The sequence below is a fragment of the Chiloscyllium plagiosum genome, unplaced genomic scaffold (assembly GCF_037043375.1).
Source record: "Chiloscyllium plagiosum isolate Xiang-an unplaced genomic scaffold, Cpla_swu_hap1 HiC_scaffold_28, whole genome shotgun sequence".
Lineage (NCBI taxonomy): Eukaryota > Metazoa > Chordata > Chondrichthyes > Orectolobiformes > Hemiscylliidae > Chiloscyllium > Chiloscyllium plagiosum.
In genome coordinates, this window is record NW_028270166.1 from 18,379,089 (window position 1) to 18,451,177 (window position 72,089).

A 72,089-nucleotide genomic window follows, 5' to 3' on the forward strand; every position below is an offset into this window, starting at 1 on the left:
CTTTGGCACATTCCCAATACAAACGACTCCAGGCTTTACAACTTGAATATATTGTGGAGAAACAAAACTAAATGGAATCTTTGCGAGCTCTTCTATTCTCTAATTTTTCTGATTGTTTGTTAAATTCCTTCAGATTTAAAAAGGGTCCTAAAGGTCAACTTTTTCACGCAGAGGGTGGTACGTTTATGGAATGAGCTGTCAGAGGAAGTGGTGGAGGCTGGTACAATTACAAACATTTAAAAGGTATCTGGATGGGTACATGATTCAGAAGGGTTGAGAGGGATGTAAGCCAAATGCTGGCAAATGGAACTGGGTTAATTTAGGATATCTGGTCAGCATTGTGCTGGGACCTCTACTTTTTGTCATTTACATAATTGATTTGGATGTGAGCATAAGAGTTACAGTTCGTAAGTTTGTAGATGACACCAAAATTGGAGGTGTAGTGGACAGCAAAGAGGGTTACCTCAGATTACAACAGGATCTTGACCAGATGGGCTAATGGGCTGAGAAGTGGCAGATGGAGTTTAATTCAGATAAATGTGAGGTGCTGCATTTTGGGAAAGCAAATCTTAGCAGGACTTATACACTTAATGGTAAGGTCCTAGGGAGTGTTACTGAACAAAGAGACCTTGGAGTGCAGGTTCATAGCTCCTTGAAAGTGAAGTCGCAGGTAGATAGGATAGTGAAGAAGACGTTTGGTATGCTTTCCTTTATTGGTCAGAGTATTGAGTACAGGAGTTGGGACGTCATGTTGTGGCTGTACAAGACATTGGTTAGGCCACTGTTGGAATATTGCGTGAAATTCTGGTCTCCTTCCTATCGGAAAGATGTTGTGAAACTTGAAAGGGTTCAGAAAAGATTTACAAGGATGTTGCCAGAGTTGGAGGATTTGAGCTACAGGGAGAGGCTGAACAGGCGGGGGCTGTTTTCCCTGGAGCGTCGGAGGTTGGGAGGTGACCTTATAGAGGTTTACAAAATGATGAGGGGCATGGTTAGGGTAAATAGGTTAAGTCGTTTCCCTGGGGTGGGGGAGTCCAGAGTTAGAGGGCATAGGTTTAGAGTGAGAGGGGAAAGATATAAAAGAGACCTACGGGGCAACGTTTTCACACAGAGGGTGGTAGTGTATGGAATGAGCTGCCAGAGGAAGTGGTGGAGACTGGTACAATTGCAACATTTAAGAGGCATTTGGATGTGTATATGAATAGGAAGGGTTAGGAGGGATATGGGTCGAATGCTGGCAGGTGGGACTAGATTGGTTGAGATATCTGTTTGGCATGGACGGGTTGGACCGAAGGGTCTGTTTTCATGCTGTACATCTCTATGACTCTATGACTCTAAGGCTGTTTTCGTGCTGTACAACTCTATGAAATTACTTTCATAACAAAGAGATCAAATCAATAAATTTTGATCTGCATGCCCTTTAGTTGAGCAATGAAAATCTTATTTCTTTCAAATCTTGGAAGACAGTTTCTTTATCTTCCTTGCAAGAGAAACCAAAAGCTATCACCGCATAATCTTTGCTTATTTTCAATATATTTATATCCATGACCTCACTGTCTTCTCTTATTGCAATCAAACATTCCCCCATATTCAGTAAAACTAAAGTTTCTTGTGTAAAGCTAACCTTCCCCTTTCACATGCAAGATGTCTTCCCTTTGAGGGTAGGTGACTGCAGTTGGCTGGATGGCTGGTGTGAAATGCCAACTGTGCAGGTTCACTTCCACACTGGCCGAGGTTACTGTAAAGGACTCTCTTGTTCTCTCAAGCTCTTCCCTTTCCTGAGGCGTGGTAACACCTGAGATTAAACCACCTCCAGTTGTCTCTCTCACTCTCTCTAAGGAGAGAGTAGGGCTATAGTGACTTTACCTTGTTTCTCAATGATTCTTGTCTTTAAAAATACGCAAATCCAATGCTGCACCATATGCAGAGTATGCATTGCTAACACTTACAGCAGTGTATCTTTGTTCTATCTCTGCCCAGTCTTTCTGTTCTCCCTAGGAACTTTTATATTTTCAGTTTTCTCAATATTATTATAATTGCACCTCAGAATCATTCACTTTATATTAATTGTGTGCAGTTGCATGTAAATGGATTTCACCTGGCCCCATATAAAGGGACAGACTAAAGTTATGGGTTAAGAGGTAAGTGCTTGTGACATGTGTAGACCCTTTAATTTATTTAAGGATTTAAAGATAGACTGTGGGTTGATTCTCCACTAACTCATTTTCTGGAAAAGAACAAGAACGTTTCTCTATAGTTCCACTAAAGCTACTAATTGCTGTTTCATGCATTCAATACTGAGTCTGACGATTTATTTTCAGTTGAGGAAAAATCATATCATCTTTTGGTTTTCTCTTTCTTCTAAAACAGTGAGCTTTTAAAATCTACATACAGCATTGTTTAACCATTGAATTGTCACAGTGCAGACAGAGGTCATTTGGCCCATCACATCTGTACTGACCCTTTGAAGAGCATCCCACCATATTCAGGTAACCCCACATTTGCCACATTTAACTCACCTTGCCTGCACATTAGAGTAGTTTAGCATAATCAATCTATCTAAGCTGTACATCTTTGGATTTGGGAGGAAATCCACACAGATACAGGAAGAATGTGCAAACACCACACAGACAGTCGCCTGAGGCTGGAAGTGAATCTGGACCCCTGGCGCTGTGGCAACACTGTGCGCCACTGTGCCACCATGCCACCCTAACTTAGAGTTTACAGCTTGAAAGATACAGGGTCTTTCTTCAAGGCAACTTTCAAGAAATTAAAAATCACACGACACCAGGTTATAGTCCAACAAGTTTAGTTGGAAGTACAAGCTTTCAGAGTGTTGCTCTTTCATCAGGTTGCTACTGAGGCAGGATCATAGGACGCAGAATTTATCGTAAAAAATCAAGATGCAATGTTTTGAACAAACGTAGATTGCTGTTAAGCATTTAATCACTTAGAATGGGGATACAGCTTTCGGGTGATTAAGATGCAAACCTCAGTAGTTCCCTCAAGCCACAGTCCAAAATGACTTAAGATTTTATTAAAAAAAAGTGGCATCTCAGCTCAGACAATGCATTAAAGATGTAAGGTTAGAGAGAGTCTGTATCCCAACCATGAGTCAGGCTGGTTCAATTTCCAAAGTAGGAATTTATAAAAGTCACAGGCACTGGCTGCCGACAGACTGTGCGCTTTTGGAACAAAATAGAATGCTTCTGCAAATACAAATTGCAGAGGGAGAGCGCGCGCGGAGGAGGGGGGAGTGAGAGTTCACATGCAGGAGGGGGGAGAAAGAGGAAGACAGTGAGAGCACGTGCATGGGAGTGGAGAGAAGGGGAGCGAGGGAGAGCTCGCACGCGGGAGGGAGGAGCGAGGGGGAGTGAGGGAGAGCTCGCGAGCAGGAGGGGGGAGTGGCACAGAGGGAGAGCTCGCGAGCAGGAGGGGGAGGGAGAGAGGGAGAACGTGCACACGGGAATTGGGAGAGAGGGAGGGAGAGAGAGTGCACACACGGGAGTGAGGAGAGAGGGAGAGTGTGCATGTGTAGAAGGGGAAAGAGGGAGGGTGCAGAGAGGGAGAGAGGGTGCACGCTGGTGGGGAGAAAGAGAGGGAGAGTGTGCGCTAGCGCACACTGGAGGAGAGAGAGGGAGTGTGCATGCGTGTGCATGAACGGGAGAGAGAGCGTGCACTCACACGGGGAGAGAGAGAGGGAGAGTGTGCGCGCATGGAAGGCGAGAAAGGGAGAGTGCGCAGGCGAGAGGGGCAAAAGAGGTAGAGAGCACGCACAAGGGGAGAGAGAGGGAGATGCGCATGCGGGAGGTGAGAAGGCGAGTGTGCACGCACAGGAGGGGAGAGAGGGAACAAGGGTGCACGGGAGGGGTGAAAGAGGGAGAAAGCACATGTGAGTGGAGAGAGAGGGAGAATGTGAGCATGCACACATGTGGGAGGAGAGAGAGGAGAGATGGAGAGTGTGCGCATGCAGGAGGGTAGAGAGAGGGAGAGTGTGCGTGCGCGCAGGGGATAGTGTGCACGACCACACGCAGGAGAAGAGAGAGAGAGAGCGCATGCTGGAGGAGAGAGAGGGAGAGAGCATGCGTGGGAAGGGGGAGAGAGGGAGAGGGTGCGCCCGCAGGAGGGGAGAGGGGGGGAGGATGTGCATGTACCTGGGGGAGAGTGGGTGCGAGCACGCGTGGGAAGAGATAGAGATAGAGGGAGAGCACATGCACGGGAGGGGGGGAGAGAGGAAGGGGGCAGAGAGGGAGAGAGTGTGCGCGGGAGGGGAGAGAGAGAGGGAGAGTGTGTGCACACACGAGGGAGTGGAGAGAGAGAGAGGGAGAGTGCATGCACGTGTGGGAGGAGAGAGAGAGACAGCGCGGAGGAGGGAGGAGATAGGGAGAGAGCACGCGTGCATGGGAAGGGAGAGAGAGGGATAGTGTGCGTGCGGGGGAAAGGGAAGAGAGAGGGAGTATGCATGCTATATACCATGCCGGAGGCATACTTGCCTACTGCATATAGGATAGACAATGTTGGCCAAGTCACATGAGTACCTGCCGCACAGATATATTCTATTTTCTTCAAAAAGCTCGCAATCTGTCAGCAGTCAGTCCACGTGACATTTTATAATTTTCTACTTTGGAAATAGGACCAGTCTGACTCAAGGTTGGGATACAGACAGACACTAACCTCACACTTTTAATACATTGTCTGAGCTGAAATGTAACTTTTTTTAAAAAAGCCTTAAATTATTCTTGGACTGTGACTTGAAAGATGTTCTGGGATTTACATATTAATCACTTGAAACCTGCAACCCCTTTCTAAGTGATTAAAGACTTAACAGCAATCTGGGTTTGGTCAATACTTTGCATCAGTCGTATGACACTTTGATCATTTACTATAAACCCTGTGTTTTATGATCCTGCCCCACTAGCTACCCGATGAAGAAGCTGCGCTCTGAAAGCTAGTGCTTCCAAGTAAACCTGTTGGACTATTACTGGTGTTGTGCGATTTTTAACCTTGTACACCTCAGTCCAACACCGGCACCTCCACATGAGAACTTTCAAAAAGGAATTGGATATATATACCACAAAAGGAAGTATTTGTAAAATGACAGCATAAAAGCAAAATAGAGGAGAGAAACTGATTTTCTTGTTCCTTCAAAGAGACAGCAAATCACTAATTCTGTTTTGGGCAATTCCATGATTCTATGATCTACATTCTTTCTTTCTAGTGGCACGGTGACTCAGTGGTTAGCACTGCTGCCTCACAGTGCCAGGAACGTGGGTATGATTTCACTCTCGGACGACTGCTTGTGTGGAGTTTCTCTCCTTGTCTGCCTGGGTTTCCTCCAGGTGCTCCTGTTTCATCCCACAGTCCAAAGATGTGCAAGTTAGGCGGATTGGCCATGCTAAATTGTCCAATGTGTCCAGAGATGTGCAGGGATGTGCAGGCTATCTGAATTAGCCATTAGAAATACAGGGATAAGGTATGGGGTGGGATGCTGTTCAGAGGGTCAGTGTGGCCTCAATGGGCTGATTGGCCTGCTTCCGCACTGTGGAGATTCTATGATTGTGTGTGCATTGCTCTTTCACAGCGATGTACATATAAGAAAAAAAATCCATATTATATCAGAGTTAGCCTTTCTCTTTCTTGCTCAGTAAAGGCTCCCCAAAGCACTGAGGACTCATATCAGAAACAAAAGATTTTTTAAAATCCAGGAACAAGGAAACAGTAGTATTTGATTTTGAGTGATATGTAAATGTTTTTAATCAACCTGTTCAAATATGTTTTGACACACCTCAGGAGCAGGTGGCTCTTGTGCCGTTACCTTTTAACTTAGAGGTAGGATCACTACTATTACATCACAAGAGCCCTAAAATAATGTACATGCTTAATATTTTGTCATTAATGAGTTGCCATTAAGACCAACTCTGTAATCTCTGCCATTGCAAAATACAAGAGTTGCAATTTTATGAAAACACCATTAACTCCAGGTTCCCTGCTAATTCACACTGCCCTGGTTCCATTATGATCAATAGGTGGCTATTCTGTAATCTCCCCTGAACATAATCATAATGGCACCATCACCATGAGGTCTACAACACTTCAAAAAAAAGGCCTGATTTTCCAGAGAATAAACAAATCCCATTATCTTTCGAGTCTAAGAACAAGGACTGACTGGGAATAGTCAATATGGCTTTGTGCATGGGAAATCATATCTCACAAACTTGACTGAGTTTTTTAAGGAAGTAACAGAGAGGATTGATGAGGGCAGAGTGGTAGATGTGATCAATATGGACTTCATTAAGGCGTTCAAGAAAGTTCCCCAAAGGAGACTGATTAGCAAGGTTGGATCTCACGAAATACAGGGAGAACTAACCATTTGGGTACAGAACTGGCTCAAAGGTAGGAGACAGAGGGTGGTGGTGGAGGGTTGTTTTTCAGACTGGAGGCCTGTGACCAGTGGAGTGCCACAAGGATCGGTGCTGGGTCCTCTACCTTTTGACATTTACATAAATGATTTGGATGCGAGCATAAGAGGTACAGTTCGTAAGTTTGTAGATGACACCAAAATTGGAGATGTAGTGGACAGCAAAGAGGGTTACCTCAGATTACAACAGGATCTTGACCAGATGGGCCAATAGGCTGAGAAGTGGCAGATGGAGTTTAATTCAGATAAATGTGAGGTGCTGCATTTTGGGAAAGCAAATCTTAGCAGGACTTATACACTTAATGGTAAAGTCCTAGGGAGTGTTGCTAAACAAAGAGACCTTGGAGTGTAGGTTCATAGCTCTTTGAAAGTGGAGTCGCAGGTAGATAGGATAGTGAAGAAGGCATTTGGTATGCTTTCCTTTATTGGTCAGAATACTGAGTACAAGAGTTGTGAGGTCATGTTGCGACTGTACAGGACATTGGTTAGGCCACTGTTGGGATATTGCGTGCAATTCTGGTCTCCTTCCTATCGGAAAGATGTTATGAAACTTGAAAGAGTTCAGAAAAGATTTACAAGGATGTTGCCAGAGTTGGAGGATTTGAGCTACAGGGAGAGGTGAACAGGCTGGGGCTATTTTCCCTGGAGTGTCGGAGGTTGAGGGGTGACCTTATAGAGGTTTACAAAATTATGAGGGGCATGGGGTCCGGGAGTCCAGAGTTAGAGGGCATAGGTTTAGGGTGAGAGGGGAAAGATATAAAAGAGGTCTAAGGGGCAACGTTTCCACACAGAGAGTGGTTCATGTATGGAATGAGCTGCAGAGGAAGTGGTAGAGACTGGTACAATTGCAACATTTAAGAGGTATTTGGATGGGTATATGATTAGGAAGGGTTTGGAGGGATATGGGACGGGTGCTGGCAGGTGGGACTAGATTGGGTTGGGATATCTGGTCGGCATGGACGGGCTGGACTGAAGGGTCTGTTTCTATGCTGTACATCTCTATGACTCTATAACTCCATGTTATTTAAAAATATGTTAAAACGTCACAAGTAACGCTGCAGATCAGAAATGGTCTTATCGAAACGATAATGCCACCTTGTCAAGTGAACTATTCACAATTAGCAATATCCTATATTGAGCAAATGACATGGAAAGCATGGCTGAAATCATGAGAATGATCAAGTTATTAACATATTATAGAGCAACTTCTCACAATCTCAAGACATTCTAATGTGCTTCACAAACAATGAATTACTTCAGAAGTGCACTTATGATGATTATGTGCACTGACATAAAGAGGAACACCTAACAGTAAAAATAAAAGGATTTATTTGTAGATGGTGGTACTCTAATATATGTAATTTGAAATTATTCCTCGGTGGATCTATATCATTACCACATGGCTTATTCTTCCCATCTGCTGCAACTAAATCCAACTTATAAGTCTAACTATAAGTCAATCATTATTTTATTGCTCTTAAGTTAGTTGCTCCCCTCACTTGTGGGGAGAAAAATTCCATCTCACAGACCACTGCAAAGCTTCTTGCTTCATAAGGGGTCTGTTACTGTTTTAAAGGTTTACTCATAAGCATTAATCTTTGAGTTGTGCTTTTATGATCTTTTTTTTCAGTTAGAGGAGGTTTTGTAAATGATTAGATTCCTATTTGCACCAAATCTGTCTTGAAATGCAATTCAGCATGATTTCCCACTAAGGCGGCTGGTGATTTAAAGAAAGAATCTGGAACATCCAGAAAGAAAAATTAGTAAAACTGATGACAGACATACTAATCTGATTTGTATGCTTCAGAACAGAAGCCCAGTGTAGCCAATATATTCATTTCCAAGTCTAACTATTTTTGTAATGTTTTTTCCTTCTGACTATAAACGTACTCTTCATAATGGGGACCATAAAACTATCATCAATTGTCATGAAAACCCATCTGGTTCATTAATGTCCTTTATGGAAGGAAAATGACCATCTTTATTGAGTCTGGCTGATATGAAACTCCAGACTCAAAGTGGTTACCCTTTAATGGCCTTCAGAGATAGCCAAATAAGCCAAAAGTTCACAGACAATTATGAATGAGGAAAGAAGCACTTGCATTGCCAATGGCACCCACATTCTCTGAAAGTATACATTTCAAAAAAGAAACAAATTCAGTTAAAAAAAAGCACAGTTTTGATTTCATCAAACTGCCCTGGGTCTTTCTGATGTCAGGTTATGGTGGCACTCTTAATTTGATCAGTTATTTTCTCAATGTCATTCTGGTCAGTGTTTGGCTGAAATTTCCATTATTTGTCCTCTGAAGTTGTTCCACTTTTCACTCAATATTTGCTCTGAGCTCAAAACTAGAACATTGACCTTCTGCTCTAATGCTACTCGATCACTACTGCCCCAGTTGTCTGATCTTTTCTTTCAGTAAAAGCACAGGGCCTCCCCTTCTGCTGTGGACCTGCAGGTAAAAAGTGAGTAGGCTAAATCAATACAATACTGTTTCTGGGAAAGGGGAACTTGTCCTTTACCTTTGCTGCACTTGGGTTTGTTCAGTTTGAAGCCTAACTTTCTCAAATGAGAAAAATACCTTGTTCAACAATAATTTGGATTTTTCTGACATTACCAGTATTAGATGGGTGCTTAATGTTTATAATGGCATGTAATGACATTTTGAATAACCAATCGTTGGAATTTTGGAAGAAAAACTTTTCTTTCTGTCCACAAAATAACATTGCTTCATAATATTCGCATCTAGTTTCCAACTGCTCTGGAGGCTACATAGATAATACATTGTTAATAAAAATTCCACAAATCACTGCTATGGTATTCACAGGAAACTGTGCCATGTGTATCTGAGAACAATCCAGCCCAGAAGATCAAAGAATTTGTCTTTCAAAAGAAGCCAAATTGTCCAGATTTGCTTATCCCAACTAAAAGGAGGATTGTGTGAAGGCCAAATGTAATCAGATTGTACATTCTCTCCATTGAGATACCCTGATTCACTTAGAATGCTCGTTATGTTCACTCTCTCTAACTTACATTGGAGCAGTAATGAAAATAAAAGCTTAGAAATTGCAATTGGTGATATTATAAGTAGTTAGCACATTTTTCTTTGTTAGGTTAACAGACATTAAACTATTTATTCTCATCAAGTAAATCTCCTGTGACACTGCTTACAATAAAATTGATGGCATCTTGTTTTAGAAAAATAAGTATTACCAACTAAATGAAGTGGGATACATGTCATATTTACACAAATATGCCATAAATGAATGTATATAGAAGGGCTAACACATTAAGCATCCTACTACTAATATTAGCAATGATAATATTTCAGATACATGTTCTGAGATGCCTCTAAAGTCCATGTGATAGCATTTCACCTGAACTGCCATTTGTAAGATTCAGAATTCAACATAATAGCTTTAGTACAGAGACAGCTCAACATGCAGAATATGTACTGCGTGAAACCCCATTGTTCATGACCAGCAGACTTGCTGAACATTGTTGTTACATGAGCAGCAGCTCTTCTATTCCTGGTCAAAAAGTGGAAAGGATCCGCATTTGTGTATCACCTTTCATGATCTCTGGAGTTTCCAAAGTCAGTAAGTACACTTGAAGTACAATCACTGGTGAAATGTAGGGAAGTGCAGCACCAATTTCCACAGTCTCACAAACAGTAATGAGACACGTGGCCAGAAAAAGCACTTTTGGTTTTGTGAAGTAAGTTGACAGATGCTAGGAGAACATAACGAAAACAGACAACAGGTCTGGCAGTGTTGGTGGAGACAGAAACAAGGCTAAGCTTTCAAACCTGTATGACTGTTTTTCAGAAGTGGACTTCCTGTTTCAGTTTTCTTGTTTTGGATCTCTAGCATCTTCACTACATTGTTTTTACACCAGGAGACGTTGCCTGCTTTCCCTGAAAGGCACTGTGAAAGATGCTTCACATCGGCCTTATCATAGAATCCCGACAGTGCAGAAAGAGACCATTCAGCCTGTCGAGTCTACTTCGACCTTCCAAAGAGCATCCCAGGCTCATGCCCCCACCCTGACCGCATGGTTTTCTTTTAACCTTATGGAGCAGATAAACGCTCAGGTTGACCACTCATTGAGATGTGGCACTGTCAGATTAGAAGGCACTTGCTCAGAGTCAGTCGGATTTAGGTCTTCAAATTTTCAATCAAAAATTGCAGTTGTTAGGACCAGAACATGAGACCAGTGGGTGTGACTAGTCATTCCATTTTAACTGCCCATCAACCAGTTTCTATCAGTTGGAGGGAGTTTAAATTACCTCCATTATTGTGAAGAAAAGGAAAATCAACAGACTCTGTCCACTGGATGCACTTTCTATCAAATACTAGATCTGTCATTGAGACCGCAGATAGAGAATTTTACAAGTCAAAGTGTGGCACAACTCTGAAAGGCCAGAACACATAAAAAAAAGTAAGGATTTAAAATAATAGCACAATGACAACAGCAATATCTATTTAAATAATGTAATTCATGCATGCTGACTTGATAGAACTTATTAGGGCAACAATGGCCTAATAGTATTCTGGATGTAGGTTTGCTCACTGAGCTGGAAGGTTCGCTTTTCAGACGTTTCGTCACCATACTAGGTAACATCTACAGTGAGCCTCCAGACGAAGCATTGGTCACGGAGCCCACTTTCTATTTATATGTTTGGGTTTCTTTGGGTCGATTATGTCATTTCCTGTGGTGATATCATTTCCTATAGTGATGTCATATCCTGTTCTTTTTCTCAGAGGTGGTTAATGGGATCCAAATCAATGTGTTTATTGGTAGAGTTCCGGTTGGAATGCCATGCTTCTAGGAATTTGTGTGCATGTCTCTATTTGGCTTGTCCTAGGGTGGTTGTGTTGTCCCAGTCGAAATCCTCATCACTTCCTCAAGAGGAAGGATACTACTTCGACTGGGACAACATATCCATCCTAGGACAAGCCAAACAGAGATGCACATGAGAATTCCTAGAAGCATGGTATTCTAACATGAACTCTATCAACAAACACATTGACTTGGATCCCATTTACCACCCCCTGAGAAAAGGAACAGGAAATGGCATCACCACAGGAAATAACACCACCAATCCATGACAACCCAAACACATAAATAGAAAGTGGGCAACATCACCAGTGCTTCATCTGGAGGCTCATTGAAGATGTTACCTAGTATGGTGATGAAACATCTGAAAATGAAACTTTCAGCTCAGAGAGCAAGCCTACAATCAAAACCTTAACCTGAGCTACAAATCTTCTCAAAACTCGCTAGCCTAATGGTATTATTGCTGGATTGTTAATGTAGAGACCCAGAAAACATTCTGGAGACCCAGGTTCGAATCCGGCCACAGCTGATACTGGAATTTGAATTCAATAAGAAAGGAAATCTAGAATTAAGCATCTCATAATGACCATGAATCCACTGTCTATTGTCTGAAAAACCCATCTGGTTCACTGATGTCCTTTAGGGAAGGAAACTGCCATCCTTACCTGGTCTGCCTACATGTGACTCCAGGCCCACAGCAATGTGATTGACTCTTAACTGCTCTCTGTGCAATTAGGGATGAGCAAAAATGCTGCCTAACTAGCAACGCCCTCATCCTGTGAATGAATAATAAAAAAAGTTGTGTAACTGGCAGCTCTAAAATCCACAAATGACAATCACATTAACCCTTCATCACATCCACAAAAATTGTGGTTGCAATTTACTTCAGTCGAGTATTCTGGAATGTAAGCAAACACACAAGCTAAACCTGCAATTGCTTAAACCTGCCACAATGTAGCAGGAGATCCATAGCATTTAGCTCTATAACATAGACTTAGCAGAATATCATCAGTGGAGACTCAGTGCAAAATTGATAACATCTTGCATCAGAGAGTTTCATATCTCTCTGTGCCCTAAAGTTAAGCTTGTTAACAATTAAACTTTTTAAAATGCTCACTATGAGAAATTAAGGAACTAATGTTGGAATAGAATATTACTTGACAGAAAAGAGGAATAAAACAAAACAATCAATAACTTCAAGACCATCAGAAAAATTAAAAATCACACCACACCAGGTTATAGTCCAACAGTATAATCGGAAGCACTAGCTTTCGGAGTGCTGCTCTTTCATCAGGTGGTTGTCGAGAATATAATTGTAAGACACAGAATTTATAGCAAATTTGCTATATATATTATTTGCTATAAATTCTGTGTCTTACAATTGTGTCCTCCACAACCACCTGATGAAAGAGCAGCGCTCCAAAAGCTAGTGCTTCCGATTATACCGTTGGACTATATATAACCTGGTGTTGTGTGATTTTTAACTTTGTACACCCCAATCCAACACCGGCATCTCCAAATCATCAGAAAAGTTGTTCACTTAACCAGAGAAGTACTATCTGCAATTATAAAAACCTAAGTATGGATGTGCCTAACAATTGACCTGACCTCATAAATGCAACAATCTTGACAATTTAACAAAGAAGATGTTATGTTGTTGCATATAAATCAAAAAGAACCAGGAATGTGTGTGCAGATGGGTTTGTGTGTGTTTTATGTATCCTGGTGTGTTACATCTGGTGAAGCTCTAACATTTTTAGTCCAAAATGTGATTAGTTCTAACTTGTAAGAACCATAACAAATACCGGGAAGTGTGATTTATAAGTCTGTTATTTCCAGGGTGACACACAAGAAAATTATGATCACCAGTTTATTTCTAAGTTTATCGTATGATCTTATTTACCTGCATGATATCTATTTTGTATCTGTTTGAACAAGTCTGAAAGAGTTAATATTGATGAATGCACCACCCACTGCGATGATGTTATTTGGACAGATGGGCAGAACAGCTTAGGATCTCCAGTGCGGCCTAACATCTGATCCTCCTCAAAATTTCTGTAATGATGCTTATCACATTCATGTAACCTGTAACTATTTGAAAATTTTCAATGGACTGCATCTTGTTAACTACAGGATATTTTCCGAGTTAGACTTGGACGTGGTTTTTCTCAAACATATGAGACAAAATACCCTATAATTAAAAAGATGGTGGCGGTAACCTTCATCATAAACAGCAGCTTATACATTGTGGTGAGCTGGCATATCCTCATAACACTTTCTTGAACATTCATGATTATCGAAAGCTCCCATGGCCTCCTGCAATCTCTCAAGCCCACATGTGCTTCAAGTTATTTGCAATCAGTTTGATCTTCACCTTCAGAACATTTTTCTCAGGTGAGAAGGTTAAAAGGTTTCACTGTCACTTATTCAGACGTGAAAAACTGATTTCTGCCCTATTTCACCTTGTTGTTTTTCTGATTCTAAATGTGTTGATTAATGATTCTAAATGTAAGATGTACAGAAAAGACATGCAGTGCAATTAATCTCAAGATTCACAAAGCAGATGTGGACAAGAGAGACATGAGGCTTAACCTACCTCAAACATCCAGATGGAATCTACAATTCCCTCCCCTGCCCAACAGCCAATTGTTTATTAAAAGATGCTATAGATTTTTTCCTTCACTGGTAGTAATCATATCGGTTCCACATGCCCTAACAAATTAGGAGTTGGAATATGTTGCTCAGCCCCTTGAGCTCTGTCTGCCATTCAATAATCATGGTTACTGATTATTCCACATTTTTGCCTACCCTGATAAAATTTCACCTTATCTGAAGAATCTATCTACCTCTGGCTTAAAAAGATTGAAAGACTCTGGATCTCTTGCATTTTGAGGTAAAGAGTTCCAAAGATCCTTGAAAGTAGTGTCGCAGGTAGACAGGACAGTGAGGAGGTGTTTGGTATGCTTTCCTTTATTGGTCAGAGTATTGAGTACAATGAGTTTAGGAGGTCATGTTGTGGCTGTACAGGACATTGGTTAGGCCACTATTGGAATATTGTGTGCAATTCTGGTCCCCTTCCTATCGGAAAGATATTGTGAAACTCGAAAGGGTTCAGAAAAGATTTACAAGGATGCTGCCAGGGTTGGAGGATTTGAGCTACAGGGAAAAGCTGAATAGGCTGGGGCTGTTTTCCCTGGAGCGTCAGAGGCTGAGGGGTGACCTTATAGAGGTTTATAAAATCATGAGGGGCATGAATAGGGTAAATAGGCAAGGTCTTTTCCCTGGGGTGGGGGAGTCCAAAACTAGAGGGTATAGGTTTAGGGTGAGAGGGGAAAGGTATAAAAGAGACGTTTTTAAGGGGCAACATTTTCACACAGAGGGTGGTACGTGTATGGAATGGGCTGCCAGAAGAAGTGGTGGAGGCTGGTACAATTACAACATTTTAAAGGCATTTCGATGGGTATATGAATAGGAAGGGTTTGGAGGAGTATGGGCCGGGTGCTGGCAGGCAGGGCTAAATTGGGTTGGGATACGTGGTCGGCATGGATGGGTTGGATGATGGGTCTGTTTCTGTGCTGTACATCTCCATGACCCTGTGAATCACAACTCTCTGCCAGAAAAAAATATTTTTTATCTCTACCTCTGCGTGACCCTTCACTTTTTAAGTTACACCGAGTCCTAGATTTTCTCATATGAGGATACATACTTTGCACATCCACCCTGTCAAGATCTCTAGGGATCTTGTAAATTTTCATCACTGGTGGATTTGAGTCTATCCTGCCTAATTTTTCCAGGTAAAGCAGCTCAGTCATTACAGGTTTTAGCCTAGAAAACCTCTGAACTATTTCCAATCTATTCACATCTCTTCTTAAATAGGGAGATTATGACTATGCATGATACTCTAGATCTTGTCTCACAATACCCAGTAGAAGTAAAGGATACCTTCCTTTCACTTGTTTGTAATTTACCTTGCAATACACAAGAACATTTGTCTTAACTTTCCTAATTACTTGCTGTACTTACGTTTTGTGATTTATACACTAGGACACCCAGATTCATCCACAACTCACCACCACCTTCTCAAGGGCACTGAGACAGGGAAGAAATGCTGGCCAGCCATCAATGCCAATGCCCTGTGAGAGCATTTAAAAAAAATCTCTGAGCCGCACAATGTCTTAAAATGCTCTTTTTTTGTATTCTCCCTGCCAAATTGCACAGATTTATACTCCATTTGTCAGATCTTTCCCATTCACTTAACCTATCACTATCTCTTTGGCCACTTGATGTCTTCTTCACAACTTACTTTCCTATCCATTATTGACAATTGCTTTGTGGATTACTTTGCAAAGATTACGTAATACGCATGAAAAAGTGATGGTCAGGTCACCTTCGTACAGTATTACATCATGACATCATTGCAGCCATTCTACTAAATTTTTGAAATAACTCTTCTGATAATTTGTAGGGATGGTGCTGCACATGACAATTCTTGTGCCAAATTATAAGTTTGTACTTCTAACAAACTACAAAGTTAAAAATTACAGAGTCCTGGTTTGATTGTTTCCATGTTCTATTATTTTTACAATTATTTTGTTCCTTTTACTGTTTCCCTTCCGTCCTGAAATAACTCACTTTTATTTCATTACTGTCACACTGCTGCTGGTCTATCCAATGGACCAACCTTAAAGTGTAAAGCTTAACAGTAAGTGTCAGTATACTTTCAAACAAAAGGGAATTCCAATCAAAGTATATCTCTATTATCACTCAATGCTTGTAGCTTGGTATTTGCTGGCAGGAGGTATTTTTAGTGACCAGAAACAAGAACCCTGACTGATACTGTAGTTCCCCTCCCTAGAAACTGTTGAGTTCTTCTTGCTTTAAGGAGAAAGTGAGGTCTGCAGATGCTGGAGATCAGAGCTGAAAATGTGTTGCTGGAGAAGCGCAGCAGGTCAGGCAGCATCCAGGGAACAGGAGAATCGACGTTTCGGGCATAAGCCCTTCTTCAGGAATGAGGAAAGTTTGTCCAGCAGGCTAAGATAAAAGGTAGGGAGGAGGGACTTGGGGGAGGGGCGTCGGAAATGTGATAGGTGGAAAGAGGTCAAGGTGAGGGTGATAGGTCAGACTGGGGTGGGGGCAGAGAGGTCAGGAAGAAGATTGCAGGTTAGGAAGGCGGTGCTGAATTCGATGGATTTGACTGAGACAAGGTGGGGGGAGGGGAAATGAGGAAACTGGTGAAATCTGAGTTCATCCCTTGTGGTTGGAGGGTTCCTAGGTGGAAGATGAGGCACTCTTCCTCCAACCCGTCGTGTTGTTGTGGTCTGGCGATGGAGGAGTCCAAAAACCTGCATATCCTTGGTGGAGTGGGAGGGGGAGTTGAAGTGTTGAGCCACAGGGTGGTTGGGTTGGTTGGTCCGGGTGTCCCAGAGGTGTTCTCTGAAACGCTCCGCAAGTAGGCGGCCTGTCTCCCCAATATAGAGGAGGCCACATCGGGTGCAGAGGATGCAAGAGATGATGTGTGTGGAGGTGCAGGGGAATCTGTGGCGGATTTGGAAGTTTCCTTTGGGGCCTTGGAGGGAGGTGAGGGGAGAGGTGTGGGCGCAAGTCTTGCACCTCCTGCGGTTGCAGGGGAAGGTGCCGGGAGTGGAGGTTTGGTTGGTGGGGGGTGTGGATCTGACAAGGGTGTCACGGAGGGAGTGGTCTTTACGGAATGCTGATAGGGGAGGGGAGGGAAATATATCGTTGGTGGTGTGGTCCGTTTGGAGGTGGCGGAAATGACGGCGGATGATGCGCTGTACATGAAGATTGGTGGGGTGGTAGGTGAGGACCAGTGGGGTTCTGTCCTGGTGGCAGTTGGAGGGGCGGGGCTCAAGGGCGGAGGAACGGGAAGTGGAAGAGATGCGGTGTTGGGCATCATCGACCACGTCGGGGGGGAAATTGCGGTCCTTGAAGAAGGAGGCCATCTGGGTTGTACGTTTTTGGAACTGGTCCTCCTGGGAGCAGATGCGGCGGAGACGAAGAAATTGGGAGAATGGGATGGCGTTTTTACAGGGGGCAGGGTGGGAGGAGGTGTAGTCCAGGTAGCTGTGGGAGTCGGTCGGTTTGTAGTAGATGTCCGTGTTGATTCGGTCGCCTGAGATAGAAATAGAAAGGTCGAGGAAGGGGAGGGTGGAATCTGAGACTGTCCAGGTGAATTTGAGGTCGGGGTGGAAGGTGTTGGTGAAGTGGATGAACTGTTCAACCTCCTCGTGGGAGCACGAGGCGGCGCCGATACAGTCATCGATGTAGCGGAGGAAAAGGTGGGGGGTGGGGCCAGTGTAGTTGCGGAAGATGGACTGTTCCACATATCCTACAAAGAGGCAGGCATAGCTGGGGCCCATGCGGGTGCCCATGGCTACTCCTTTCGTTTGGAGGAAGTGGGAGGATTGGAAAGAGAAGTTGTTCAGGGTGAGGACCAGTTCAGTCAGTCGAAGGAGGGTGTCAGTGGAAGGGTACTGGTCGGTATGGTGGGAGAGGAAGAAGCGGAGGGCTTTAAGTCCTTTGTGATGGGGGATGGAGGTGTACAGGGACTGGATGTCCATGGTGAAAATAAGGCGTTGGGGACCGGGTCCATGGTGAAAATAAGGCGTTGGGGACCGGCGACCTCTTTCCACCTATCACATTTCCGACGCCCCTCCCCCAAGCCCCGCCTCCCTACCTTTTATCTTAGCCTGCTGGTCAAGCTTTCCTCATTCCTGAAGAAGGGCTTATGCCCGAAACGTCGATTCTCCTGTTCCCTGGATGCTGCCTGACCTGCTGCGCTTCTCCAGCAACACATTTTCAGCTCTTCTTGCTTTAGTCAACTGAAATGTGCTAACTTAACACTGTTTAGGGATTGACTCCAGAATCACTCTGGTTTCTGTGGGTCTTTTTCACACTATGCAGGTCTGCTATTAATAGAACCATACAAAATTGTATAAAAGACTACAGCACACAAAAAGGCCCTTCGTCCCATTGGGTCTGCGCCAGTCAAAAATAACCATTTAACTACTTTAACCCCATTTTCCAACATTTATATAACTTGGCATCACAAGAGCACACCTAAACATTTCTTAAATGTTATGACGGAGCCTGCCTCGAATCATTCTGACAGGCAGTGAATTCTAAATTACCCTCACCCTCTGAATGAAAAAGGCTTTCCTCACAACCCCTCTAAACATCATGCGCCGGCCTTTAAATCTATGCCCCTGATAATCCCTCTGCCACGGGGAAATGTTCCTTTCTATCTACCTTCTCTATGTCCCTCACAATTTTGTCCATATCAATCATTTCTCCCTTCAGTCTCCTCTTCCCCAAGAGAAGTCTATCCAAGCTCCCTTCAGAACTAAAACTCTCCAGCCCAGGCAACATCCTGGTAAATCTCCCTCGGCACCTTCTCCACTGCACACACATCCATCCTATCATGCAGCTATCAGAATTACATAAAATTAAGCCTTTGACATTGTGCAACAATCTGCTACTCTAATGTTTCAAATTGTGCAAATACATTTTCACCTATCCAATGTTAGCTCATTGCATTACATGGAATAAAAGAACCATATCTACAGTAGGAACATTCAGACTGAAATTCATATTTACACCGTATGGCAGATATTTTATTCAGGGGAGGTAACGCCTTGTGGTATTATCTTTGGGCTGTTAATGTAGAGACCCATGTAATGCTCAGGGAATGGGATTTGAATCCTGCCGCAGCAGACAGCGGAATTGGATTTAAATAACAATTTGGAATTAAGAGTCTGATGATGACCATGAATCCATTGGTCATCAAAAACTCATCTGGTTCACTAATGCTCTTCAGGGAAGGAAACTGCCATCTTTACCTGGTCTGGCCAATATGTGACTCCAGATCCACAGCAATGTGATTGACTCTTAACTGTCCCTGGGCAATTAGGGATGAACAATAAATACTGGCCTTGCCAGTGATGCCCTCATCCTGTGAATGAATTTTTAAAAATGCATGCAACTAAAAGCAAAATACTGCGTCTGCTGGAAACCTGCTTGAGAAACTCAGCAGATCTGACAGCATCTATGGAGAAAGAGTGCTTGTTTTTCCAGTACTTCTCCTTCTGTTTGCTATTAGTTCATGCAATGTGGGCATTTCTGGCTAGGTTAGAATTTATTGCCCATTAATTCCTTGCTGCAGACCGTGTGCTATCCAGGAAAAAAATTGCAGCATTTTGACACAATGACAGTGAAGGAACTGAGGTATAGTTCCAATTCAAGACAGTGTGTGGATTAGAGGGGAAGTTGCAGGTGATGGTGTTCATACCCATCTGTTCGTGTCCACTTCAATAGTAGAGCGCAAGAATTTGGAAGGTACAATCAATGAAATGTTGATGGGTTGCTGTGTGGCATCTTGTGGATGGTACAGACTGCTGCCAATCTGTGTTGGAGGTGAAAGGATTGACTATTGAAGGTGATGGATGGGGTGCCAATCAAGTGGACTGTTTTTTTTCCTGAATGGTGTGATGCAGACCCGGTTGGTAACTCTTGAACCAGGATGGCAGGGTCTGGTGCTGTGATGTCCTCTCCAGTTTTGTGGTAAGAAGACATATCTCCGCACCACCATATCCTCCAGGTGCCCACCTGCAAAGCAGGATGCCAGTTTCCCCTTCCCTGTCATACCCAGGGCAAATATCACAAACTGTGCAGGGCAGCAGTGGGCTTTTAAAGATGGCACCAGCAGCGGGGATTCTGGGATATGCTAAATTGAATGACATATCAAAGAATATTGCTTCTGTTTTACTTCGGTCTTTAGTTGTAGGATAGCTCCTTGAGTACTGTTCCCCCTCATCGAAGTTGCCATTATACAAGTTTAAACCTGGGCATTTGACAGAATATTTGGGCAAAAAAGAAACCAAACACCAACTGGGAGAAAGTGAGGCCTGCAGATGCTGGAGATCAGAGTCGAGAGTGTGGTGCTGGGAAAGCACAGCCAGTCAGGAAGCATCTGAGGAGCAGGAGAATCGATGCCCTCATTCTGTGAATGAATTTTTCCTGATGAAGAGCTTATGCCCGAAACATTGATTCTCCTGCTCCTTGGATGCTGCCTGACCTGCTGTGCTTTCCCAGCAACACACTCTTAACAATTACCAACTGGGGTCGAGGATGTTGCTTCTGAGTTTGAGCCCAAGAAGTTAGCTGCTCTCTAAGCAAGGGGAACTGAGGCACAGATTTGGAATGGAACCCATAATCTTTCTGCTAAAGTGCTGGTTGAAAACAATGCACTTGTATTCCTACCTTTTAAAGTGGTAAGATTTCCTTAGGCAATTACAGAATTATAATCAGACAATTGACTAAGAGTTTACCAAGGTTTTAAGGAATATTGTATTGGAGGAGAGATATAGAAAGACTTTCAAATCTTTGGGTCTGGACATTGGAAGGCATGAGCAGCAATGCAAAGTAAAACAACTGTTCAGAAAGCAGTAGAATTTAAAAATATAAAAGACTAAAGGAAAGGTGACATTCATTGATACAGATTGAAAGTTATGCTTCTCTGGAGTAGGAAAATTGACGTTTTGGGCAGGAGCCCTTCATCAGGAATGAAGGGCCCAAAACATCGATTTTCCTGCTCCTCAGATGCTGCCTGACCGGCTGTGCTTTTCCAGCACCACTCTAATCTAGACTCTAATCTCCAGCATCTGCAGTCCTCACTTTCACCTAGCTATGCAACTCTACCTTTCTTCCAGTATACAGGCTAGTGTAAGCTACATTATATTGTAATTTGAACACCAAGAGTATTGAAACACCACCAGTACCAAAGGATTGATTTAATATCCAGTTAAGCTTTCAAACTGCCAAATTTGTTTTGATTTTAAATAGCTTTTACCAGGGGTTAGTCTTTCTCCACTATTATTAATTGGAACAGTAAATTACTCTTAAACCATTTGCTTTTAAATTGAGGCCCCATAAAACACAGAACTATAATTTTTTTTGTTATGAAACCAAATCCAACTGTTAAGTAGCTGACAGTTAGACACTACATAAAACATCTCAGCCTTAACAGTATGTACAATTGAATTAAGTTAGCAAATCAGTTTCTTCCCACCTTTTACAAATGGGCCATTAATACATCCTAACACTTTTAATATTTGGATGTATAGGTCATTAATGGGTGTTAATAGAATAGGCTGTAGAACTAAAGAGTGTGAGGTCATCACACTCCTCATTTTTATTTGCAATGTTAACACATGCCTTCTAGTTGTAATTGGAGGTCATTATAAACCATGAATATAACTTGGTTTATATAATGCACAAATCTGGCTCCATAGTAGTATCCTTACCCCTTTCATTAGCGATTTATTAGTTTGTTCCCTGCTGCAGACCAACAAATGCATCATATATCTAGTTGAAAATCACACAACACCAGGTTATAGTCCAACAGGTTTAATTGGAAGCACACTAGCTTTCAGAGCGTCGTTCCTTCATCAGGTGATAGTGGAGGGCTCAATCCTAAAAATTTACAGTGTGATGTAACTGAAATTATACATTAAAAAATTGATTGTCTGTTTTATCAATTTTTCAATGTATAATTTCAGTTAGATCACACTGTAAATTTTTACTATAAATTATGTGTTAGGATTGAGCCCTTCACTATCACCTGATGAAGGAGTGACGCTCCGAAAGCTAGTGTGCTTCCAATTAAACCTGTTGGACTATAACCTGCTGTTGTGTGATTTTTAACTTTGTACACCCCAGTCCAACACCGGCATCACCAAATCATATATCTAGACTAAGATGAAATTGTCGTATTTAAGGAGTTCCATACTTTGGATGAGATGTTAAACTGAGGTCCTCTTAGCATTTCTAATTTTAATTAGGAATATGACAAAAAGATTACTTGAATAATCAAACTCATTAAAATCAAAAACATATTGTTAAGCTCCCCAGTGACTCTGCAGAATTTCCAAGTGAGGAGTCCCATCATTTTTATTAGGCAAAGAGAATGTCAAAATGGCCAAAGATAATGAGCATTAATATCCTTCACCTAAGGAGCAGTGCTCCGAAAGATTGCGATTTCAAATAAACCTGTTGCACTATAACCTGGTGTCATGTGACTTCTGACTTTGCTCATCAATATAGGTTTTTATTGAGTTATGTGGTGCTTACATTTTGAGCTAATTAACATTTTGAACCTGAAAGTACGCTGAATTACCTGTTCCTCAAAACTTCTGCTTATTTATTGCCCATTGACACATTCCCAAAGCTTTGCTGAAATTTGCAGTAAAGAGAAACATCTTGCCAAAGCTTTTAGCTTTGCACTCATCAGGACACATGCATGAATGCCAAATTTCAAATAATCCCAACAATTTTTACTATCAGGGATGGGGTTGGTAAGTCAACTCTGATTGAGGCATCAAATAGAGAAAGCCTGGGAACCAATGGACTCTCAAGTACTTCAAACATACTCCTTTTATTGGCAGAGAACAGGTCGCTCCATGTGAATGCATGTTGCTCCCAGCAGACATAAAGGAACCACATCATGATCATAACTAACTGCTCATCTCATGTTTGTTGTTAGTGTAGTTATCAGCACTCTCAAGTTTGTACAGCAAGTGCTGTCTAAGTTCAGGATCACATTTACCAGTTGAAGTTTTGTTCTGGAATTGGCAACTGTGGACTGTTTGCGTGTGGTCTGTACATTGCCTGTAATGAACAACCAAAGGATTATGTCACAGAGTCATAGAGGTGTACAGCCCGGAAATAGACCCTACAGTCCAACTCATCCATGCCGACCAGATGCCCTAAATTAACCCTAGTCCTATTTGCCAGCAATTGACCCATATCCCTCTAAACCCATTCTATTTAAATGTTGTAATTGTACCAGCCTCCATCACATCCTCTGGCAGCTCATCCCATACAAGTTCCCCATTAGGTCCCTTTTATATCTTTCCCCTCTCACCTTAAACCTATGCCCTCTAGTTCTGGACTCCCCCAGCCCAGGGAAAAGACCTTGTCTATTTACTCTATCCATACCCCTCATGATTTTATAAACCTCTATAAGGTTATCCCTCAGCCTCCAATGCTCCAGGGAAAACAGCCCCAGCCTATTCAGCCTCTCCCTAGAGCTCAAATCTTCCAACCCTGGCAATATCCTTGTAAATCTTTTCTGAAAACTTGCAAGTTTCATAACATCCTTCCTTTCGGAGGAAGACCAGAATTGCATGCAATATTCCAAAATATTGGCCTAACAAATCTCCTGAACAGCCACAACATAACCTCCCAACTCCTATACTCAATGCTCTGTTGTTTCATTCCATCTGCCGATAGTCTGGTAAACAAAAAGTTTTTTCTGGACTGACGGAAACAGTTAATGGAAAATACCATTCAAATAGTCAATGAATAGCAGGATCAAGCTTGCATAGCCTGTTGTTTAAATCTTTGAGATACTTTACCTTTCCAGAGAAATCTGGGGTAAACTAGATTTCATTCAGGTCTGAAAGTGATGGCTTTTGGCCTATTTGCAAATTTGCACAGTACACAGCAGTCAATAATCTAATCAGAATAGTCACTGACCCACAGAATAGCTTTGCTGCACTTGATTCTGCGTCAAGCATGCAAACTTAGCAAATGGCTCAAGCCCTATTTTTAGCCGGGGGTGATATGAATCCCACGGTGCATATTGACTGGTGAAATTAAACATAGCTGTAGACAGTAGTTGAGAATCCATTTGCAGATTTCTGACCAAACACTTTGAGGAAGGGTAGCCAATAGACTGGTGCAGCTCAAGATGTTATTTTAGTGTATGATGGAGCTTATTAAGATGTGTAACTCAGCCACTAATTACTGCAAATGCATGATCCATGTAACAGAAACATGCTGCAGCTTTACATGTTGGTGTTTTGCATTCTTCCTATTCTCTTTAATGCATTTTCTTCCCTACACAATGAATGAATGACATATTGCAGCAGCACACAGTAAAGCTGACTTTTCTCTTTGTGTATGATGTTAGTTCCTGTCATATCCTGCTCAACTATGTGCTCCAGCACTTCAGTGAATAAAAGGAGAGCTAATGTCATAGTGGTAATGTCACTGGACAAGTAATCCAGAAACCAGAGCTCAAAATCAGGGACATGGGCTTAAATACTCCCAGCAGCTGGCAGAGTTTAAACTCAATCAGTTAAAGCCGGTCTTAGTAATTAAACTGCCATTGGTTGTCATAAAAAAGCCATCTGGTTCATTAATGGATCTTTTTAAGACTGGCAAGAGGTAATGCATGGGGTTCTGCAGGGGTTTGGGCTGGACCTTCAATTTTTAGTGGTGACTTGGATGAGGCAAACTAAGATATGGTAATTAAATTTGCAAATTATCTGAAGATAGGTCGGAAACCATGCCACGAAGTGGGCTCGATGGGCCGAATGGCCTGCTTCCACACTCTGGGGATTCTATCATTCTAAGGAGAAGATATAACAAGGATGTAAACTGATAAAGATAGCAGGACATCATTCATCATATTTTGCCAATCCAAAAGAAAACCATTATTGAACAAAATGGCTTTTTTTTTAATGACAACTGACCTTTGAGGTCAAAGATAAGATGAATTATTGTTCACTCTGAGGATTGTGCAAACTTGGAACTCTCTCCTTCAGAAGACGGTGGAGACGGGGTATTGAATATCATTAAAGGAGACAGAGATTTTTGTCAGGCAATAGAATCAAAGGTTATCAGGGTTAGATGGGAACATTGGACTGGAACACAAACGGATCAGCCATGATCCAACTGAATGGCAGAGCTGGATTGAAGGAGGAATGGTAAACCTCTCTGAATTTGTATATTCACATGCAATGCCCTTTCATGAAGGAAATCCACCATGGCTTACCAGCAGTGTTGACTTTAAAATGTCTTCAGAATTGGCCGTACAAGCCACTTAGTTCAAGGGAAATCAGGGATGGACAGCAAATGCTGCCATTTCCACATCCCACAGCCATTGAATAATGGGAGTAAAACAGGGGCGAGGGACTGCCCGTTCACGTGCCAAACTGCTGGGTCTGTTAAAAAAAAAGTCTTCCTTTTTCCATCTACATTCAATCCTAATTGGTCTACATTTTGCTGCAGTTATTTTACTCTCATTATTTCCAGAAATGACTGCTGTCAGCGCGTAACACCAAGTGACAGCATCTAACCACTTCAGGAGATAACATTTTGGGGTACAGAGTCAGTAATTTTTGACATGACATGGTAAATGAGGGTGCTTGGAAGATAGCATTTGACTATTGTTCTCCACTTACTGGGCCTTTGTCACTTCAGGCAGGGTGTTGGACTCATGGTATTATCGCTGAACTGTTAATCCAGAGACCCAGGTAATGTTCTGGGGACCCAGGTTTGAATTGGTGACATTTGAATTCAATAAAATTCCAAAATTTAGAGTCGAATAGTAACCATAAATCCATTGTCGTTTATCAGGAAAACCCATCTCGTTCACTAATGTCCTTTAGGGAAGGAAACTGCCATCTTTACTAGACTCCAGACCCACAGCAATGTGGTTGACTCTTAACTACCCTCTGGAATGGGCAATAAATGCTGGCCCAGACAGCGATGCCCTGTGAATGAATAAAGAAAAAAAACATATTTGGATAAATTAATAGAAATTAATGGATATGATTAATGAACAATTTTATTATCATCTGTTTGAGGTCCTTGAGTTCTTCCAAATGATTGTCCATGCCCTTCGTATGACAAAACTGAAATAAGCCATAATGGTGGGCCTCTTCTCAAATTGATGGCTAATTTTGGATGGCTGGTTTCCCTGACAGTACATTGCTAGAATGAAGCCCTGTTTCCCATATGATGGGCAAGAATTCCAAACAATCAAGCTACTTAGATCGGTGAGTTCGACATCTATTTACTGCTAACTGTTCTCATGTTGGACTGGCTTTAGGAGATGATTGCTTGACCCTAAAGTAAATCAGAAATAGGTTTGCACTATTCAATTGCAATCAGGAATGTAAACAGCAAATACTTAGCAGACAATGAGTTAATTTAAATCCAGCTACTTAGTTTACCATTTACATCAAACTACCTCTTCCAGAGTCTGCCTGTTTAGATTATTGGATCTCACCATTTACACAGTCAAAAGGGCCACTCGAAAACTGCAAACTGTAGCACAGCCAAATTGCGTCAACATTGACATTTTCTGTTCCCCACCAACTTTTATTTTCGTTAAGTAACGTGGCAAAATGATAGGTAGAATAATCAAAACTGAGGCCACTTTTTAAAATCTGTTTACATAAGCGGGAGTTCAGGTTAATTATTCTCTTCTCTGTGGAGTTAGTACAATTCAAAACCAAACCAAAAATATACAGAACACATACAGTGCTGTTTATTATCACAACATGGGTTTGATAAGGTCAAAGTGCCAGAAATATGCGGACAGTTGGATCTTGTTTAATGTACAAACTGTGTTCTGTTTAAAGCTTCTTTGTATGAGTCACCCCCATAAAGCTCAATCTCTTCACCCAGGTTTTGTTGTGATTTCAGGGTTGTTGCCAATGTTCTTGCAAGGTATCAATGCAACCTTAAAATTCTTCCCACATGTTAAAAATGGTTTCTGGAAAATCCTCCACATTGAAGCCACAGAGTCAGAAATGTACATACCCCACATTTCTGGTGAAAGTCAACTGTCTGAAAAGTGAAGAGGTTTTCACCATAGCTTTAATTTTTTTTAACAGCATACAAACTTCCATCCTTCCTCAACTTTCTTACTGCAAGGGTCTGTCTGATTTCTGTTCTTTTGAAGGAACCAATCATTCCTTAGCTTACAGTTCCACAACTTCCACAGTACACTGGTATATGACCTGCACTTTTACAGTGGATTTTTCTGGCGATTTCACTGTGGCCTGTTCTGTTGTTTTCTAGCCGATGCTCAAGCATGTGCAATTTTCAATTCGATATCAATGGGGCCCTGGATGAGTTTCCCCCAAGTGGCCAATGAAAGTAGCTCTTGTTACAATTCTGAGCCAACATCACCTAACTCAGCACAGATGGGAATGATGTATGGGACCTCCTGCCGTTATGACCTCCCTAGAGATTGCCTTTGTCTATTAGGATATCAGGGGAGCTGCTACACAGACGTTTCACAGTGAACATGCAGACCTGAATGAGACCTGATCTAGCATGCGAAGTCTGTTGGTACCTCACTACTGCTGGGTATTGAAGTGATAAAGGTTATTGTGACATGGGAGCCTCTACAGTCAAGTCTAGTTCTGGTTCTCCTGACATCTTTGTTTATGCTATCTCATGTAGTCATTGAAGATGGACCAGAATCCTATCTGGCTTTATAGGTCAAATGTAGTATTCTCTCACTCTGGCTGCATTTCACCTATGTGCATGGCTTACACAATCAATATCATGCAATGCTATTGAATAAAGGCTACAAAAGTATTTATACCTTAGTCTGCAAAACATTACAAGTGTGATAAACTGCATTCTCTACCTCCTGTGAGCTAGACATTATGCCTTGTGACAGCAGCTGGAATTCATTCATGATGCTGTCAGTCGTGAGTTATCTAGTGACATGAAGATTAAGATCGTCCTCAGCCAACAAGCTGTTGAAGAAGCTGGATCAGTCCTGAACCTCACAGTGCAATGTGTAGTCTCTTGTTAGTGGTTTTGAAATAGTGTTTTTAAAACAGTTTTAACTTTTATAATGATGCATGTTATGTAAAGAGACAATGTAGGTTAAAAAAAAGATGATTTTGGAGTTATGGATTCATGAGGCTGTTCACATTCCATCACTGTAATTTCAGTACTGTGGAAACTATGCTTATTGGTCCTGATTTCTGGAAAACGCAGGAGTTGTTCTAAGGAAAATCACTGCAATGTTGCTATTAACCCAAAATTTGCACATTGTAGTCCAGAAATGATTTAATCATAAATTAGATCCTAAATAATGATTAATCGATGAGCATAGCATAAAAAGAGAGTATGAACAGCATAAATTGAGAGAGAGAGAGGTTAACTGATTCTATAATCATGGGGTGGCATGGTGGCTCAGTGGTTAGCACTGATGCCTCACAGCACCGAGTTCAATTCCTGCCTTGGGCAACTGTCTGTGTGGAGTTTGCATGTTCTCCCCATGTCTGCGTGGGTTTCCTCTGGGTGCTCCAGTTTCCTCCCACAGTCTAAAGATGTGCAGGTTAGGTGAATTGGTCATGCTAAATTGCCTGTAGTGTTAGGTACATGAGTCAGGTGTAAATATAGGGGAATGGGTCTGGGTGGGTTGCTCTTTGGAAGGTCAATGTGGACTTGTTGGGCTGAAGGGTCTGTTTACACACAGTAGGGAATTAAATTTATTAGATACCCATGTGAAGGGCCATGGTCCAGAGTGTTTAACATCATTGAGTAGAAAAACGAGTAGGAGAGGTGAACACGAATCAGTATTTGAGTACATGATGCTGAGGTTTGCTTTGAAGACATGAAGCTTGTCAAAGGAAGGAAAGTCTAAGACAGGGGTGTGGATCAGCCCTGAGATGTTCAGCCTTAAACATGTCAAAAAATAAAGATAACTTTTTCTTACACCAGATACCGATTATTTGGGCTTTCTGAATCATAGTTGCTAGTTGATTGTTGAAGTTCATTATGTTACAGGCAGTGAGGCACCATGTATGCATTTCAGTGGTTCTTCCTGTTGAAAGGGCCTCTGTCCTGGTTCCACTTTATTGTACACAGTTCCATTAAATAAAGGCAACTGAAGATATTTATGTCTAAGTCTGCAAAACATTGCAAGCATGATAAATTGTATCCTCTCTCGCCCTGTGAGCTGTGATGTTAAGCTGCTGTGTGACACCAGCTGGAGTTCATTCATGATATTGTCAGTCATGAGTTATCTAGTGAGTTTTAAATCGAAATTAAAATCATATTTCATATTGATCTGTTGAATATTTCTTATTCACTCTACATGCTTAATAAGAATAAAAATGAATGGAAGCTCCTATAATCCAAAATAAACAAAGCCAGTGCAGCAGGAGTTAAAGAAAAACTGAATACTTCATATGATGCTTAAAGCACATAAGTAGTTGACAATATTAATAATAAACAGCACTTGATATATTTATTTGACACCCCTTTGACTAATTCAAATGAACAGGTTGATATCTGTATTCAAAAAGGCAAGGGAATTCCAGACAATGTATAAAGTGCTCCTTCAACATTGTCCTTCCGAAGCTTCATGTATTAGTAATTATTATTCCGCAGCTGTTTGCTTGTATATTTCTCTTCTTTTCATGTCTCGTTTTATTCACTGGTCCTTTAACACCCTGAACACAGCATGAGCCATCAGAGTCAGTACACACTAATGTTCTGCCAAATGCTTCCCAGTAAGGTCAGCTTTGCCAGTTCCATTGCCTGTAATCTCCATGACACGTCACAACGGTTCAAAAGGATAACAGTACTCAATACACATTTGCATTCTATATTTTATCTGCAAACATTTACTTTCCCAGGTTTACAACTGCCACCCCTCCAGTAAGGCTTTGCTCTCTGCAGGAAGTGGGTGCACTGTAGGACATTGTCAAGAGGCCTGCAGCCACAGAGCTCAGACCAAAATGAACTGAGGCATCAGGCCAGCAGGGCAAACATTACGTTATTGCACAAGGATTTCCCTGTGTTTGGGTTTGAATGGCAAACGTTTCAGCAGAGTCAGTTCAATTACAAGTCTTCAGAATTTAGAAAATTCAACTGCACTTATTTCCAATTTATACAAAATACCATTTATTATGTATCCTGGAACATTGACTGTGAGGAATGATGAATCACTTAGCCTATATCATTATAAATCATCCCTCTGGATCACACCTCAGCTGTGAATCTGCAACACAAAGGAAGACCTTTGGGACCAACTGATCTCCATCCAAAAGAAAGTGAAGCAGGGCGAGGCCACTGAATCTGCACCATCATTCGATAAGGTCAGGGATTGATCTGACTGTGGCTTCCACTCTGTTTTCCTTGGATCCTTTGTAGATCCACCAGCTTCTGTCTACATCTCGAATATATTCAATGATCCAGCACCAGCGGCTCTCTGTGGCAGAGAGTTCCCAAGATTCACAACGCTCTGAGGGAAGAAGTTTCTCTCCACCTCAGTCTTGAATGGATGAGACCTTTTTCTGAATCAGTACCCTCTGTTTCTAGATTTCCTCAAGAGGAGAAACATCCTCTCAGCATCCACACTGTCACACCCCTGAGAATTTTATGTTTCAATAAGATCACCTTTCTTTAACTAAATTCCAATGGCTATAAACTCAAGCCACTCAACTGTTCCTGGTAAGACAACCTTTTTTTCAGAGGAAACAACAGAGTCAACCTTATTTAAACTGCCTTCAGTGTAAGCATATCCCTAGTTATATACACTGAACTAAATATATGCAGTATTCCCATACAGTTGGAGCAACGCTTCCCACCTTTTATATTTCATTTCCCTTGCCCTGAAGGCCTGTGCTTAAGCTTCAGGCAAGTTTCGTCACAGATCCCTTCCTTTTTCTCACCTTTTCTCTCATGATACTCTGTTCTCTGTAACTTCATATATGAATCAAGCCTACCCATCAATACAGTGATACAGCCTGCTTCAAGTGCCAAGGACAAGTACTGACACCGAGTTTCTATGTAAAAAAAAGTCTGAATCTGATCTGTTAATGGATATCATGCATTTGTGTCACTTGTTCTGGGCTCACTCACAAATGAAATCAAAGAGCTTCATGAAGCCTCTTCTGTTCTCTGAAGAAGGGTTCCCCAACATGTTTAACCTTTCCTGATAGTTGCAGCCTCTCAATTCTGATAACACCCATTTGAATCTTTTCTGTCCAGTGCATCAATGACCTTTTGCTATCATGCAAATCAAAATTGCACACACAACAAGGTTTTTGTAATATTGCCTTCCTGGTTTTGTAATTTGGTCCTCAAAATATGAACACCATTAAGTTGTTTACACTCTTTATGGTCTCAGCAGTTCATATTGTTACTTCTTGTATTTTATGTCTTGGGTTTGAGATCCTGGTCCTGAAATAGAATTGCATGCAGTTGGCCAAATTCTGAGCTGGCAGACTGCAGGCAACGATGGATTTTGTGATCTCCCTCAATTTCACAAGGAGGTTCCTAAGGTATGGCATAGATTCTATAGGAAGGACAGAAAGGGAGGCAAGAGAGGAGGGCGAGTTATCATTTTGGTTAGGGAGAACATTATGGTCATACTTAGAGAGGATATTCCTGGGAGTGCATCCAGTGAAGTTATACGGGTGGAACATAACAATAAGAAAGGGATGATCACCAAGTTATAGGCCCCCCAACAGTCAGCAGGAAAATGACAAGCAAATATGAAAGGAGACTAAGGAATCTGTAAGAAAAATAGGATTATAATAGTAGGGGATTTCAACTTTCCAAACATTGTCTGGGACTGTCAATGGACAGAGAGGAATTTAAGTGTATACAAGAATATTTTCTTCAATATGTAGACAGACTTTCCAGAGAAGGAGCAATGCTTGACCCTTTCTTGGGAAATAAGGCAGAGCAAGTGACTGAGGTGTCAGTAGGGGAGCACTGTGGGCCAAGTGATTGTAATTCTATTCATTTTAAAATAGTTATGGGAAAGGATAAACCTGATCAAAAAGTTGATGTTCTAAATTGGAGTAAGGCATTCAAAAGTTGAGTGGGGGAGGTAATTCGTAGCTAAAGGGATGGTTAGGAATTGGGAAGTCTTTAAGAATGAGATAACAAGAATTCAGAGACAGTATGTTTCTGTTAGTGTGAAAGACAAGGCTGGTAGGTGTTGGGAACGCTGGATAACTAGAGAAATTGAGGTTCTGTTCAAGAAAAGGAAGGAGGCTCATTATCAGGTATAGACAGCTGGGATTGACTGAATCCCTAGAAAAGTATACTCCTACTGCCCTTATGCTAAAGAGGGATATCAGGAGGCAAAAAGGGGACATGAACTAGCTTTGCAAATAGAGTTAAGGAGAATCCAAGGAGATTTTGCATTAGTATTTACTGTGGAGGAGGACATGGAAACTAGGGAACTTGGAGAAATAAATAGTGATGTCTTGTAAAGAGTTCATATTACAGGTGAGGAGGTGCTGGAGGTCTTAAGATGCATAAAGGTAGATAAATCCCTGGGACCTGATCAGGTGTTTCCAAGAACTTTGTGGGAAGCCTGGGGAAGAGATTGCTGAGCCACTTGCTTAGATATTTGTATCTTCAATCGTTACAGGTGAGGTGCTGGAAAACTGGAGGTTGGCTATTGTGATGCCATTATTTAAGAAAGGCTGTAAGGAAAAACCAGGGAACTATAGACCGATGAACCTTATGTCAGTATAGGGTACATTGTTGGAGAGGATTCTGAGGGACAGGATTTACATGCACTTGGAAAAGTAAGGACTGATTAGGGATAGTCAGCATAGCTTTGTGGATGAGAAATTGTGTCTCAGTAACTTGCTTGAGTTTTTTGCAGAGGTGACAAAGAAGATTGATGAAGGCAGAATGGTAGACATTATCTATATGGCCTTCAGCAAGGCATTAGACAAGGTTCCGCATGGTAGACTGGTTAATAAGGTCAGATCTCATGGGATCCAGGGAGAGCTAGCCAACTGGATACAAAATTGGCTTGAAGTTTGGAGACAGAGGGTGGTGCTGGAGGATTGTTTCTCAGGCTGGAGGCCTCTGACCAGTGGTGTGCTACAAGGATCAGTGCTAGGTCCACTGCTTTTTGTCATTAATATAAATGGCTTGGATGTGAATAGAGGAGGTATGGTTAGTATGGTTGCAGATAACATCAAAATAGGTGGTGTAGTTGATAGTGAAGAATTATTTCAGAGTACTAGTGAGTTTTGAGAAAATTTGTAGCTCAGGTTGAGGCTCTGGATGAAGTTTCCTCACTGAGCTGGGAAGGTAATTTTCAGACGTTTCACCATCATACTAGGTAATGTCTTCAGTGAGCCTCTGGATGAAGCACTGGTGGTGTAGCCTGCTTTCTATTTATGTGTTTAGGTTTCCTTGGATTGGTGATATTATTTCCTATGGTGATGTCATTTGTGTTGATGCTCTCATTTCCAGTTCTTTTTCTCAGAGTGTGGTAGATGGGATCCAAATTGATGTGTTTTGTTGATAGACATTGCTGGAATGCCATGTTTCTAGGAATTCTCATGCATGCCTCTGTTTGGTTTGTCCAAGGATAGATGTGATGTCCCAGTTGAATTGGTGCCCTTCCTCATCTATATGTAAGTGTACCAATGAGAGTGGGTCATGCCTTTTTGTGGCTATTTGATGTTCATGTATCCTGATGGCTAGTTTTCTGCCAGTTTATCCAATGTAGTGTTTGATACAGTTCTTGCAATATATTTTGTAAATGGCATTTGTTATGCTTGTTGTCTGTATAGGGTCTTTTACGTTCATAATGAACTTAAAAGATCCTATACAGACAACAAGCAAAACAAATGTCATTTACAAAAGCACGGGTCACCTCTGCATCGCAGGTAAAAGAGTCTCTGACTTTGAGTGCTGGTAGACAAGCAGGAGGCTGGAAGAACACAGCATGCTAGGCAACATCAGGAGATGGAGAAGTCAATGTTTCAGGTGTAATCCTCCAGGACGGGTCTAATCTGCTCCACTCACCTCCAGTTGGAGAACTCGCAGCTGTGCAGAAGCTAATTGGTAAACCAGTTCTGAAGTAACCATAACAAACTAATTTTAGCTAACCTCCAAAACAAAGAATCTCAAAATCAAATATGCAACTATGTACTCATTACAAACAACTCAGAAACTGGTCCACATATAGAGCCATAGAGTCATAGAGATGTACAACACGGAAACAGACCCCTCAGTCCAACTCGTCCATGCCAAACAGACCCTTCGGTTCAACTTGTCCATGCCGACCAGATATCCCAACCCAATCTAGTCCCAACTGTCAGCATCCGGCCCATATCCCTCCAAACCCTTCCTATTCATATACCCATCCAAATACCTTTTAAATGTTGTAATTGTACCAGTCTCCACCACTTCCTCTGGCAGCCAATTCCATACATGTACCACCCTCTGCGTGAAAACTTTGCCCCTTAGGTCTCTTTTCTATGTTTTCCCTCTCACCCTAAACCTATGCCCTCTACTTCTGGACTTCCCCATCCCAGGGAATCTTTTAACTTTTAAATTTTTTTTGGACTCATTTCTCATTTGTAATATATGTCTGTTGCATTATTTGTTCTTCTTATGTTTAACAACTAATAAAGTTATTCTTTTGTTAACTCAAGAAAATCTGGTTAAACTAGCTCTGTATGAAACATTAATTCATTTAGTCTGGGAGAAAGGAAGGGACTCCTTCTTAATTAACCTTGTTGTGACCAACCCAGGAAAGAAATATATAAAGAAGAGGAGCCACATTACCCCTCCTTGATTGGGAGCTTCAGAACGCATTGGGTCCCATCATTAAAAAATTGGAATACTTCACCCAAGGATCTGTTGCAAAATTTGGAAAATAGTCCACATTTTGCAGGACCTTGCTGCTGATCTTAATCAATGGAAGATGGTGATAAGCTGGAAGAGTTGATTCGAAAAGGATCTTAGTCTTTTGCATCATGATTTACATGGTAGCAATAATCCCCAAGCTTCTCTCAGACACATGACAGCCTACAGCTGACATCTGAAAGCAACGGAGAAATACCGTGAGCAATGTCTTCCCATGATCCTCCAAATCTATAAGCAATGAAGGCCAGCTCACTTTGACCCTCAATTTTTTAAAACATTTTTGCCTTCCAACGAAAAGTGTCCTCCATTGAACATGGAGACAATTCACATGTCAACACAGTGTAATATTGCAAGAATGTGTTCATCTTGCATCAACTTGATTTCCAGTAGTTTCAGAACTAGGAATAGACTATGGTCAATGTTGCAAGAAGCCAATTTGCAGTAAATAAATTCTTGCTGTAAGTGTTGCAAATATAGATTTATAGCTGTGTGGTAAACATTGCTGGAAATAGATAATTGTGTACAATGGAGCTTTAAATAAATAATTATAAGATGAAGTGGAGTAGTGACAGTGTCACTAGATGAGTAATCCAGAGGCCCAAGCTAATGTTTTGTGGATCAGTGGTGCTGGAAGAGCACAGCAGTTCAGGCAGCATCCAATGAGCAGCAAAATCGACGTTTCTGGCAAAAGCCCTTCATTGGGAATAAAGGCAGTGAGCCTGAAGCGTGGAGAACTTTCCCCTGCCACCGCAGGAACTGTAAAACCTGTGCCCACACCTCCTCCCTCACCTCTATCCAAGGCCCTAAAGGAGCCTTCCACATCCATCAAAGTTTTACCTGCACATCCACTAATATCATTAATTGCATCCGTTGCTCCCGATGCAGTCTCCTCTACATTGGGGAGACTGGGTGCCTCCTAGCAGAGCGCTTTAGGGAACATCTCCGGGACACCCGCACCAATCAACCACACCGCCCCGTGGCCCAACATTTCAACTCCCCCTCCCACTCTGCCGAGGACATGGAGGTCCTGGGCCTCCTTCACTGCCGCTCCCTCACCACCAGACGCCTGGAGGAAGAACGCCTCATCTTCCGCCTCGGAACACTTCAACCCCAGGGCATCAATGTGGACTTCAACAGCTCCCTCATTTCCCCTTCCCCCACCTCATCCTAGTTTCAAACTTCCAGCTCAGCACTGTCCCCATGACTTGTCTGGACTTGTCCGGACTTGTCCGACCTGCCTAGCTCCTTTTCCACCTATCCACTCCACCCTCTCCTCCCTGACCTATCACCTTCATCTCCTCCCCCACTCACCGATTGTACTCTATGCTACTCTCTCCCCTCCCCCACCCTTCCCTAGCTTATCTCTCCACGCTTCAGGCTCACTGCCTTTATTCCTGATGAAGGGCTTTTGCCCAAAACGTCGATTTCGCTGCTCGTTGGATGCTGCCTGAACTGCTGTGCTCTTCCAGCACCACTGATCCAGAATCTGGTTTCCAGCATCTGCAGTCATTGTTTTTACCTCCTTAATGTTTTGTGGACAGTAGTTTGAATTCCACCATGGTAAATCATGACATTTGAACTCAATTGATAAAATCTGGAATTGAAAGCTGGATTAATAGTGGCCATGAAAACATTGTTGATTATTGGGAAAAGCCACCTGATTCACAAATGTCGTTTAGGGAGGGAAGTCTGTCATCTTTACTTGGTCTAACTTTCATTTGACTCCAGACTCAAAACAATGTCATTGCTTTTTAAATGCCCTCTTAAATGGCCCAGAAAGCCACTTCGTTGCATCAAATTGCTACAAAGGCTAAGAAAAGGAATGAAACTGCACATACCACTCATTAGCAATTGAGGCTTTGCAAACAACAATGGTGAACGCAGAGCTGTTGATCTTGCAAAATCCTTTTTATTAAAAATTGGGTCCCACTGACTAGTCAAGTAACAGCAAGGCACAGTCATTTGCATGGAGTCATAACTTACAGAGCATGGTCCTGACACCGCCATCTTCATCCCTGTTCTCGCAGTCAGAGACCAGAGGTGGTAGCACAGTGGATTATCTCAGGAGTGAGTTGCCCTGGGAGTCCTCAAAATTGACTGCAGTCCACATGAGGTCTCATGACATCAGGTTAAACATGAGCAAGGAAACCTCCTGCTGATTATCACATACTGACCCTTTCTTGGCTGATGAATCAATATTCCTCAATAATCAAACATCATTTGGAAGAAGCATTGAGGCTTCCAAGGGTGTAGAATGTACTTTGGGTAGGGGGCTTCAATGCCTATCACCAAAGAGTCACTCAGTAGCACTCCTAATGACTGAGCTATTTGAGTTTTGAAGGACATTACAACTAGACTGGGTCTGCAGCAGGACATGAAGGAATCAACCTGATGGAAAACATGCTTTACCTCATTGTTTCCAATGCACCTGCCACAGATGCACTTGTCCATGACAGTATTGGGAAGGCAGATCACTACACAGACCCAATGGAGATAAAGTCCCATCTTCCTGCTGACGATATTCTCTATCGTGTTGTGTAACTCTACTAACTTACAAAAAGGGATAGATTTTGAACAGATCTAGCAACTCAAGACTATGCCTCCATGAGGTGCTGATGGCCATCAGCAGCAGCAATAAGAATCTGCGCTGATGGTGCATGTGCAACCACAGTCGATCATTGTAAAAAGCTATCTGCTTCATGAACGTCCTTTAGGGAAGGAAAGTTGATTTCCTCACCTGGTCTGAACTACATGTGACTCCAGGACTACGACAATGTGAGTGTCTTTTAACTGTCTTCCTCTGGGTAATGAGGGATGGGCAATAAATGTAGGCCGAGCCAGCCATACCCACATCCCATGAATTCATTATAACAAATTCTATTTATTCTGAAAAGCCCCTCAAATGTCTACTACTGCATCTCCATTGAACTAGCCCTTTACCTTATTTGTAAATTCACTTCAGCTAGCTTCCTCTGCTCTCATAACTGCCTCAAATTGAGGTCCAACTCAAATCTTAAACACACTTCTCTCTCAAAACAAATGTGAAGTTCAATATTATCTTCACTACTACAATGGAGCACCTTCACTATATGGTTATTAATTAATCTTATTGCATCACACAGTACCAGGTCTAATGTAGTTCTGGTATGCTACAAAACATGCTGTTCTAGGAATCCGGCCAGAAGACATTCAATGAACTAATCGTTTAGACTACTTACGCCCATTGGATTTTTCCGGTCTATTTGTAACTTAAAATCCCTAATGATTATCCTTGTATTTTTCTGACAAATCCCATTATTTCTTCATTTATACTCCATCCTACCATGTGGTTACTGTTAGGGGACATGTGTACACCGCTCACACACAGCATGGTGGCTCAATGGCTAGCACTGCTGCCTCACAGCACCAGGGACCCACATTTAATTCCAGCCTTTGGTGACTGTCTGTGTGGATTTTGCACGTTATCCCCGTATCTGTCCTCCCACCATCCAAAGATGTGCAGGTTAGGTGAATTGGCCGTGCTAAATTGCCCATAGTTCAGGGATGTGTAGGTTAGGTGCATTAGTCAATGGTAAATATAAGGTAGAGGAATGGATCTGGGTGGGTTACTCTTTGGAGGGTTGTGTGGACTTGTTGGGCTGAAGGGCCTGTTTTCACACTGTAGGGATTCTATGATATGTGCTTTTATTGTTGTTCATCTCTACCTAAGTTTCTGTATGGGCTTCCTGAATGTAACAAATCTGCCTGTAATGACTATCAGATGATGTCTATTTATTTCTATTTGTGCTCCCATTTCCTCTATTTTGTTTTGAACTTTTGTTTTGTTCAGTCATTGGACGTGGCTGTTGCTGACTGGCCAATCCCTAGTTGCCCTTGAGAATATGGTGGTGAGCTGCCTTCTTGAACCACTGCAATCCCGTGCTGTAGGTAGACCCACAAAAACATCAGGGAAGGAATTCCAGGATTTTGACCCAGTGACAGTGAAGGAACAGTGATATATTTCCATGTCAAGACAGTGAGTGGCTTGGAAGAGAATTTGTTAGGCGGTAAAATGGATCTGCCGCCTTTATCCTTCTACATGGAAGCGGTTGTGGTTTGGAAGGTGCTATCTCAGGATCTTTGGTGAATTTCTGCAGTATGTCATGTAGATAGTACACACTGCTGCTATTGAGTGTTGGTGGTAGAGGGAGTGGATGTTTGTGGATGCGGTACCAATCAACTGGGCCACTCTGTCCTGAATGGTTTTTGCACCCATCCAGGAAAATGGGGAGTATTCCATCACAAATCTGACTTGTGCCTTGTAGATGGTGGACAGGCTTTGGGGAGTCAGGAGTTGACTTAATTGCCCCTAATTCTGTAAACTTTGATCTGTTTTTGTAGCCGCTGTATTTATATGGAGAGTCCAGTTGAGTTTCTGGTCAATGGTAACCCCTGGGATGTTGATCGTGGGGGATTTAGTAATGATAACACGACTGAATGTCAAGGGTTAGTGGTTAGATCATCCCATTATTAGTGATGTCATTGTCTGGCATTTATGTGGTGCAAATGTTACTTGCCACTTGTCAGCCCATTCAGATACAGAGCCTTTAGATTTGCTCTTTATTAGTTTTATAGTCCCTAGACTTATCTGTTGATTTATTCTTTTATTTGTACTCTCTATCCTAAAATACCTCAAAAAGGAGCAGCCTGTTACAGCCAAAAAATGTTCCCAGTTAAAAATCACACAACACCAGGTTATAGTCCAACAGGTTTAATTGGAAGCATACTAGCTTTCGGAGTGACGCTCCTTCATCAGGTGATTGTCAGACAATCACCTGATGAAGGAGCGTCGCTCTGAAAGCTAGTGTGCTTCCAATTAAACCTGTTGGACTATAACCTGGTGTTGTGTGATTTTTGACTTTGTACACCCCAGTCCAACACCAGCATCTCCAAATCAAAAAAATGATCCCATCCTTCATCTTGGATTATCCAGAATCCTTATACACTTATATACTGAATGGTAAGATCCCATGGAGTGTTGCTAAACAAAGAGACCTTGGAGTGCAGGTTCATAGCTCCTTGAAAGTAGAGTTGCAAGTAGACAGGATAGTGAGGATGGTGTTTGGTATGCTTTCCTTTATTGGTCAGAGTATTGAGTACAGGAGTTGGGAGGTCATGTTGCGGCTGTACAGAACATTGGTCAGGCCACTGTTGGAACATTGTGTGCAATTCTGGTCTCCTTTCTATTGGAAAGATGTTGTGAAACTTGAAAGGGTTCAGAAAAGATTTACAAGGATGTTGCCAGGGTTGGAGGATTTGAGCTATAAGGAGAAGTTGAATAAGCTGGGGCTGTTTTCCCTGGAGCGTCGGAGGCTTTTAGAGGTTTATAAAATCATGAGGGGCATGGATAGGGTAAATAGATAAGGTCTTTTCCCTGGGGTGGGGGAGTCCAGAACTGGAGGGCATAGGTTTAGGGTGAGAGAGGAAAGATATAAAAGAGACCTAAGGGGCAACGTTTTTGCGCAGAGGCTGGTACGTGTGTGGAATTGGCTGCTAGAGGAAGTGGTGGAGGCTGGTACAATTGCAACATTTAAAAGGCATTTGGATGGGTATATGAATAGGGAGGGTTTGGAGGGATATGGGCCGGGTCCTGGCAGATGGGACTAGATTGGGTGGGATAACTGGTTGGCCTTGGATGAGTTGGACCGAAGGGTCTGTTTCCGTGCTGTACATCTCTATGACTCTATGACTTTGTCCCTTCCTGTCATATTTTCCTTTCCTTTCCTTCGTGCCTTGCTCTTTAGATCCCAAACGAGACCCTTTCCTTTACAATTTTGTTTAAAATCCTTTTTATTTCCCTTTATTTAGTTCACTGGAACAATGGTCCCAGTGTAGCGCAGGTGTAAGTCATGACGATGATATGGCCTCCATTCCACACTTAGTATTTATGGCAGTGTCTCACCAACATCTCGTGCATTCACCAAAACAAGTGTTTGAGCTATGCTTTTATTTATCTCAACCTATTTGTCTGCTACCAATTTGCACAGGGTTCATAAACCTTTGAGTTTCTGCTTCTTAATTTTGTTTATAGCGCATCAATCTAACTATACAAACTCTCTTCCCTTGTCTTGTCCATGTTATTAGTGTCCACACGACCACGATTACTAGATCCTTCCACTCCCATTGGAAGTTTCTCTCCAGCCTTGAGCAGTTATCCCAAACTCTGGCTTCAGGCAGGCAATGTTTCCTTCTAAGCTCTCCCTGTTTGTTCCAGTGATCAGTTTCAATCCCCCTCACTATACTGTCCCCTATATCCACTGTATTCCGTTTTTGTTCCTGTCACTTCAATGGCATCTTGCACCATCTGAACCATGGTCAGCTAGCTCATCCATCCTGGGCCCTCATTCTCATCCAAACAAGCTCAGAATTGTTGGACTGTTGCAAAGGCTCAGAGTCCTAGGCTCCTGCACTTTCATTTCAAGTGATCTGCCTGACTTGCAGTCACACTCTTCTTCCCCTGACCAGTGACAAAATCAGAATATTTTTTTCTAGGGGGTATGATCGACTCCTTTTTAATAAAGTGTTGATGTTTCCAGTTCATAAACCCTGAATCAAAGTTGCTTGAGGGGGAATCATTCACTCCAGATGTGTATGCCCTGGAGCACATTGGCTTCAATCATAATGTATCAGCTGTCCATCTGTCTGCCATATAGTTGCTGTGTTTGAATGTACAACAGTTCACTTCTATGGTAGTTGACTGGAAAGGAAGAACTTTAGGGTATACCAACATTGAATGCCAACATGTAGCTTATTATTCTTACTGTACAGACCCTCTTTCCTTGTCTTGCCCATGTCATTAGTTCCAGATACAGACCCAAACCAAGCAAACCTAAAGGAAAAAACAATATCACTTTATTAAACCACAGGGTTAATGAATGGTTTTCTATCATCTATAATAAAGACACAATCAAAGAACTACATAGTCCAGAAGATTGGGCTTTTCTGGTGCAGTCATGGTGCCCCTACATCAGGCCCAAGAGAACCAGATTCACATCCCATTTCCCTGGAGATGTGTTATAACATGTGCAAAAGAGTTGATTTAAAAAAGAAAGGAGCTCTTGTGTTATCGTGGTGGTGTTCATACATCTGCGTTCAAGTTCCATCTGCACTGGAAATGAGTCACTATGTGCAGGAGCAGGAAATAATATTCATCTTAAAAATATCTCAATGAACAAATAAAAGGAATGGCATGTCATTCAACCAGACTGGAAGGATCCCAGTGTGAACTACTACTCTGCCTGTCTGCTGATGTTAGCAAGTGTGGCAATACACAGGGTAGAATTAGATTAGATTAGATTAGATTACTTACAGTGTGGAAACAGGCCCTTCAGCCCAACAAGTCCACACCGACCCGCCGAAGCGTATACCACCCAGACCCATACTCCTACATTTACCCCTTCACCTAATACTACGGACAATTTAGCATGGTCAATTCACCTAACCTGCACATTTTTGGATTGTGGGAGGAAACCAGAGCACCTGGAGGAAACCCACGCAGACACAGGGAGAATGTGCAAACTCCACACAGTCAGTCGCCTGAGGCGGGAATTGAACCCGGGTCTCTGGCGCAGTGAGGCAGCAGTACTAACCACTGTGCCACCGTGCCGCCGTGGGCCAATTAGTGTCCATTGGCCCAGGACTAATAAGACAGAGAAACCATGTAGCTGTAAGTATGAGGGTACCGGGTGAAGATGCAGCACAGTTGGTGCTTGATGGCTGTCAATATCGAAAAGGATAATTCACTGTCAGGTTTCTGCTTGAGAATGGCCAATTATACTCAGAATTGGAAAAATATTCCACCATGAGTCATTACCTCAAGGGCAGGTGTAAGTAAAGAAACAGAAAGGGTAAAATTCAAACAAAAATGCCTTTAAGATTTCTTTTTATAAAGGAAATAACATTTTAAGCTACTTACTTTAATGCATGGAAAACCAAATGCTGTGACTCACACCACAACAAAGGTTGAACTGACAGTGGAATAATGTCAGTTGTGAAAATCTCATTCTGATAGAATGATGACTGAATTATTTTAAGTACAAATCCCATTCTATTGCCTGGCAACTGTGCAGATTTAGCAATGAATGAATAAATGAATGAATGAATATGTTGTTTATAGTAGGAAGATTATTCAGCAAATGACAACGTTCCATGCCATGAATTCAAGGGTAAAACATAGAAATCAATCATTTGTCAATTACATTCATGCAATATCAACATCTTGCGGGTTACCACTGAGAGAAAACTGGATTGGATTAGCAATATAGACAGTGACTACAAGAACAGGTCAGAGGCTAGGAGTGCTTCAGCGGGTAATTCACATCCTCACTCCCCAAAGAATGTCCACCAACTACAAGGCACAAACCAGGAGTGTGATGGAATGTTCCCCACTTGCCTGGGTGGGTGCAGCTGCAACAACACTCAAGAAGCTTGAAATATCCTGGACAAAGTAGCCCACTTGATTGGCACCACATCCACAAACATCCACCTCCCTCCACTACTGATGTGTACTATCTACAAGATGCATTGTGGAAATTCATCAAAGTCCCTTAAACAGCACCTTCCAAACACATGACCACCACCATCTAGAAGGACAAGAGCAACAGATATATGGGAACACCGTCGCCTGCAAGTTCTCCTCCAAGTCATTCCCTATTCCCAATTGGAAATATGTCTATTCCTTTAGTGTTGTTTCATCAAAATCCCGTATCGCCTCCCTAATGGCATTGTGTGTCTACTTTTGGCACATGAACTACAGCAGTTCAAGAAGGCAGCTCACTATCACCTTCTCAGGACAACTAGGTACACATAATAAAATTAAGCCAGCAATGCCCACATCCCATGAATCATTAAAAAAGGTTCATTTTACAGATACTAAACAAATTGATCAAACAGTTACTCTTGAATATTTGTTCATTTCTGTCTGTTTAAGATCATTGTGAGAGTTTTGATAGATGTTCACTATATAAATGAATAAATAGTAAACAAATAAACAAGGAATAAGGTAGAGGATTTGTGGATGGAGGGCATTGGTTAATTGGTAGAGTACATATTAAGAAGAAACTTACCAAGGGAATCAACTGCACCTTTTTCCACTTGCTCCCCTTAAATAAAATTTTGATTTAATTTTCCTATGTTTCCTTCCACAACTTGACTTTTGTCACGGTGTCCCTTTAAGGGGCTGTTATCTGATTAAACTGAGTCCTTTGTTTTAATCCATTCAAAAGATATAAAGTGATGGTCATCTCTTTAAAGAGTTGTTAATTAATTCATTTGTTTATTATTTTTTAATTCAAAATAATATAATAACACAATTTTAGGACAGCATCATGATCAATGAGTAGGTCGACTCTTAGAATATTTCACTCCAAGTAAACACAGTACTTGGTAAAACATTGGATTCAGGTTTTCTTCAATCACCAGTTGCTTGCCAGATGAAATAACAGATTACAGTTGTGTTGGAAGTTAAAATTTAAGGAAATCAGAAATTGGGCTGTGGACTACACATAGGTAAAAACAATGACTGCAGATGCTGGAAACCAGATTTTGGATTAGTGGTGCTGGAAGAGCACAGCAGTTCAGGCAGCATCCGAGGAGCAGCTGCTGTGCTCTTCCAGCACCACTAATCCAAAATGTGGACTACACGTAGTCCGTTTACCTAGTTTTAACAAAGGTGAGTTATAGGCTGGGTGACAAATGAGTTCCCAGTTTACAACATAGAAGTTGCATTAGAGTAGCATCCTTTTTTACCAATCGGCACCCCATGTGAACCTTCCATTTCAAATGATGGACAATTTGAGGTCATCAATTTCACTTTCACTAATAATTGATTCATAGCATCTGAGTTGGTTGGGGATTGGATGCATCACCTGACATTTTGTCCTTAAAATTCAGTGGAACAAAAAGGGCATAAGTGTCCAAAACCATAGAATGACATAATACGTGCCTGAAACATGCAGCGCACCTCTCCCCACCCCACCTTACACAGGCGATCCTTAGCCTTCTCTTTCTGCCTTCATCTGTAATGGACGTTTGCTCTTTGTGTCGATGAAAATAGGGAACATACTGCTTGTCTGAAGCTCACTTTTGGAAAACTTTTGCTGCCTTGCATGTAGCCTGCATCAGATTGATGGTATTCAGAGGAAATGGCCTACAAGTAATACTTAAAAGCCAGCAACAGAACAATATTCCTTCTTTTAAATATTATGTGGAGCCAGAGGAGTAGGGCTGCTCCTGCTGGTATCATTGTGGTGTCAAAAATCATTGTTATCCTCAAATATTCACAGGAACACAAAATGGTTAAAGCACAGAATGAGGCCTGTCTGTTTAAGATCATTGTGAGTGTTTTGATAGATGCTCACTGTATAAATTAATAAATAGTAAACAGCCTGTCATGTCCATGTTAGAACATTAGTTTGCAGGTAGAGCAAGGAAAATGGAACATGGTCATTTAGATTACTTACAGTGTGGAAACAGGCCCTTCGGCCCAACAAGTCCACACCAACCCTCCGAAGAGCAACCCCACCAGACCCATTCCCCCATATTACCCTTTCACCTAACACTACGGGCAATTTAGCATGGCCAATTCACCTAACCTGCATATTTTTGGACTGTGGGATGAAACCAGAGCACACCCATGCAGACACGGGGAGAATGTACAAACCCCACACAACAGTTGCCTGAGGCGGGAATTGAACCCAGGTGTCTGGCACTGTGAGGCGGCAATGCTACCCACTGTGCCACCCAAGGGGTATGGAATATAAAAGGACAGGAGTTCTCCAAGTTGTCAATGTCTGACTTACAAACACTCATATTTACTAGCGCGGTCTCATACAGGGGTGTAAATTTACAGATTTGACATACAAACATCACCTGTACTTACTAATGGCTTCTTTATATTGCCCTGCATAGTGTCCCACCCTGTCTACAAATCAACTTGTGAATGGACTCAAGAAGGCAAGCAGTTTGTAACTTGGGGACTGCTTGTAGTGAAACTTTACTGCAGTTGCATAAGGTATTGGTGTGACCAGTTTTGGTCTGCATTTAAAAATCTGTAGAATGGCCTTCGAAGCAGTTCAGAGAAGGTTCACTTGGCTCAGTTCTGGGGTGAAAACAAGGAGGTTGAACAGAGTAGGCCCAAACCACTTGGGGTTTAGAGGAAAGACAGCTGGTCTTATTGAAAAATAATAGACCTTGAGATGTCCTGGGATGGTGGATACCTGGACTTAATAAATTCATACAAGGCTGAATTAAGTAGTTTTTTTTGATGGAGAAGTCTATCAAGGGGTTTACAGTGTAAATAGAAAAGTGGAGCTGAGACTATAACCAGATCAGCCATGACCTAAAGTATGGTTACAGCCAGCTCAAAGACAGTAAATGGCCTACTCTTGTTCCTAAGTCCTATGTTCCTATAATTCACATCAAATCCTTACAGTAGCAACTTCCTCAGTTCACACCCATCACCTTTTAACCATAACCCTTCAAATGTTTGTCCCTTCCTTGACAACCACATCCGCCACCTAACAGCTCCCTTCCTGTGTGGTCATTTCCCTCCTCTCTCAAATGTCCTACTCTCCTGATCACAGAAGACCCAGGCAAACCAATTTCCAGTCCTATAACTCTAATTCCTAAATGAAAATACATAGATACAATTAACATCCTCCTGGTCTTGGAACAGTTTTGAGAAAGGAGGAGTTTGCACAGAGCATTTGTTATATAGAAACAGCATCAGTCCTGGGATATGAATGATATGTGGCAATGAATGTTTCAGAACAGATGCACAAAATATTTATGTATTACAGAGATGGACTTCCCTTTGCTTTTTATATTACAGGCCTGTTTTCAGATTAACGACATATAACCTTATGAGGAAGCGAGGCAGTGGTTAAACAAAAACAATAAACACTTGCAGTCTGATATGTTTTCGCCTGGTTATATTGGCAGGGTCTCAGCCTCAGTATGCGGGCCAACAATGTAAGTTTCACCTCTGTCTTACTTTGGACTCATTTATTTTTACAACACATGTCAGCTCTGCTGTAAGTGCATTAAAATTTAGACTCTGGAATGTGATGAGTATAAATAACTTGCAAATGTTTAAACCTGACCATTTACTGAAAGTCAGTGAAAAATCACAATAAATGCAAAACTTACAGCTATCATGTAAACATGGATTTTTTATTCCATGATAAACAGGGGATCAGACTAAACAGAACACAGGCAGTATCACCTCTCCACATACCTTCACTATTACATTGCCAAGCGCATTTATGGAACTGACAAAGTATTCATAGCAGGTTATTAAAATAATCATCCCTATACGTTTTCTGCAAACCATAGCTCAACAATAACACAATTTACAAATTCAGATCTCAATCCAAGACGTTTGCATATTGTGTGAATCATATTCAATGTTTTGAAAAATGATACTGCATTGTTCATAGATGAGACCCTATCAAAAGAAAGAGAATTAATCTTTATGAAGCATCTTTCATGATCTCACGATATCCCAAAGGCTATTATAGTCAATTATATACTTTTGCAGTTGTGAGTTACATGCATATAATTAACATTTTTTAGAGTTTGGATTTTAAAATTGTGGCATTTGTCCTGGAACTGAAGAAGAGGCATAGCTTTCTTTTATGAATTTTATTATAATAACTAGGTCAGGCAGAATATTGACCTAATCCAGGGTCAAGACTGTGGTGCTGAAAAAGCACAGCAGGTCAGGCAGCATCCGAGGAACAGGAGAATTGACATTTCGGGCATAAACCGTTCATTAGAAATCTGCATTTCTGATGAAGGACTTATGCCCGAAAAATTGATTCTCCTACTCGGATGCTGCCTGACCTGCTGTACTTTTCCAGCACCACATTCTTGACTCTGATCTCCAGCATCTGCAGTCCTCACTTTCTCCTCGTGACCTAATCCAGCATGTATAAAAGCAAACTACTGCAGATTCTGGAAATCTGAAACAAACACAAGAATCCTGGAGGAACTCAACAGACTTAGTAGCATCTGTGGAGAAAGAAAGAAAGTTAATGTTTTGAGTACAGTGTACCTCTTCTTCAGTTCCAGGTCAAAGCAACTCTTTTGAACTTGACCACTGGCACACAGGGGATATAGTGTGTGTAACTTACAAGATGCAAACCAACAGTTTGTAAAGACAACTGCAACAACTCATCCCAGACAAACATCCTTGAACACCAAGAAAGCCAATTCCAGTATGGGAACATCACTAACTCTAATTAAAAAAAAACAGAAAACATTGGGAGTTGGTTCATATTTCCAGAATCTGCAGCATTTTGCTAATATTTTACCACTACCACCATGTTGTCCTCTATTTTACCACCACCACCATGTTGTCACTCTTGGAAGTGCATTGACACTTCTCCTTTGTCACTGGGTCAAAATTCGGGAGCTTCATCCCGAACAACAACTGTCTGTGGATCTCTCCCACATGAATAGCAAGGGTTTAAGAAAGTGGCTCACCTGTTAAAGGCAATTACGAAATGGCAGTCAATGCTCAGCATCCGCATAATCTCCCTTAATCTGCCATGACATAAAAACAAGAACACTGAGCATTTTGTTCTTGCTGACACAGCATGCAGTTACTGTCATGTTTTTACATTGCGGTAACATCATGCCCTGAGCATTATAGAAAATGCTGCAGGGTTTTAACACATGATTTCTGGGCTTTTCAGAGTTTTTGCTTCTTTCAGCCCTTAGTTAGGATCCTCAGAGCAGTCATTCCAACCACCCCACATGGATACATCACTCTTACAGTGATTGACACTGTCCCTTGACTGGTGCTGTCAGTGTCAACTGGATTTCATATTCTTTGCCTGAGCCAGTTTCTCCCACTGAACTAATGCCTCATCAAGGAGAAAGTGAGGACTGCAGATGCTGGAGATCAGAGTCGAGAGTGTGGTTCTGGAAAAGCACAGCAGGTCAAGCAGCATCCAGGGAGCAGGAAAATCAACATTTCGGGCAAAAGACCTTTATCAGGAATAAGACTTGTAAACTGAAGGGGTGGAGAGACAAATGGGAGGGGGCTGAGGGGAAGGTAGCTGAGAATGCAATAGATAGAAGGAGGTGGGGGGTAATGGAGATAGGGTGAGAGAGGAGGTTACAGTGGATAGGTGGGAGGGAAGGTGCACAGGTAGGACAGGTCATGATGGCGGTGCCGAGTTGGAAGGTTGGAACTGGGATAAGGTTGGGGGGAGGGGAAATGAGGAAACTGTTGAAGTCCACATTGATACGACACTTTGTAAGTCCACTTTATTTCTTTCTCCATAGATGCTGCTAGACCTGATGAATTCCTCCAGCACTGTTTGATTTTGTCCCCAGAGCATCAGCCTGGGATTCTGGATCACTGACATTCTGGGCAAATGACATTACCACTATGCTACCACCTGACTAAATATCTCCTCCTTTGCCTTAGAATCCACTTAGGTTTGTCTGGTTACAGTGTTGAAGGTGTGTAAAAGTGGTTATTCATATTAATCTTCATATTGGTGCCTAGTTAATCTGTGCACGGTACAGATTAAACAAATACAAATGCGGGAATGAGTGGATTAAAAGATTTCAAAAAGTGTTTTGCTTCCCTAATTTATTATCAAGAAAGGGATAGAAAACATTATTGGGAATTCATCCACCCAAAAAGACCCAGAGCACTGCAGCTTGCTTTGTCTTGCTGGCTCACTGTCAATAAATACATAAAAAATATTTCAGATGTTAATATCAAAAGAAAACAAGTATGTATTTTTGAAAGCGATAAAGGTAAGTCAGTGTCCAGGAGATTCATATAACAACAGAAATTTATCCATATTCTGCAAGGTACAACTAAAATACAACATAATGGCCCAAATATGGTTTTAAGGGCAGGACTTAAAATTCATTATTCTACCTGTACTAAACTTAAGCAACATAAACGTGGATCGGACTCTTGGTAGATCCAAGTGGCCAGAACAACCCTAATAAGGGTGTACATACAATGCTGTGATAAACCAGCAGATTGCCCTATATAAGCCTATATAAGGAGTCATAAGTATTTACAACATTTAAATCCTTTCTACTTCTGTTCAACAATTTAGGGGAGGTGAAGTACGTTTTGTTCCGATGCTCTTTGATTCCTGCCCCTCAACATGCCAGGACTATTGATTTTTTTTTACCCTATTGTCCTAATCAACCTGTTATTAACCAGAGATGTTATTGCATACCTCTGGAGCAAGGTAGGACTTGAACCCTTGTCTCTTGTCCTGGGAGTAGGGGCACTACCTCTGTGTTACAAGAGCACCTTCCAGGACTATTGCTACCTAATTAAGTGGTATATCATTAAGATGTAAAGACCAAGCCTATTTTTGGGGGGGATCAGTTTAATTAACACAAGCTCCTATGGTTAATCAAAAGACTGATGAGAAGTTTGTTTGATTGCGAATGGTAAGTTCATGCTGCTGACTCGGGCTTTTGAGATGCAGTGGTACTGTTGCTACCTTGATACCAAGTGGCTGGAGTTGAGGTCCCACCTACTCCAGCAATGAATCAAATAAGCTCTGAACAAGTTGCTTTAGAAAATGCATAAATTGATATTAGTGCAAGGTTTTAAAGGCTTTGCAATGTTTTCAGGAGCAGAAAATTGTTTTTGTTTCTCTCTCACCAACACCCTGTTGGAAAAAGGAAGGAAGAAAATGGTGAACTTGATGATGCCTGTATTTACCAGAGGATGTCTCACTGTTCTGTTGAAGGAAATGGAGAAAGGCTCCAACAGAGGTGGAGTATCAGACAAATTTTTAATGTGCACGAAAAGAGGCAGCCACTAATATCAATTCACTATGAACATCTCAGAAAAACATGCACCTTTTAGGCGGATGTCCGTCATTAGAATCTTTCCAACCATTCTTCTGATTGGCTATACTTCAAGTGTGCACATTTATAAGGTAAAGCCCAATTGAAATGAAAACGCAACCACTAAGCTATGACCTTAAGAATATTAACAATGGAACATTCATGTGGTGTAGTGGTAGTGTCCCTATCTCTGAGCCAGGAGGGTCAAGTTCAGCTCCCACGGTATAGAATATCATCTCTGAACAGGTTGGTTAGAAAATATTTTTATAAATTGACAGGGTGGTACATAATAGGTGGAAAACATACCACAGGTGATTTGATGATGGACACAAAGAAAATTGACAGAGAGGCTTCTTGTGACACAGTGGTAGTACCTCTAGCTTTGCACAGGAGGTCTGGGTTCAAGTTTCGACCTCCCTCATAGGTGTGTCATTACATCTCTGAACTGGTTAAATTTACAGAATAAAATATTGACAGAGGTGGGGGAGCTCTTGTGGTGCAGACCTCTGAGCGAAGGGGTCTGCGTTCAAGTGCCAACTCCTCCAGAGGTGCGTAATAACATCTCTGAACGTGCTGCTTTGAAAATATTTTTTAAGAAAGGAATATTGGCAGAATAATGTGACATTTACTGAAAGCACCATTTGTAGGTACTGGATAAGGGCAGAATTCAGGTCTGTTGATATTCTCCCCACTACCTTCCCTTTCCCCTTCCTGATTTCCAACAGTAACACACTTTGTCAATGCACATAAATCTTTCCTATGGAAGGAGCAGTGTCTTTTTCATTTTAAATGTCTCCATGTAACAGATCTCAACGCAATTTAGCCAGTTCAGTACACACTGCAGAGAAGGAGAGAAGATAAAGAAAGAAGAGGCAAAGAACTTAAACTGCTGTTTACAATAGAGTCAGTGGGATGTTCCAACAGCATTAAACCCAGAACTGCCAGGGAGCTGTGTAAGAATGGCAGGCATTTGGAGTCAGCTATATTGATGGCATGATCATACTATCACTCATCAGCATGGGCCACAGCACAGCGTCAGACAATTTAGGAGCATTAAGGTGGTGTGGGAATATGGATATGTCATTGTTTCCTTTGCCAGCCTCCTTTCTGACACTATTGTCCCAGTGTAACTTTGTGCAAAAGCCAAAATGAAACATCCCTTCAGCATCCTGCACTTCGTAAATGTGATTATCACAAAGAATTCCCGCCTACCAACGTCATCAGCTCTATTTATAACTGCCAGATTCTGTCAACTCACAAGAAAAAATAATACAGGACTACCTCACAGAACAAGGAAAATAATATCTCACTTGAAGAACTGTATTACAGGAATACTTCAATACAAACAATAATACCTAAAAGGACATAAGTATTTTATGCAAATGAGTAACTTTCTGAAAAACATGTCACCATTTATTGCACAAAATGCAATGGATTTAACTTGGGTTGAAGATCAAACATGTAACAATTCACTGGCTGGTGTGATCAGGATGTATGTATATAAATAATTGAGATATTTTTTAATAGACTTAGATGTAAATTTTTCAATTTGGCCATGAAATTCTATTTTGCAAAACCATTACTCATCCTGTTGTGTAAAATGTTACAATTAACATCAGCATTAACCTCATACCTGGGTCTTTTTGTTTGCTGGTGATATTCTCAGCCATTAAAGTCTAAAAGACCTTGAAAATAAAAGGTTGTGGATTTGAATTCCACCCTCTGGTTTGTTTCCAAATGCATTTCCTTATCATTTTAAGCACAGTTAGTGGCACAGGACACATTTTTTTGCAGAAAATTTTGGTCACCACTCATACCTCAAGAAGTTCTGAAGAAGCGTCACTGGTCTTGAAACATTAACTGTGCTTTACCACCACAGATGTTTGCAGGTCTACTGAGTTTCTCCAGCACTTTCTATTCGTGTTTCAGATTTACAACATCAGAGGTTCCTTGTCTTTTTTCTCACTTCCATCATTTGTGTGTCTTTATAATGCTTCCCCTGAGTGCCACTGATATTTGAAGCCTTTGTGCAATTTGACTACTTGAGCATAAGCCAGAATGAGAGACAATGGATATTTCCTGACGTTCACTTCCACTGCATTCTGAATAAAGCAGAATGAGTAGTTGGCAAAATACGCTTGATATAGGGTGGCTGCGAGGAATTATTGACGAGAAAGAGTGACAATTTTAAACACTCCTCTCTATAAATAAAGAACAATTTCTTAGATATTCCCCCCATCCTGATATCCATTGCCACCCCATGTCAGATTGACTTATACACCCACTGCTCTCCACAGTGTCAGACCACTGCATGGAGATAAAAGGGCAGGGGAGTTTTTGGAATGCAGATCACAATACAGCAGCCTGGTCTATCCTCCCTTGTTCTGCTGGTGGGTTACTTTGAGAGAATGGGGTTGTTGGACCTGTCTTCTGACAGATGAATATAAGAGCTACACTGTACACACACAGTCACTTGGTTGGAATTGTCAAAATACTGTTCTGGCTTATTGGAGCTGTTGACAATAAGCTTCATGCCTTGGGAAGAGAAAGAGACTTAAAAAGTAACATGACCTATCAAAGAAAAGTGTTCTTATGCCACGGCTATTCTGCATTTCCTTCTTTATTTTAGATGTCTTTATTCTTGACAAGTTTTATTCACTCCCCTCCTTTGCTCAGAGGTATATACAAGGACAATTCAATTGCTCAGCAAAACTTCATGGCTCCTGGTATTCCCTCACAAAGCTCAACATATAATATCTTGGGTATTTATTATGATGATGGATCAGAATTCCCAAATATTAAAAGAACTTCTTTTACTTTAATTCCAAATGCGTTCTTTTAAAAGACAACTACTACAGAAAAAACAAAATTGAGATATAAGTTCAGTAACTGTCTGGCAAGGTCTTGTGTGTGACACTATGGAATGTCATGCCCTGTAAATTGTCAGTGAGATTTCAAACAGAGAGATACTTAATCAGAAGAGATAATGAGGATGGTGATTATCCCCTTTCTCATCAGAAAGCCATTTCTTACAGACACGTCTAGTTTAAACAGGATTATATAAGAAAAGGGTTTGCAATCTGACTGCAAAACTAGCTCATGTGTAACCTAGCATCATAGTGGGACCCATAGACTTGAACAACCATTTTAAATGCCCCTGCATTTCCTTGTAACGCGAAGACTGAGGGGGTGACATGATTGAATTATGTCAAACTGTGAGGGGTCGAGTTAGATAGGAGCAAGTTGGCAGCAAGTTCGAAAACCAGGAGTCATAGATACAAGCTAAGTGACAGAAGGATTAGAAGGGACGTGAGGAAAAATCTTTTTATGAAGACAGTGCACCTTCTGGAATTCACTGCCTGAGCTGGTGATGGAGGCAGAGACCCTAAATTATTTTTAAAACATATGGTCGATCTGCCCCAGTAGTGCTGTAAGCTGCAGGGCAATGGGTCATGTGTAGGAAAGTGGAATTAGAAAGGGCATTTCAGTGTCTTTGGGTTGCAATGAAGAAGATAGGTTGAATTTCTATGGTTCTATGAATCCACATTTGTTCAGTTTGTCTTGTTCCCTCAGCAGTAATGAAATTTGTAGAATCCTAGAATTCTCGATGAATGATGTTTTCCAATGAATGATGCTTTTATTGGGCGCACGCTTTTAGAGATGACAAAACTCAGGGAGAAAAACAAGCCTTCTGGATTTTATTGTCATGAATTCATTTTTCCCTCTGTCTACTTTGCAAAGCAAGCTACTAAAATATATTTCATTTTGATATTCACATGTCTAGCTCCATTGTCTTTCTAAGCTGAGTACTCCATTGGGAACATTTCATTTCCCAATATGTGATTATCGTGCAAGTGTTAATTAAACAGGGAAACGGCTTTCTCAACACCATCCAGCTGGTGTGGTTTTGTAAGTGTCCTGAGACATCCAAAATCTGCAGTAACAATGCACCTTGAACAGCTGGAGGAAATGGCATTGAGGATGATAGACTCTGAGCTTCTTGTGCCTCCACATATCCTGAAGGGATCTTCAGCTGTGACCTCTTCATGTGGATGCTGTTTGGCATTGACAGGGGATTGCTGCTGGTTCAATGCTTCCTGGTGCATCTATTCCTCTTCTATTGTGCTGCGTCTTCGCAATGATAACCTGGAGCTATTCAGTATTTCTAAGGAAATATGTAGCTGGCTGTTCTACAACAACAGCATCATGCCTGAATCCAATTCTGTACTCTTCTGACACCCACGCATGTTTAGGTTTACTTAATAACACTTTGATGGGAGCAATTTAATAATCTTTGTTCACCAGATCTTATACATAGAAGCAGCTCCTTGCACAAATTATCCGGTGTTTCAGAAGACAATAGATCAGATGGAAAAACATTAATATTTTTGTGTGATAAACATGATTGAAGTTTGACAAATATAACTATGACTTCCTAATTTAGAGTCAAAAAGTCATAGAGATGTATAGCACAGAAACAAACCCTTCAGTCCAACTCATCTACGCCGGCCAGACATCCTAAATAAATCTCGTCCCATTTGCCAGCATTTAGCCCATATTTCTTTAAACTCTTCCTATTCATATACTTATCCAGATGTCTTTTAAATGCTGTAATTGTACCAGCCTCCACCACTTCCCCTGGCTGCTCATTCCATACACGCACCACCCTCTGTGTGAAAAAGTTGCCCCTTCTGTCCCTTTTACATCTTTCTCCTCTCACCTTAAACCTATACCCTCTACTTCTGGATTCCCCCACTTTGGGGTAAAGACCTTTTCTAATCACTCTATCCATTGCCATTCATGATTTTTATGAACCTCTGTAAGGTCACCCCTCAGCCTCCAATGCTGCAGGGAAAACAACCCCAGCCTTTTTAGCCTCTCCCTGTAGCTCAAACCCTCCAAACCTGGCAGCATCCTTGTAAATCTTTTCTGACCACTTTCAGGTTTCGCAACATCTTTCTCAGAGCAGGGAGACCAGAACTGAATGCAGTATTCCAAAAGTGGCCTAACCAATTGTACAGCTGCAACATGACCTTCCAATTCCTGACCTCAATGCACTGACCAATAAAGGCAAGCATGTCAAACACTTTCTTCACTATCCTATCTACCTTTTCCTGGTCCGAGAAAGGTTCAAATCACGGAAGATTTAAGGCACTGAAGGAGGCTATTTCCTGCTCTCAGGAAGAGTCATTGGACGCAAAACGTTAACTCTGATTTCTCTCCACAGATGCTGCCAGACCTGCTGAGCTTTTCCAGCATTTCTGTTCTTGTTTCTGATCTAAAGCATCTGCAATTCTTCCAGTTTTGATTAATTGTCTCTGAGCTAGTTGATAAAACAGCTATCCAGTCTAATCCCAATTTCCAGATCATGTTCAGTAGTCCTGTAAGTTATAACACTTCAAGTGCATACAGTAATTCTTAAATGGGATGAAGGCCTGTGCCTTTAGCACTCTAACAAGCAGTGAGTCCAAGACCTCTTCCACTCTCTGGATGAAAACATTTCAGCACTTGCCCCAATCCTTACACTGATTGCTTTCTATGTGTGCCTTCTCAATTAAAAATCGAGCTGTGCAGGAAAATAGCCTCATCCTGTCCATTCATTCTAGGCTCCTCCTGACTCGAAACACCTAAATTAAGTTTTCTCTCAGTCTCCAAGGAAAACAATGCCAGCATCTCTGATCTTCCATCACCACTAAGTCTGATTCTTTCATGAGCTCAACACTTGCCTACAGCAAAGGCAAAGCTCACAAAGATTTTTTTTTGTGTGGTTCTCGTTTTTGGAAAAGCGACCCATCATTTTAAAAACAATCTGCAGCTGTCGAGGGGGAGAAACCTGATCTGCCGAGGGGTTAAGGTCATCGGCTTGATGCCAATAACGTTCACCTGGGTAATCAGCAACAAATCAGGAACAAAACCTATCTGTGGTCTGTTAGCAGCTGGAGAGAGACAGACAGAGAGAGAGAGAGAGAGAGAGAGAGGAGCCAGGACTGAATGTACATTACCACTGAGATGTCAACAGCAGCATAATGTTCCCATGTTACATTTAAATAGAATGACGCACTAGCCCTGGGAGCTTTTGCTTTTTATGGCAATTATTTTGAAGACCATCAGCAGTAGTGGTTACAAGAGCTTGCTAAAAGCAAAGCTGAGCCTCATCTGAAAGGCCAGCAATTCCTTCTTCTGGGTTTTTGCTGGCTGAGTAATTACTAACATACAAATTCAATACCTCATGGATTTGTTGTCAAGTGTAAAGGACGCAGTTTGGCTTTGACTTGCCTCACTTTACTTGGGAAAAACATGTTTTAACTCTGAATTCCTATTCAATGACACTCCAATTGATACCAGCTGTAAACAAATAACGTACAAAGGAGCAAACATCGTTTTTACGTGGTAAATTATAACAGCCAAGTCGGTCTATAAAGGTCAAATTCAGGCAATTAATCTATTTTAAGCGTTGCGCTTATAAATTTAAAATAGTGACAATTGCAGCTTTTTTTAAATTCAACAGTTCATTTTGTTTATTATTTTGTTCATTGTGGAAGGCTTCAGATGTATGTAATACCTGCCTGCTGACTACAGAGTCTAATATAATCATTAGTTCATACACCTTCATTGAATCTCATCTTTCCCTTCAATGTCTCCTCTTCCTCTCCTGAAGCTCGATCTACTGCCCTTAACATCTCATTCCCTACATCTGAGACGACACAAAGAGACCCAGGATAGCTTTATTGAGCTTCTTTTCAGGAGAATTTGGTGTAAGAAGGACCAAGGAGGAGAAAGTGAGGACTACAAATGCTGGAGATCAGAGTGGAAAGTGTGGTGCTGGAAAAGCACAGCAGGTCAGGCAGCATCGGAGGAGTGGGAGAATCGACGTTTCAGGCATAAGCCTTTCATCAGTCCTGATGAAGGGCGTATGCCTGAAGCGTCAATTCTCCTGCTTCTCAGATGCTGTAAGAAGGACCAAGCCTGCTCTCCCCAACCTTCGAAGAACATAGAACAGCCCAGCACAGGAACAGGCTCTTCGGCCCACCACATCTGTGTCAACCATGATGCCATTCTAAATTAATCCCATCTGCCTGCACATGGTCCATATCCCTCTGCACCCTGCCTCTTCGCGTGTGTACTCATAATGAGTTGACAGGATACAGTTCCTTATGAACAAAAGAGCATGTGAGCTGACTAAAAAGCATTTGAAGAATGCTCAACAAGGAATGAAAAACTTCTCTTCACTCCCAGTTTTTCTGGAGTTAATCCACTGACCCAAAATGTGCCAACACATATTTGGGTGGACACATGCCAATTTTAAGTAAAATAAAGAAAAACATGATTCCACCCACTTTCCCACTACTGGCCACAACTGAGTGCAAAATTCCATCTATTCAGCAATAAGGTTGATAGATCAGTAGGTCAGAGGGTGACTATAATAAACAATCCACAATGAGTCTGTACAATCACACTCAGGGAGTCGCAATGGGCGTATCAATGCAGCAGCAACAAACTGTCAAAGTTATCCAATACCAAAAACAAAATACTATGGCTGCTGCAAATCTGAATCAAATAGAACAAAAAATGTTTTGTTACTTGGCAGGTCAGATGACGTCTGAATGATTCTGACTAAAGGTTATCAACCTGAAACATTGGCCTGGAATTTCATCATTGAGATAGATACTGGGAGTTGGATAAATTTCCGGCTCAGCCCCTCTACCTTAGGAGAAAGTGTTCCCAAGTACAGGATTTCCAAATTGGGAATTTTGGGGCTTGCCAAATCAGATCAATATTCGGAGGTAACCACAGCAATTTATGGTTTGTGGATGTGGATTACGTAAAATATATGCTGTGGTGCTTTGAGATTTGGTCCCAGTTGCAGTAGGGGTGATGGTCTGGTGGTATAATTGCTAGATTATTAATATTGAGATCCAATTAATATGTTGGGGACCTGAGTTCAAATCCTGCCATGGCAGTTGGTGGAATTTGAATTCAATAAGAATCTGGAGATCAGAGTCTGAAGATGACCATGACACCATTATCAGGAAAACCCCATCTGGTTCACTAACGTCCTTTAGGGAAGAAAACTGCCATCATTACCTGGTCTAACCTACACGTGACTTCAGACCCACAGTAAGGTAGTTGATTTTTAACTGCGTCTGGGCTATTAGGAATGGGCAATAAATCATGGCCATATCCCATGATTATTTTTTTTAGAAAAAGGCCCTACTGCTCTCACTCCTCACAAACTTTCACTCTCATAGACTACCCATTCCACTTCCTTGTCAATTCCTAACCCTAGCTACAGCCTATGATGAGTCATGCTTATGGTGATATTTGAGGAGAAAGTGAGGAATGCAGATGCTGGAGATCAGAGCTGAAAATGTGTTGCTGGAAAAGCACAGCAGGTCAGGCAGCATCCAAGGAACAGGAGAATCGACGTTTCATGCCCGAAACGTCGATTCTCCTGCTCCTTGGATGCTGCCTGACCTGCTGTGCTTTTCCAGTAACACATTTCAGTTATGGCGATATTTTTCAATCCCATTCGCCCCACACCTGTATAGAAATGATGACTGTTATAGCGACAGAAAGATGTATAAAAATATATTTTACAGCAACTAATTCATTATAACTTTACACTATCCTTAAAAATAAATATTTTACAGCAGCCCAAACATCCAGACACTTTAAAGTATCAACAGCAAAAACTGTAGGTACTTAACACCGCTTTAAAATTTGTAAGTAAACATTGTGAAATTGATCAAACAGCTGGAGCAATGAGTCAGTTAGCAGCTGAGGTGTTTCTACAGAAATGGATGCTTGTGCTTACAGCCATGAATACATGGTGACATAACCTGGCAGGGGGACATGAGGGTGTGAGGAGTAAGATAGCCTGAAATGGAGAAAATGAGAAGGATGTTTCAGCCACTTTGACTGTGATTGCAGTTGTCAGTTGTGCTTCCTCTCTGACGCTACCAAATGCCACAGAAGTGATGAAGGAAACAGAGCTGGCAAACACTGCTAGAAGTGGTCTAATAATAGTAATCATATTTCACGTGAGTGACAGCAGTGAGGAGGGAAGTGGAACAGGAGCAGCAGTGGTCCTGGTGTTCAGACAGAACCTCAAGAATGCAAGTACAGCTAATCCCCCCTCTCCACATCCGGGGCATGTATTGTGATGGCAGTGGATGGATAGGGTCGATTCACACACTATAGGCATCCCACTCCACCCCAACCCCTGCTCCCGGCTCTCACCAACCCCATTGCAGACCCCACCCTGCCACCCTTTTCCCAGGGTCGCCCCACACCAGCTGGGCTGCATGCCTCCATCTGGCCTCCCTATGTGGAACACAGGGACATAATCAATGCATATGCAGTCACTCCCTGGGTCCTAACGTATTGTGGTTTGGTGCAGTCACTTTCCACCTTTATGCATGTGCAGTGGCCACACTGCACTGCGTAGAATTACGCTATTTGAATTTACCTTTCTCTTTGAGATGTATATTTTAAAAACTAGTCTCAATCCCATGACAGTTTTAGAGGGATGGACCATGCCTACCTCTGCATTGGAACAGACCAGATTGGAAATGCCAGATGTGGTTTTGTGACCCAAACTAACCAACTCTCCTAAAATGCAATCACAAAAATAATAAACCGTGGGTGGGCTTTGGGAAATCTGGGATAAGGAAATATCCACCAATCATAAAGTGGTACCAAATCATCTCAACTTGATAAAAATCCAGCCATTATCACAGTTCCTCTCTCCACAAATGCTGTCAGACATGATAATTTTGTCCAAGTCTTTTATTTTAGTTCTTCCATGGGATGTGTTCAATGTTAAGGCCAATATTTGTTGACCATCCTAATTGCCCTTGAGAAGCTGTCTTCTTAACCTACCGTAGCCACTGGGATATCCATGATGTTGTTACAAAGGGAGTTTCAAGAATATTAATCCTGCCACAGTGAAGGAAAGGGATATAATTCCAATTCAGCATGATGATTGGTTTGGAGGGAACTTGCAGAAGGTGGTTTTTCTATGTATCTCTTGCCCTTATCCTTCTGGGTTGTGGATGTTTTGTGTTTGAAGGTGCTGTTGAAAGTGATATGGCAAATTGGTGCAAGGCATCTTGTACGTGGTACAAACTGTTGCCAGCATGCGTCATGGGTAGAGATAAGTGAATGTTCAAAGTGATGGATGGAGTGCCAATAAAACAAACTCCCTTGCCCTGGATGGTATTAAACTTCTTAATTGTTGTTGGAGCTGCAATCCTCCAGGCGAGTCAATTTACCCACTCAGCAGGTGAGCAGTGAATCCATGGCATTCTGTTGAATGTTGATGTTTTGTCTACTAAAACTTTTGTAGGAATTTATAATGGGGCCAATAATAACACTCTTGTTTAGAAAAGGCCTGCATCAAGATTTTAGTTGAATAAAGCAGAAATCCAAGAATAGCAATCTCGTTAATTTAAACCCAGTAGCAATAAGGTTCTGACTTCTAATGGTTCCAATTAATCCATCATGGAAAGACAAAATTTGACTTCAACTTCTTCCAAGAAATTTTGGGATGCAGGAGATCAAAACGAGCCTCATTTTAGTTGGTGAACAACCTTTAATCTTTGATTTTTCCAAATATTGTTTGAATGTTCTTCAAGGAAACAGATTTTCTTAAAGATTATAATAGAATGGAACAGAAACTAGATTATTTATTGATTCAGCATGCTTTCTTTCTGCTCCAATTTTCCATCTTACTTTATTCATCCCCTGCACAAAGACACTAATTCAAACTCAGTTTTTCTTTACTTTATCCAATAAGCCAAACAAGAACTAATAGGTCATGCAACCATGAGGGCCATCACAGGTTTTGGTGAGACTCAATAGAGCCTGCACTAGAGAGCAATGCAAGTTTAAGGGTGGGGCAGAACTTGAAAGCTTCTGATTCTTCAGCCGATGACTGACAAATCTTCATAGCAAGAGCAGAGTCCTAACAAATTGTTCCTTGAGTGTGTGTTTACTCATGTCCTTGTGTCAGGTTTCATTTTATATAATTTAAAACCTTGTAATGGAGAACTTTATAGGGCTCTGAATGACACGGGCACTGGTGAGAAATCTGCAAGCACGAAGTGAGAAATCCAGCAAGACCTTTGACAATGTCAGAAGCAACAAGACACAATATCCAATAGAGTTTGGGGCGTTAAGGTGAGTTTCTTGCTTGGGAGTAGCAATTTTTAAAAGTTACGTATGGGGTGTGGGCGCTGCTGACTGGGCCAGTGTCTGTTACCCATCATTTATTACCCTTGAGAAGATGGTGGTGAGCTTCCATCTTGAATCGCTACAGTCCATGTGCTGCAGGTTGACCCACAGTGTCATTAAGGAGGGAATTCCAAGACATTGGCTCAGTGAGAGTTCCTACATGTTTGTATCCTTGTCACTCGAGATGGCAATGATCATGGGCTTGGAAGGAACTGTGTAAGAAGCCTTGGTGAGTTTTTGCAGTGTGTCTTGTAGATGATGTGCACTGTTGCTGCTGCTGAGCATTGGTGGTAGAGGGAGTGAATGTTTGTGGATGTGGTGTCAATCAAGTGGGCTGCTTTGGCCTGGATGATGCCAAGCCTCATAAGTGTTGTTAGAGCTGCAGTCATCCAGCCAAGTGTGGAGTATTCCATCACACTCCTGACTTGTGCCGAGTATACTTCCCGCGGCCTCAGAAAGCAATCAACAGAATCAAAGACACCTCCTACCCAGTTAAGCTCTCTTCCACCGTCTTTCATTGGGCAGACATATAAAAGTTTGAATAGACGTATCAATAATTCAAGAACAGCTTCTTCCCCACTGTTATCAAATTTTTAAATGGAACTCTCAAATGTTAATGTGGATCTCTCCCTCTCTCTTTCTCTGCACCTTCTTTGCTGCTGTAACAATGTATTCTGCACTCTGTCTGCTACCTGATGCACTTTGTATGGTACAATTTGCCAGTATGACATGCAAAAGAATACCCTTCACTGTATCTCGATACATGTGACAACAATAAATCAAATCAAATCAAAAAATCAGATCAAATTGATGGTGTATTGGCTTTGGTAAGTCAAGAAGTGAGTTCCTTCCTACATAACTCCTACCATCTGATCTTATCTTCAAGATACATAAATGCTGTAGCTAGTATAGTTCAGGTTCTGGTCAATGGTAACCTCCAAGATGTTGACAGTGGGGGACTCAGTGTTGGTTTGGCATTTAATGTCAAAGGATGATGGTTAGCTTGTTTCTATCATTTCTTCATGACCATAGGAAGTGGTTAGTGCCAAAACATTGTGTTTTCAAGAAATAAGGATACCACTTTTGTTGCTAAATGGATCAAGGGATATTGGGGGGAGGGGGAGCAGTCGAGATTAGGGTATTGAGTGCAATGATCAGCCATGATCATGTTGAATGGTGGAGGTAGCTTGAGAGGTTAAATGGCCTAATCCTGCTCTCATCTTCGATGTTTCTGTGCTTCTTATTAGAGATGGTCATAGTCTGGCACTTGATTGGTGTGGATGTCACTTGTCAGCCCAAACATCAGTATTGACAAGGCCTTGCTGCATTTGGACATGGCCTGCTTTATTATCTGATGAGTTGCTAATGTCACTAAACATTGTGCATTTTTTGGTGAACATCCCCACTTCTGACCTTATAATGGAGGTGAAGTCACTGATGAAGCAGCTGAAGATGATTGAGCCTAGGACACTACCCTGAGGAACTCCTGCTGTGATGTCCTGAAGCTGAGATGACAGACCGTCAACAACTACAATCATTGTCCTTTGTGCCAGGTAGGAAGCAATGCGTGGAGGTTTTCCTCCTGAGTCCCATTGACTCCAGTTTTTGTCAGATTCCTTGATATCTCAATCCAGTCAAATGCTGCCTTGAGGTCACACTTAGTGACATCAAATCTTGCTTAATTAATATTCAGCTTCCTATTGCATCATGGGATGGATAGAAGCGAGACCCTGAGAATTCTCAGTGTAAATGCAGAATCGGTACCTGGTGACTCGAGCTCACCAGCTGCTCCTCCAGATTTCCATCTGAGACACCAGTCACCAGCATCTCAGGGTACACTCCATTGGCAATGGCCACTCATACATTACATCCACGAAGTGGGCATCTGACTTGTTCCAAACTCTCGGTATCATCTTGGAACATCTCTGCTCCACTTAGAGAAGGTTTCTGCACTTTGAAACTGCATTTTGGAACGCACTAGCACCATTCATTACAAAGCTGCTGCAAGAACACAGTGGGTACAGACTGGACCAGGCCGCAACTCAGGTCTGTTTGCTTGCTCACGTAGCAATCACTTACTTTGCGCCTACCTAGATGCTCACGGCATCCCTGCCTGACTTTTCCTGACCTTGCCCTTTCAGACTTCGCCCCCCTCAGTCAGACTGTAAAGATTCTCAGAGCTGTTGCATTATCTTGTCTCTTACCATAGCCACCAGGGCAGGCAGCCAACCACGCGGATCAGCAGTTGACAGTTAAAAGGGTGAACAACTTGTTTAGCATCAAGAGTATGGTGCTGGAAAAACACAGCAGGTCAGCAGCATCTAAGGAGTTGGAATATCAATGTTTCAGGCAAAAGCCCTTTGCCCGAAATGTCAATTTTTCTGCTCCTTGGATGCTGCCTGACCTGCTGTGCTTTTCCAGCACTACACTCTTGACTCTGATCTCCAGCATCTGCAGTCATCATTCAAGGAAAAGATAGGGCTCTTATGCAGCAATGGTGATGTGCTTACCTTTGGGCTAGGAGAGACAGCTTGGAATCCCACTCTCCAAAGGTCTGTCACAGCATCTCTGAACAGGTTTATTGGAAAGTATCTCCAGGAAAGGCAGTGGGTGACTTCAAAACCGGCAACACTGCATTCTCATCTGGACAGAGACCCTCTCTCTCTCTCTCATTCTCAGTCTCTCGCACACACACACGTCTGCACATACACATACACGCACACACACATACATACATGCACACACACTCACAAATGCACACACACAGATGAAATGTGAACATTTATTTACAATGATTCATCACAAGTGCTACCATTATAACTTCTTCATTCCTTCCCTACCCATATGTCTCAGTGTAGACCTGGGTTCCACAGCTGGGGTATAGCCCTACACTGGAGCCCATTAGCCTTGATAGTTTGATTGAGTGACCTTTTCTTGCATTTTTGCCTCAAAGGCTGAGATACACTGAGACTGTCCTGACAAGAAGCATGTGCATTGCACTCTGCTGAAATTACCACAGGGCTGAGGGTGGCAGCCAGGGTAAAGGTGGAAGGCCTGGCCATGCCTGCAATTTTCCATGAAGATGCCCTGTTTGTGGTCCCTGCACTAGCTGGGTGCCTCCTGGCATCACCCTGTCTCCTTCTGAAGAAGGGGCACATGGAGAAGGCTCCAGTTCCCTTGTTCCATGCTGAGAACCAAGGACTATGGCAATGGAGAGCAGGTCTGTGTGAATATCCAGCAGGCTCTGTAACTGCTTGGCCTGGATCTCCATGGGAGCCCACACTGACCTGTTCATCGAGGCAGCCGGAGAGACCCGCATGCCAGAGGCACCAGAGACCAACCACATTGCTGCAATGCTGCAGCCTTGTCCAGTGCCTCTGATAAACCAGCTAGCTGTTCCCTTGTCTGTTTCTGCACTTGGATGATGGCCCAGTTGTCTCCTGCTTGGGCAGGAGTTGAGGTACCTGATTCCTGCAAGTCACCAAATGCCTGCATCCGGAGGCATTTTTCTCTCGGTCAGCTACAGAGTGAGGGCAGTGAGGCTGTCTTACCGGTGCTGCCGGTATCCATGAGACATGGTGGAGAGGGATATATTGACAGGTTGCCCTATTGACCATGCAGGTCAGGACATTCTGACTGTAACTGCAAGATACAAGAAGGAGGATGTCACATTGAAGGGTTAGACGCAATGGCACATCGGTGTGGGGAAGGGGGGAGAAGCACAGCAATTGAAAATACATCACACTTGATTACTGAGGCCAGGGTGTTTCTGCATCCCTACAGGACAGGGCCTAGCCTTCTCCTGCTAGGTCCGAGATCCTCTCTGCATCGTGGGTGTGGAGCCGAATGTCAGGCACTGGTCCCGACCCTTCCGCCCTGTTCTGGGTCATTTTGACCTGGGATGAGAAAAGGGGGTGATCGAGCAAAATGAAAGTGGGTAGCACAGCTGTTAGCTCTGGTGCAGCTGTGGGAGTGGGGGATTCAGAGTGTTAAGATGCCCAAGTGAGTGGGAGCAGTGAAAAACAAATTTCAGGTTTATAATTGCTGTGGTGTGCAGGGAGGGGAGTTGGTTGATTGGGGTCAGTAACACTGAGTGAGGGAAGATACTGCATGCAATTGTGAGAGGGGCAGAGCATGAGCCTTGGTGAGAGAGGGGTTCAGTATCAGAGAGAGAGTAGGTGTCAGGTAGCAGAGTCAGGATGTGGCATTTATCCTGTTGGGGTGGAAAAGGTCATTGATCCTCTCCCTGTGTCACTCAGCATTTCTCTGGAACGGTGAGACCACACTGATCCTGATGGTGACCTCCATGCAGGCTGGCAGGATCTGGAAGTGTGGCCTCTCCTGACATTCCTGTGAAAAGAAGACAGTTCTCTGCCTCACCAGCCCATCCAGCAGGATTTCCAAGTCCCTGTCTGCAAACTAACTTTTTCTTTAATTTTCTGCCTTTACATTCTAGGCTTTAGTTTATTTTTATGTGTTTTAAGATGGCTCCAGAAAGCGGCAGCACAATACAACACTTCTCATTGTATTTTGTAACAAAATACATGACAATGAATAAATTGAAGCTTTCAAATCAACTTATCTCCCCTTGTCTGCCTCAACAAATGACACAAACTGAGCAGGTGGGCTCCAGAATGCCAATGCTTGACCAGGGGCACAAAGGTGTTTTAAATATGACACCACTGCTGGGATATCTGGGCATTGGTGAGTTCTGGCTATGACGAATGGTAGAATCTGGCTACCATCAGGTGAGAGGGGTGTATTGGAGCATAGTAAGTAATTCATGAGGTGAGTTTGGGTCAATACCACAAGGATACTCAATGAAACTTGATGAAAATGACTCTTTGTCAAAAAATGATGAGATTCATCCACAAGAGTTAAAATTGAGCCCATTGCAGTCCTACTAGTTGTCCATTCCTTAGCCTGAGGTTGTTGTTATTAATTGAAACTGAAAATGTGTTGCTGGAAAAGCGCAGCAGGTCAGGCAGCATCCAGGGAACAGGAGAATCGACGTTTCGGGCATAAGCCCTTCTTCAGGAATGAGGAAAGTTTGTCCAGCAGGCTAAGATAAAAGGTAGGGAGGAGGGACTTGGGGGAGGGGCGTCAGAAATGTGATAGGTGGAAAGAGGTCAAGGTGAGGGTGATAGGTCAGACTGGGGTGGGGGCGGAGAGGTCGGGAAGAAGATTGCAGGTTAGGAAGGCGGTGCTGAATTCGATGGATTTGACTGAGACAGGGTGGGGGGAGGGGAAATGAGGAAACTGGTGAAATCCGAGTTCATCCCTTGTGGTTGGAGGGTTCCTAGGCGGAAGATGAGGCGTTCTTCCTCCAACCGTCGTTTTGTTGTGGTCTGACGCTGGAGGAGTTCAAAGACCTGCATATCCTTGGTGGAGTGGGAGGGGGAATTGAAATGTTGAGACACAGGGTGGTTGGGTTGGTTGGTCCGGGTGTCCCAGACCAACCAACCCAACCACCCTGTGGCCTGGGACACCCAGACCAACCAACCCAACCACCCTGTGGCTCAACATTTCAATTCCCCCTCCCACTCCACCAAGGATATGCAGGTCTTTGGACTCCTCCATCGTCAGACCACAACAAAATGACGCTTGGAGGAAGAACGCCTCATCTTCCGCCTAGGAACCCTCCAACCACAAGGGATGAACTCAGATTTCACCAGTTTCCTCATTTCCCCTCCCCCCACCCTGTCTCAGTCAAATCCATTGAATTCAGCACCGCCTTCCTAACCTGCAATCTTCTTCCCGACCTCTCCGCCCCCACCCCAGTCTGACCTATCACCCTCACCTTGACCTCTTTCCACCTATCACATTTCCAAAGCCCCTCCCCCAAGTCCCTCCTCCCTACCTTTTATCTTAGCCTGCTGGACAAACTTTCCTCATTCCTGAAGAAGGGCTTATGCCCGAAATGTCGATTCTCCTGTTCCCTGGATGCTGCCTTACCTGCTGCGCTTTTCCAGCAACACATTTTCAGCTCTGATCTCCAGCATCTGCAGACCTCACTTTCTCCTCAAAGTTATTAATTGAAACACCATCATAGTGAGGCACTTATTCAATATATGCCCATATTATGCCATTTGTTTCACTTGCTCTGGTCCTGTAGCAATCTTTCAACAGAAGCATCCCGAAATAATTTTCAGACCATTTACTTTCCACTAGGAACTATAGGCAGAGATCAGGAGTACATTTCCTGGATGAATAGTTTTTCCACTCCTTAATCCAGGTTTGCTAAAGCCAACTGTAGCACTGTATGTCACCTTGACACAGATGGTAGAACTCTCATCTTTGAAATGAATTTCTGTGGGTCTTGAATCTGGCTGGTGCTGAGAAACCTCAATGACTACATGTAATGCAGTGCATACACACCGGGCTACTTGTGACTAGCAAGTTTGTTTAATCAATCATCTGATGAAGGAGCGACGCTCCGAAAGCTAGTGTGCTTCCAATTAAACTGTTGGACTATAACCTGGTGTGGTGTGATTTTTAAGTTTGTTTAAGTTCTGATATCAGTGTAACATCAATTCAAACACCTACACCATCATATTTAAATGTAAACCATCCTCCTGTGACTGAAACAAAATGGTTCCTTCTCATTCTTTTATGTAAACAGTGATTGTTCATGAAATGAGCTTGCAGAAAGTTACCATGATCATTGACTCACAGTATTTCAGTATGTTTTAATTGCCTTCATTTTGCTCCAACTTTCTTGGCCCACTGACAATAGTTTGCCATTGGTACACTTAACTTTCACCATGGCTGAAGTGCCATTGAACATAGCACAGACGAGTTGGCTTTCCAGGCTCTTGTATAAGAGATTCCATGTGTATACAGTCAAAATGTGCTCTTTGAAACTAACTTCTGACAAAAAAACCCATCATGCCCTTTGTTTATAGTAGGGAAGATACATGGGCACCAGTTTATATGAGTGCGGTTTCCCTGGGGGAGTGATTGCATTGGCCTGAGCAGTCCTTGCTCTCTGTCAACAAATTACTTATTCAAGCAAGCTTAGCCTCAAAAGCCAACCCCTTTACATAAATAGATTTGGTGCGTCCTTAAACTTAAATGTAAAAGCAAAGCTTAGCTATGAAAAAGATCAAATTCTTTAAGACAGGTGGTAAAGATATAATGGGCCCTGCTGTCTTTCTGTGTGGTATAGCTCTATCATATCTTCAATTTTTATGAATTGAAATGATTAAGGTGGCAGACAAATTGAATGGATTCTAATTGTAATGAACTCACATTTTCTGAAGTGGCTGGGGAATAGAGAGACTGACTGAACAGACAGACAAATGAAACTGTAACTGTTGGTAGACACGCACACGAAACATTCAAAGGAACTATTGGCATGGTAGATCTGCTTAATCCAGATCTCATATTATGTATTTCATTGGAGGCATGGGCCTGCAAATCAGTGTTCCCTTATGAGAAATTTAAACCTCTGAATTATTACACTGTTGGCAAAAACAATCACTTTGAGTGGCTTTTCTACAAATACTTTAAAGAGATTTTGCCTTAGAATTTATCTTCCATGAAGATATTCCCATCTACTTACATACACATTCTGTATCAATACTGGAGAAAACAGCACCTCAGGGAAAGGATTTTCAGGATAAAGAATGTATTCTTGAAGCAGTTGAATACCAATTTGATGTGGTGATGTTCGTTGAAAAATGAAATCAGAGCTGGATTTTAAATATAACCTTCAGGTCATTACTACCTGAAGTGAGGTAATGACAGCAGGCACGCTCACTTTAGCAGTGAGGACTTGTTTGCACCTATGGTTCCCAATATCCTCTGGTTACAATAACTTTACCATTTATTATATAGATAGACATTGGTTACTCAGAAGTGGAGGACAGCGCTTTGTTTGTGTAGTGATTGTAACAAAGACAGCCAAATGGGAATCATAGAATATGAGCTCCCTGATTGGGGCTGTTAATCAGGTCCAATTAGAGAGTCCTGGCTGACAGGAATGTCAGGGGTTCTGTTCACTCTTGGAGCTGGCTCTGAGTTATGTACTATGCTCATATAAGTAAAGGGTGACTTGGCCATGGGATACTGGCCATCATGGATTTATTTCAGTTTGGTGCTGAGCCCTCACTTCTTCTGTTCACTGTCGCATTAACATGCACAGTACGTGTAGCTCTTTCCTCTTCTTCTGTGATTCCCAGTCTCAGATACACCCTCCCTATACCTTTTAACTCTGTATCTCTCTCCCCTCCTTTAAGACTCTACTTAAAAACTTACCTCTTTGACCAAACATTTAATCATCCATTCTAATGTCTCCTTAAGTGACTCAGAGTCAAAGCTGCTTGATAATCCCTCCTGGGAAGTCTTCCAGGATATTTGACTATGTGAAAGGCACTATATCAATTCTCAGAAACAAAAACAGAGATTGCTCGGAAAGCTCGGCAGGTTTAGCAGCATCTGTAGAGACAAAGCAGAGTTAATGTTTCGGGTCCAGATCCTGGTTTGTGTGTTAGTGGGCTGATGTGCTGGTGTGGACTAATGTGTTTTGAAAGTCACAGCTTGAGGACAGCTCATTCGAAACCCCTCCAAGGCAGGTAAAGTGGAAAGACTTACACTTTGAATGCTGGTAGTCAGTCACCATTGAAAAGGAAACAGGAGAAAAGAATTTCAGCTAACCTGCGAAGCCAAGAATCTCAAATTCGACTGCTCAACTATCAGTGTCAATGCTACCAACTGGTAGCATCTAACTAATGTTTCACTGTCTACTCTTCATGAAAAATCCAGGGACTGATGCACATACCTTCTAATTTGGATTGACTTCATATTTACAATTTTTTGTTTGGGTATTATGTTATTATTTCTTGATTTGATTTATTATCCTGTGTATTATTACAAATGCAGTGGTAAGTGTTTTCTAGTGTCACTACTCTACAGTGCCATCTTAAAACACAGAAAATAAACCAACACACAGAATACAATAGCTGAAGAATACAACAATAACGTTTATCTTATAGTCTTACCTCAAAGTTAGGTCGTCATTGGAACCATTCCCGCTTCAACTCAACCCTGAGCCCAGATCCAGGCTCCTCCCTCCCCCCGATACCTCGAGTCCCTGCTGCTAAACCGATGACACTGCCACAACCACGCTTCACGATGCCACTAACTGAAAAAATCTACTGTTTTTCTAATGGTGGCTTGGTGGCTCAGTGGTTAGCACTGCTGCCTCACAGCACCAGGGACTCGGGTTCAATTCCAGCCTCGGGCAACTGTCTGTGTGGAGTTTGCATATTCTCCCCGTGTCTGCATGGGTTTCCTCTGGGTGGTCCAGTTTTCTCCCAAAATCCAAAGATGTGCAGGTTGGGTGAATTGGCCATGCTAAATTGCCCATAGTGTTCAGGGATGTATAGGTTAGGTGCATGAGTCAGGGTAAATGTAGGGGAATGGGTCTGGGTAGGATGCTCTTTGGAAGGTCGGTGTGGACTTGTTGGGCTGAAGGACCTGTTTCCACACAGTAGGGATTCTAATTCTAACTCAAGAAAGCCTGATTAAATGGACTCCTTTTGGGTATCCAGTAGCCTGGTGAAGACAATCCTTTCCATCCCATGTCCAATGGAAATAGCCATCCATGGGTCAGGATCTCCACTTGTTCTAAGTATGATCTCCCCCTCCCCCACTACCAGCTGTTGCTTCACTCCCCAGCCTTGTGAATCTGTGCCAGTTACCTTACTCCTGGGGCTCCTGTAAATAAAAGGTCAAAGTTAAAGGTACATTAAAAATAAATCCCGTTACGGGAATTACTGATCAGAAGAGAAAGAACTGAAAGTAGAACTTGAGACAGAAGCAAGCAGGAGGTGGAAGAAAGCTAGAAAGAGCAAAATGGAAAGTGACAATCAGAAGGAGAAACTTAAGAGAAAGATAACATGGGAACAGCATGAAAAACAGACTACAATATAGTGAGAGCGTGAGTGGCAGAACAAGAAATAGTGAGAGCGAGTTACTATTTTCAAAACTCCTTATAATAATGCCAGTGGAAGAGTTAAATACACTGAGGATAATGCAGACTATTTATAAATTGTTACAAGTTGAGAAAAAAAAGTCATCATACTGTAAAGGCAAAAACCTTTGGTATTTTTCTCTGCTAATTGCACACTTTCACAAGACAATGTGTTCCAGGGGAATTATTTTGGTGAATAAGCCAAAAGGTCATGTACCAATACAGTTTTTGTTTGTGTTCAACTAAGCAAAACGTAGCTGCTTGAA